At 35.0% G+C, this 72,089-nt stretch overlaps 3 protein-coding genes across 5 annotated transcripts in view; 2 read left to right on the top strand and 1 right to left on the bottom strand.

Moving 5' to 3' along the window:
• LOC131651408 (aspartic proteinase CDR1-like) overlaps positions 1–478 on the top strand; it is a 1,335-nt gene extending 857 nt beyond the window's left edge. The window contains exon 1 of the mRNA XM_058921075.1: positions 1–478. This exon is cut by the window's left edge and continues 857 nt beyond it. Within this exon, the coding sequence (XP_058777058.1) occupies positions 1–478 (478 nt within the window).
• A 34,084-nt stretch (positions 479–34,562) lies between these two features.
• On the bottom strand, positions 34,563–36,647 carry LOC131648301 (galactoside 2-alpha-L-fucosyltransferase-like). The gene is made up of 3 exons (XM_058918077.1): positions 36,360–36,647; positions 36,243–36,291; positions 34,563–36,158 (listed from the first exon to the last, which is right to left on the bottom strand). Exons 1-3 carry the CDS (start codon positions 36,570–36,572, stop codon positions 34,726–34,728), a joined length of 1,695 nt encoding a protein of 564 aa, XP_058774060.1. The 5' UTR covers positions 36,573–36,647; the 3' UTR covers positions 34,563–34,725.
• Positions 36,648–38,134: 1,487 nt separating this feature from the next.
• LOC131654016 (ABC transporter C family member 13-like) lies at positions 38,135–56,058 on the top strand. Of its 3 annotated transcripts, none has more exons than XM_058924398.1 (33): positions 38,137–38,300; positions 38,971–39,011; positions 39,104–39,212; positions 39,375–39,530; positions 39,626–39,757; positions 39,877–39,977; positions 40,258–40,321; positions 41,299–41,550; positions 42,046–42,115; positions 42,421–42,481; positions 48,297–48,384; positions 48,558–48,676; positions 48,823–48,920; positions 48,990–49,056; positions 49,748–49,865; positions 50,017–50,133; positions 50,250–50,330; positions 50,431–50,679; positions 50,886–50,987; positions 51,062–51,129; positions 51,278–51,409; positions 51,484–51,631; positions 52,068–52,348; positions 52,466–52,625; positions 52,977–53,152; positions 53,236–53,347; positions 53,447–53,500; positions 53,577–53,699; positions 54,659–54,757; positions 55,022–55,114; positions 55,208–55,318; positions 55,478–55,645; positions 55,812–56,058. In XM_058924398.1, exons 1-33 carry the CDS (start codon positions 38,259–38,261, stop codon positions 55,890–55,892), a joined length of 3,873 nt encoding a protein of 1,290 aa, XP_058780381.1. In that variant the 5' UTR covers positions 38,137–38,258; the 3' UTR covers positions 55,893–56,058. The 3 variants fall into 3 exon arrangements, 2 of the variants coding, with proteins under 2 accessions (XP_058780381.1, XP_058780380.1); XM_058924397.1 differs by having other exon boundaries at positions 42,046–42,127; XR_009299172.1 differs by lacking the exons at positions 55,022–55,114; positions 55,208–55,318; positions 55,478–55,645; positions 55,812–56,058 and having other exon boundaries at positions 38,135–38,300; positions 42,046–42,127; positions 53,588–53,699.
• Positions 56,059–72,089: the final 16,031 nt, after the last annotated feature.

The raw sequence follows: 72,089 nt of genomic DNA, 5'->3' as shown, positions 1-72,089 counted from the left end.
TACAAAAGACAATTACTTCGTAACCATGAAAGCATTTAGTGTGGGAAATAAAAGAATAAAGTATAAAGGGTTCAAGCGTGTATGGACAAATGCTTCTACCGATAACATCATAATTGACTCTGGTACACCTATATGTATTCTTCCACATCGTGTTTACTATAGGATGGAATCAGTTATAAAAAAAATGGTCAAATTACCGCGCTTTAAAGATCCCACAGGTATATTTCCCCTTTGTTACAATACCACATCAAAACAAAATTTTCCACCAATTACAGCACATTTTAAAGGCGGAGATGTTAAGTTAGATTCTCGCGGAAGCTTTTATTCCCTAGACAAAGGGGTGGAATGCTTTGCATTTCGCCCGTATAAAAATGGATTAGGAATCTTTGGAAATTTGGCACAAGTGAATCATTTGGTTGGTTATGACCTCAACAAAAATATTGTTTCTTTCAAACCCATGGATTGTACTAAATATTGATTGCATATGAAGATTCATTACAAAACTTATTTTGTAATTCTATAATAAAATATAATAAAGTAAGATGAGTTCTTTGTCAAGTTTACCAAGTGTCAAATTTTTAGATACCATGTTATTTTATGTTTTCTATTAGTAGAAAGTTTGTATAATTAATTATAATTATTTTATAATCTGTAATTAATTGTTTCATTAATTTCTAATTACTCATAATCATAAAATATTATATCTAAGACATATCAATAGTCATGGAGAGATGTAAAATTATTGGTATCAATTGAGAATCCAACCTTCACCCTTCATCCCTCCGCAGCCAAAGTCACACGAAATAAACAGAGCACGCAAACCTTTTATTTTTGTTTGTATTTTTTTGTTTAAGCTTTTGGATTTACGCATTTCTGCATAATCTTGCATTTATAACCTTAATCATTTGAGATCTGAAACTTAGGATTGTTTACCTGTGAGAAGTTTTGGTTTTGGTCCCTCCTCTTTTTTTTTTTCTTCTTTCGTTTGCTAATAAATTTCTTCGATAAAATAAAATTGCAATTTACTTATATATAATATAATTTTGAAGTAATATCTCAAAAATATAAATATTCTTATATACTAAAAGATTGTATACTAACTATTATATTGGTTTTATTTGGGCCGAATAGGAATCTAGTCCAAACAAGGACATTATTATTTTTAATAAATTTAAGTAAAATGTTATATTTCTAATTTTTATTATTATAAAATTCATTTTTCATATAAATAGAAAGAATATGCCATTAGACTTTTTAAGAGATCCAAATTTATATTTAATTTTTTTATAAATATAGTTTTTTATTTTGGCACAAAAAATATAGTTTTTTTAAATATAGTTTTTAAAAAATTAATTATTTGCAAATTATCAATTCAATACCCAAATGCAAATTATCTATTTTATAAAATCTCGTGTATTCATACTAAAAATTAGTCCATATTCCAACGTTACCATTAAAGCAATACTAGTATCATTTCAAATATCATTAGTGAGATTTTTATCAAATGAAAAATATTAAAATATACTATTGTTATTATCAACAAATAAAGATTTCTCAAAATAGTTTCTTTTCTTAAATTTACATAATCAAAACTTTGTTTTCCATATTCTATAAATAGTAAATAACTATCTGAATATTTATATTCCTCATATTCCAAAAAAAAAAATTTTAAGTGTGGATTATATGAAGGTGAATTCTTATTACCCAACTCAAAAAGTTGGGTAAAATTACTTCATTTGTAAAATGCTTTGAAAACAACAAATAATTGTATATTTTAATAAATAATTAAATGTGTTAAAATTAGATGGCATCATTTGATTTGTTGGAGGTACACTACCCAACTTTTTGTGACGGGTAGAAAAGTTGTCCCTTATACGAATAAAAAAAATCAAAGTAAAAAGATATAATTAAAACATTTTAATTCTTAGATAAAAAAATCCAAAATAAAGAATTGCGTCTGATTTGCATAAGTTCATATCCAAAAATTCATTTTTGATACAATAATAAAATCATATCCAAATAATTAAAAGGCAATATATATATATTTTTACATTTAAATATTATTAATACAAATAAATATGATTTGAAAAGTATCTTTACCTTAAAATTATGATTCAAAAAACACCATCAGCATAACAAGAGATATTAACATTTATGCATTGAGGTCAATATTTTTTATTACAAAACAGATGCATTATGATAATAAACAAATAAAATATTCTTCGTTTTTTATTATAAATGGTTTTAAAAAAAAATTGTATTTAAATATAAGTCGTTTTACAATTGCAATGAACAATTAATATTATTTTTTCTATTATATTCTTAAATATTTATTATTCTTTCATTTCAATTATATAAATTTATCTTTTAAATATTATTAATGAGTAAGAATATGAAAAAATATATTTTTAAAAAAATCTTACATTTCAAATAGATTTCATAACCATGTAATAAACAAACGAAATAATTCATGAAGTTGTCCAATCTTGTCTAATAGAGTTTTCAAAAACTCATAATGTATCAAATGCAGTATCACATTCAAATGATTTCTTTATATATGCACATTATAGTTACGTTCCCAAATTAAAAACCTATTTATGAAATTAATTATTAGTTGGATCATACGAATACAAAGGTTTCCTCTTTAACTAAATATTACAGTAAATTTTTAAAATTTTGCATTGAGTGAAATAAACTAATCTTATTTGATAAACAAAGAGATAATCAAATTTTTAAAATAGGTATAATAACACATCGTTATTATCAATAAATAAAGAATTCTTAAAATAGTTTTATTATTAAATTTACAAATCAAAACTTTGTTTTCTATATTATACTATTTAATTATAATAATAACTTGAGATGAAATTCGCCATACAATCATATTGTTATCATCTCTGGCAACAAATAGGGATTTATTTTCCTGCGAAAAGCTACTATGCAGAGCTATCAATAAGCATCTACACACATCCATATATCATGCATCTACTTCCATGTATCATAAGCTTTATCATAGCAAACACAAACATAGCATGTGAAGATTCTCATTCATTTTGAGAGTTTCATACTACAATGCAATACATACATCATGTCATCGCATAAAACTAACTTTACCTTTCAGGTTGACCAACTGGCCAAGGAAAAAGCATCAACAAAACCAATTTCTATCAAATATACAGTCCGGAAGCTTGAACCCCAGATTCACAACAGATATGTTCCGGAAGCTTGAACCCCGGATAATCTGAAATCTACGACAGAAATATTCCGGAAGCATGAACCCCGGATGTTCTGAAAAAACTACGACAGACATGTTTCGGAAGCTTGAACCCCGAATGATCTGAATTTTACAACAGATATGTTCCGGAAGCTTGAACCTCGGACAATCTGAAATCTACGACAGAAATATTTCGGAAGCATGAACCCCGGATGTTCTGAAAAAACTACGACAGACATGTTTCGGAAGCTTGAACCCCGAATGATCTGAATTTTACAACAGATATGTTCCGGAAGCTTGAACCCCGGATAATCTGAAATCTACGACAGAAACGTTCCGGAAGCATGACCCCCGGATGTTCTGAAATCTACGGCAGATATGTTTCGGAAGCTTGAACCCCGAATGATCTGAATTCTATAGTATATGTTTCGGAAGCTCGAACTCGGAACACCTATGAATCTCTATCCCAGATATACGTTTGGAAGCTTGAACCCCCAAACATTCTGAATATCTATCATATACACACCCCGGGAAGCATGACCCCCCATTCAGCTAGATGGTATCTCTAAGCCCATCTCCGCTAAAAATCCCTACATCCGCAAGGGCAAATTTCTCGGTTTTCTAATGTTCAATCCCCTTCCATCTTCAGATTTCGACTGGTATGCAAACCACTCTACATCCTGATTTAAGAAGATTGAACAGGGGAAGCTGTCATACCCCAAAATTTGCCCATTATATTTCATGATAATTGAGCTCAGTTAATCTCCACAGGCTCACTCTCCTCCTAAGCAATGAAGGTCAGAACTAGGGTTTGATATTTTCTCAAGGACAATCAAACTCTGAGGCCCCAAATAGGCACCATGGCCTCTCATGTACCTCAAAGGACCCTCATGAAAAATTTCAAGCCTTGATCCACAGGATTGTTCATTTAAACGCTCAAACGATCAACAGTCGACTATCTTTGAACTAGAAGTCAATTATGGTCAAAATACAGTCAAAACTCCCGATTTTTTGGCAACATCAACATTTTTATGTTATATTCATCATTTGATCAAAATTTGATCATGATTCATCAAGAAAAAGGTCCAAAATCATCAAAGGAGGAAGTTACTAAATTAGGGTTTTAAGGGGAAAAGTCAACTAAACTTTGACCAATCATAACTCTCATATGGTTCATCAAAAATTTCCCAACCAAAGCCTATTCTCAAGGAAATTCAATCCTCTACAACTTTCTTGTTGGGCCCAAGGTTAAGAAATGCACCAGTTGGATGATACAAGCTAATACATTACAGGTCCCTTTGAAAGTCAACAAAAAGACGTTTTTTCTCAAAGGATGGTAAATAAACATGGTAAGTTCAATGAAGGTGAAACCAAAAGTATCTTTTAGAAGACTCTTTGAGGTTTCTAAAATGTACAAAAACGCCTTCATGTGATAAAAAATGAGGGAGATATGATTGGTACAAGTTGGTCGATTTTCAAGGAAGGCGTAAAAACCTAAATGAAGAATTTGGCATTTTTAAGTAATGGGCCATGGATAATATATTGCCCACGTGATTTTAAGGTTAAACAAGGCCCAAAGACTATTTGGATTATATTTTATGATTTTATTTTATTTTATTTTAGGATTTATTCATATAAATTCATTATTAAATCGAATAAAATCAAATAAATCCAAATAAATTCAAATAAAATCATGGAAAAGACTCATTTATTAAAATAGGGCCCAAGATTCAAATTTTATTTATTTTATGATATTATTTCATTTATCTTTGATTTTACTCATATTAAATCAAAATAAATCAAATAAAATCATAATAAAATCAAATCAAATCACACAAATTTTCCATTTATGAAATCATGACCAAATACATCCAACCAAGCCAAAGTTCACGTGAAAAAGTGTGGGAAATAGATTGGAAATTGGTTTGGAAATTTTTCATATTCTTCTTAAAACCAAATATTTTTTCCATTCAAAGCTTGATTTTATTCCATTTTTTCCAACCCTAATTCACATCATATATATATCTAATAGTTGCAGCCTGAACAGACACGGAACCCTAGCCTCCAATACTCTCATTCAAAATTCCAAAAATCTCAAAAGAAGCTTGAATTTTCGTTTTCCTGTTGGCAGCCTCGTTCAAAGCTAAATAACCATTCCAATCATCTCTCAAGGTAATGTAAAGGGAGAATGAATCGTAATTGAGGTCCCATAATATGTATCATGATTGCACCATATTCATAAAATTGTTCATACTTTATATTTTCGTATCTCTTGTTTTAATCGCTTTCAATGAAAACTAATGCTTTGTATGAGTTCATGGTATTGTTTAAGACAAGTTTGAGCCCTTAGAACGAAGTTCTTACGCGTGGAATAGAATCCACCATTGTTAGGGCATAATAGAATTTCCTCTTCGAATGCATGTCTACGTTCACTTTCAGGACAAACCGATGCCATTTTTGAATTCAGGGGATGATTTTATGTAGATCTGGGCTACGCTTCTTTCGGTTCATGGTGTTTTTTGCAGGTATTGAATTTTGGAGGAATTTTCGCAAGAGAATCCGCAGCGAAATCCCATGCTAAATCCGCAGGAAACGCGTGGGAAGAAGATGAACAGGGACCACGGACAAAGGGCTCCACGCGTGGCTCATTTACTGGCCAGTCAAAACGCTACTGTACTCTCTCAGCGCGCGATTAGCCGGTCAAACAAATTTGAATCCTTTCCCTAATCACGAAGCGACACGCGTTCTGCAGTTTGACTTCTCCATGTAACTTTTGATTTACATTTTTATCTTTGTGTTTGGGTTCTATAAACAGCTAACCATGACAGCTCACTTGGCAAGTGCAGAATCCAGCAACCCATGGAACCAGGGGTCGAACCCCACCGGCCACATTTTGGTTTTGACTTTTTTTTTTCGGATTTTTCTTTTCACTTAGTTTCTCATTATTTTCTAAAATAAAAAAAAAAAGAAATCTAATTTAATTAATTAAGTAAGTTAAGTTAATTTAGTAATTAATTAGGATAGAGAACTAGTTCATTACTCACTAATAAGCAATTATTTTTTTTAATTAAGTAATTTAATTAATTTTAATTAGATTAATGATTAGTTAATTAATTTTTGAACCCAAATTCTATTTATCTCCGCCTGATTTCTTTCCTCATCTCTAAAAAACCTTTGTATGGCGTATGTTTGATTTATTTTATGGTTTTTTTTAGACATTAGAATGTATATAGGTCAAAGAATGTAAAAATCATAGTGAACTTATTTACTTTCCCGCACCTTTAATTTCCGCAAATTTTTATTATTATTATTGTGTTAGATGTATGCTAATTAGGGTGGCAAGACTAAAAACAAATCGTAGTTAACTTTAACTCAAGACTTAAACGAATATAACACACTTTGCACGCACTCACCCTTAGGGTACGCCCCTCTCGGTTGCCTTACGATTATATGGTCGTGTCCCTCGAATATAGAGGTACCTTAGCAAACGATGACCCTTGAAAATATCATCATAGAAAAGATCTTAGTCCCTCGATGACCCTCGATCGTTGCCTATGGTAAAAGATCTTGTCCCTCGGAGTCCCTTCGGAAAATGATGATAGTCCCGCTAAAATGCTAAGGTACCTCTACTAGTTTCCTTCAACGACCATACGATGACCCTTCGATGACCCGCACGTCCAATATAAAAGGGACTACCTACTCCTATATAGTATGGATAGTCCTGGGAACTGCAAAAATTACGGAAAAAGACCAGTTTATTAGGGTAACTCTCGTAACCTGCCTAGCTCAATAAAAAACACCCTTTTCAAAAACTTTTTCAAAGACGAAGGCTACGCATTCACGCTAAAGTCCTTACGTCCCTTTTCAATTCAAAACAAACAAACATGAGCTAAGCAAGTTAAGAGCCCGTATATAACTACGGATGAAAAGGGTGCTTACACCTTCCCTTTTCATAACTTACCCCCCGAGCCCGTTTCTTTTAAAAAGGGTATTTTTCTGTACTTTTTACCCTTCCTAACATTGGACAAAATAAAAGTCGGTGGCGACTCATGCTCACCGCAACATTGTTGCATCTTAAAAAATAAAATTCAGTTCACCGGGTTACACTTGTATATTGAGTAACGTACCTATGACGCTGTCAAATACATTTTTTTCAATATGCATAACATCCAGGAAATGTCTTACGTACAACGACTTCCAATATGGAAGTTCAAAAAAAATTGACTTCTTCTTCCACCCACCCTTGACAAGTGAATGTGCAAAAGGCTTGCCAAACTGAGTGCTCACATCTTTCACCTTTTCAAAAATTTGATCACCTGACAAAAAAGGCGGGGCTGTACGATGTTCGGCTTTTCCGTTGAATGCTTTTCTTCACCTACGGTAATGATGATTAGAATTTAAGAATCTATGATGGCCGAGAAAGACATTCTTCTGACAAAGCTCCAATCGTGTCGTATCAGTTTCATCTTCACAAACGGGACACGCCTTTTGACTTTTATTGCTGTACCCGAATAGATTTCCGTATGCTGGAAAATCATTAATTGTTCCAAACAACATCGCCCTCAAGTTGAAACTTTCCTTCCTATACCCATCGTAAACCTCCACACCGTTCTCCCACAAAAACTTTAAATCTTCGATTAAGGGTGCCAAGTATACGTCTATGTCATTCCCTGGTTGTTTAGGCCCATAAATTAGCATAGTTAACATCATGTACTTATGCTTCATACATAGCCACAGAGGTAGGTTATAGATCATAAGAATCATAGGCCATGTGCTATGCGAGATACTTTGAATACCATGCGGGTTCATTCCATCAGTAGACAATGACAACCGAAGGTTTCTTGCTTCTTTTCCAAATTCAGGATAATCAGTATCAACTTTCATCCATTATGGTGAGTCTTCCGGATGTCGCAACTTTCCATCAATAATTCTTTCATCTGCATGCCAAGTCAAGTGTCTTGAATCGGTCTCACTACGATACATGCGTCTAAATCTCGGAATTATAGGAAAATACCATAAGACTTTAGCAGGAGACAACTTTTTCTTATATCGAGGGGCACCACATTTAGGACACTTATTCAACGCTGCATACTCGTTTCGAAACAAAACGCAGTCGTTTGGACATGCATGTATCTTATCATAGCTCATGTCAATAGAGGACAACATCTTTTTGGCTTCATACGTTCGATTGGGAAGAACATTATCCTTTAATAGCATATCTTTCATAAGGGCTAATAACTCTGTGAAACTTTTATCCGACCATCCATTGTCCGCCTTTAAGTTGTACAACTTTAACACCGCAGACAATCTTGGGAATTTTGAACAACCATCATACAACGGTTTCTCTGCATCGCTTACCAACCTCTCAAACATTTTGGGACAATCCTCAAGATCTTCTTCAAGCGCTTCTGCAATCTCTTCGACTCAATCGCAATCGTATGTGTCTGTGCAATCGTCGTTTGAAGCATACTTCCTATTACACCTCGACTCAGCATTCCCGTTACTTTTCTCACCATGCATTGTCCAACATGTATAACTTCTATCAATTCCAAACCGTAGTAAATGCGATGCCAACTGTTTCCCGTCAACCTTACCCCCATAACAACAACCCAAGCAAGGACACGACATTCGAAGCGGGTCTTTGGAGTGCGCAACCGCAAACTCAACGAATTCCCATACCCCTTTCTCGTACTCTTTAGACAATCGGTTTGAATTCATCCATGTCTTATCCATGTCTTAATTAAGCTAAACAAAAACGGTCAAACTTTCACTCTTCACAAGTAACCCCTATGGCGAATTCAATTCACAAAGTTAGTAAGTACATCACTTAACGATTAACGAAATTGACATCATGAATATTCCACATGTAGGAATAATGAGTATTACTTAATATAATCTAAAAGTTACAAAGTTAGTAAGTTCATCACTTCAAAATCAGAGAATATTCCACATGTCGGAATAATGAGTATTACACTCATGTCGTAATTAATTAAGCTAAACAAAAACAACTAATTATTAAGGAACAGAACGGTATAATGCGTTTCTGTCAATAAAACGCAATGAATCAGAAGCAATAAAATGCAACATATTACGGAATGAATCAGAAGCAATAAAACGCAACATATTACTTTTGCGAGAGAGAATAATATATTACCTGTATAGTAGTAAGCAACTTGTAGATCCACACAATGTAAGATTCTTGAATGAGATCAAACGTTCACTCTTCACAAGTAACCCCTATCTAGCAAAGATATTCCTAAAAAATATAAAATAAAAAACTTAATTGAAGAGTATAAAAATGAGGTCATAATCCATAGCTTAAAAAAATCAGCATTGTATCATTATGTCAAATGCATTCAAAATCAAATAACATCAATACAAAATATGACTTAATTCCACTTCAAAACATGAGATTAATTCCAACCACCTTTGAATCAATTAACTTAGAAACCGGGAAGCCACTACACCAACCTATTAACGCATAGAGAAGCACAATATCAAAGAGAAGCACAATATCAACCGGGCAGCCATGAACATGAACCGAAACCAAAACTCAAAGAGAAGCACAATATCATTCAAACCCAATCTAATACAATATATGGATTATCAAACACTTAGCAAAGAGAACCACCAATAGTTATACTCAAACCCGACATATAATACTTGCAATGGAACCACAATAATACTTGCAATGGAAAATAAGTTGCACAAAATCTAATCTGATTGTTTTTATTAAACTAGGACAGCTAGTCACCAATGATGAAATTCAAATACTAACCTTCTTGAAAATTAAGTCACGATTACAAAATAACCTTAGGAAATTAAAGTAATTCAAGCCAATATCATATCTAAATAATTATGTCCTACATTGCTTTGAAAATAGATTAGTTTATGATGAAAGGTAATATGATTGTGTTTCTAAATAATCTCTATCAACAATTGTTTGACTCTCTCAGAAGTCATTAATAGTATTCTCCATCAATATTTTGTAAATCAATGTGATGTAATTTAACTATCCTAATATCTACGATCATCCATATATTTGCTTCTCTTATATATATATATATATATATATATATATATATATATATATATATATATATATATATATATATATATATATATATATATATATATATGAAAATTTCAAGCCATATATCACATTATAAGTACATGATAAATTGTCAAGTTGTTCTTACTTATATTGGCTAATAAACCAAACATGAAACTATAGTAATCAGAATGAAGAGTCTGTTCAGGTACAATAACACATGGCTCATTAATGTAAACCAGAAGTTTCAACTAATTTCATATAGGAACTTATCATTAACAATAACCAGAAGTTTGTACAATGAACATGAACAATAACCAAACCAGAAGTTTCATTTGCAATTCTTATCATTAATGTAAAAAAACACATGGTTTACAAGTTCTACTAAATAGTGGGAAGATTTTACTTGAACAGAAGCAGCAAGAAGATGTTGATTTTGACCAAGAAAACCCTAAAATCCCACAGAACGGCGGCGGCAGCGGCGGCGGTGGCGTGAGAGTGAGACGACGATGGAGGGACGGGGAGTGGTTGAGAATGGCGGAGGGAGTGAGAGGAGGACTGGTTGAGAACTTGCGAGGAAGAAGAAGAACGTTTCTGGAAAAATAGTGTGTTTCTGGAAAATAAAATAGCGTGTTTCTGTTTTAAAAATATTTAATCAGGGCTACAAGAGCGCTTTTCAGAAGCGCTTTCATAGGCCACTCTAAACCAGCGCTTTATTGCTAAAAGCGCTTTCGTAACCCCCCCTTTAAGAGCGCTTTTAAAAGCGCTTTCATACCCACCCCCTATAAGACCCCTATAAGAGCGCTTTTGGAAAGCGCTGTCATACCCCCCCCCCCCCCCCTTTAAGAGCGCTTTTAGAAAGCGCTTTCATACCCACCCCCTATAAGAGCTCTTTTAAAAAGCGCTTTCATTACCCCCCCCTTTATGAGCGCTTTTAAAAGCGCTTTCATATCCACCCCCTATAAGACCCCTATAAGAGCGCTTTTGGAAAGCGCTGTCATACCCCTCCCCTTTAAGAGCGCTTTTAGAAAGCGCTTTCATACCCACCCCCTATAAGAGCGCTTTTAAAAAGCGCTTTCATTACCCCCCCCCCCCCTTTAAGAGCGCTTTTCTAGCGTGTTTTTTATTTTGTTTTTAGACAAACCTACCAAAGCGCTTTTGGGCATAAGCGCTGTCGTAGGTGTGCTGTTAAAAGCCAATTTTGGCGTAGTAAACCACACAAAATTAAACAAAATATCTAAAAACATATTAAATTTAAACAAATTATTCAAAAACATAGAAATTGTAAATAAAATATTCATAAAAACAGTAAGGCTATTATAAGATGATCAATCAGACGAGCCAAAGACCATTTGCATTATCACTGCTTTGCGTGCTTCAGGTGGACACTGGAGAATCATCCTAAGTTTGTCAGCATCTTTCATGATAGTGCAATATATCTGAGGCAATGACTTTGCATCACATCCACACTCCTTTATTAAATTCCATGTTTCTTCTCCTGAAATTGGAGGCAACTCATATTTTTGACGCTCTCTCATTATTTCATTTCCTTCTCGTATTGCCGCATTTCCTTCTGTTAGTGCATTTGCAACCAAGACAATTGATTCTTGGAGTTCACTAACATCATTGTTTGTATCTTTGTTTTTAACCACTTTCATTTTCTTTCTTTTACTACCACTTAAAGGATCTGGTGATTGTGTTTCAGGTACAGAAAAATCAGAAGTAACATCAAAGTTTTCCAAATTCACCTCATTTCGACCAACATGGTCATCAATATCTTGAATAGTTTCAGCAAAGTCTTCATTGGTGATCGATGACTTTTGTTTTCTTGTCTCTTTTAAAGTACCAGATTCCTCTCCATCAGCTCAGTTAGGTCCATAAAGTATCAGCATCTTCTTATAATTTGGAAGTGGTTCATTTCTCCAATTTGATGCTTTTGGTTTTGACTGAAAAAGTATGATAAATAAAATATATAAGATTAATAAAAGTTACACAATCATTTATAAATAAAATATTTTACAATATAAAAAGTTCATCAAAATTTACCTCAATTAGAGCATCTCATACTTCTGACTCGGCATCCCATAATTGTGTAGTTGAATTCCAAGAAAAGCCGCTCATACCACCTTTAAAAATATCATAGTATTCAGTGAAATTTTTTTTCAAGGTTTTCCAACGGTTTTTAATCTTCACCTTATCAACTTTGTTTCCAAACAATGCACGAAGTTCAGCTGCAATATTTTCATATGCCGATGTAGTGAATGTGCCATTGACTTTGTTCCCCTTTTCATATTCATGCATAAAAGCATCAACAAGAGCATCATCCATTTTTCTATTCCAAGTCAAAGTTCCAGAATTACCATTATTAATTGGTAATTGCTTATTCGATGCCATAAACTTTAAAAATGAGCAATTATAACACAAAAAAATTAATAAATATAATTAACAAAAAGGTCGTAATATCATAATAATTGTCTAAATAAATTTGATACTACTTCATCAAGGAACAACAAACATAAATGTAATAATATAAAATACAAGTCAGACTCTCTAAGCTAAATTATTATTTTGATAATTTAACCACATTTGATGTGTTACACTATCTCTTATAACCCCGCCCATAGCAAGTTCATCTCTGTCACTTCTAGGACCTTGATGATTGTCATGAGATACATTTTAATTTGCAAGTTCAGCATCTACTTCCGCTATAAGATCTTCATCCGGGTCTACACTCATTAGATAATTGTGAAGAATGCAACATGCAAAAATGATTAATTTTTGAGCTTTGACTCCATAATTTGGCTCTGTTGAATTAGATAAAATCTCAAATATTTTTTTCAATACACCAAAGGCTCTTTCAATTGCGTTGCGTAAAGACGAATGTCGAAGATTAAACAACTCTTTAGAATTTTGGGGTGGATTTCTAGCTGAATATTCTTTCAGGTGATACCGAACTCCTCTATAAGGTGTAATTAATCCACTTGTCAACATGAACCCAACATCAAAAAGATAATATTTTCCTATAGTAAAGAAAAATAATAAATGTGATGGTTTAAAATATATAATATAAATAACTATAAGTCTAGGTTATTCTTGTATTACCTTGAGGAATTTTAAGTTTATCTTCGCGTGTTAGTGCATTCTTTATTATTCTCGAGTCAGAGGCAGACCCTTCCCATCCCGCAAGCACATAAGTAAACTTTAAATCAAAAGTACATGCTGCTAAAACATTTTGTGTCGGGTAGTCTTTCCTACCGCGATATCTGGGAGCATCTTTTGCGGATACTTTGACACGTATATGTGTTCCATCTATTGCACCAACATAATCCTAACACAATATAATATTTTTTATCAATAAAATCTATGAATACTATAAATTTTAGTATTTTTTGTGTAGGGAATATAATTTAGTAATAAAAAAATTTACCTTAAAATATGGGTAGAATTTATAACTACTAGAAATTTCATGAGGGACCGTTGAGCCATCAGGTTGGATAAGAAATTTTTCTTCTTATTCAAGAATAGCTCTCAAAACTTGATGAAGATGACGACTAATAGTCTCGCCGAAACGACGAAACCAAAAGTTGACTTCACAATTTTTAGCATTATGTGTTAATATGTAAATTGATTTTGCAACTTGCTCTTCCACACTTGACCACCGAGTAGCTTGTAACCCCCTTCTCTTTCTAACATACCACATAAGGTCATAAAAGTTTGAGGACCCATTCTTAATATATTTCTACTTGTTTCACTATTACTAATTCGGTACATTATTTCTTCACGAACCCTTTCTCTCCCAGAGCTCATACTATAACACAATTTTCTCTTACGAGACATTCGAACATAACAGTAAACAACCGCACATATTAGTTGAACTATAGCTCTTCGACGTAAATCAAACCATTTGTTAATAACAATTCTTTGATCTTGATCATTCATCTAACTCAATAAAACAATTTATATAATTAAAAATAGATAAAATAATTCTATATAAATATTATGATGAAAATAAGCTGCTTTCAGTCAATATAAGAAACACTACTTATATATTAAAGACAAATAAAAAAAGCTGCGACAGTGATTCTTTAAACACTATAAATGGTTTAAAACAGTACTACTTTCTTGGATTCCATGTAAATATAATCCAAGTAAGAAACACTATTTAATGAAATTTTAAACCATGATTGAAATCTCAAAAGTAAGAAACACTACTTTGATTCCATGTAAATATAATTCAATATAAATAAGTTGCAACAGTGGATTTGTAACACTATAAATGGTTTAAAACACTACTTTCTTGGATTTGATTTCAATCTTGGATTTGCGGCAATATTATGATGAAAACAAGTTGTGCGACAGTGGACGACGAGAATATTATTCATGAAATTGATTTAAATTTTTATCATCTCTATTCCATATTAACCTCTTAAAAAATTAAGTGCAGAAGATTGAAGAATAATCTATAAGAATGATTAATTAAAAAGAAAAAAACTCACTGGAGAACAATCCACTGGTAGTAGCTGCAGAATAGAAAAATGGAACGTGAAACAAAATAAAGAAAACAAACCTAGTTTTTAATAATTCAACAAGGATATTTTTGGAATTAAAAAAATAATTGAGGATATATTAGAGAATATAATAAAATTTTAAATAATAAAACTCCCCTCCCCTCCCCTCCAAATCCCCCCAAATTGATGGGGAGCAAAAAGTGAGTGTAGGAGGGATTTTGCTCCTCTCCCCTCCCCTCCCCTTATAAAAATGAACCAAACAATTATAATTCTAAATATCCTCTCCCCTCCCCTCCATCTACCTCCAACCAAACAGACCCTAAAAGTCTTTGCAAGAACAGAGAACAAGGCCGCCTTTGAAGCTACATCGTAACACTTTCAGACGAACAAGGCTGACAGCAACAACACTTTCGACGCGACCATCTTCATCAAATCGAACCAATCAGCACTCAACCTCCATTATCTCACGCCAAACGCACTAAAACCGGATTTGTACCGTTACTGTCAATCTTCAGCCGGACGAATGGACTTCCACTCAACGGCAACCACCTTCAATGCACCTGCATCACAAATGTTCAGCATAATGCCACCGACGCGATTCGAAATTCACAACAGCCTTCGAAAAATCATTTAGCAGATCCACGATTGCAATATCCTCTTCATCGGTATCAAAGCAAACCAGAAGAACAGATTGTAACACGAAGAGAAGATTCACAAATCGGACTGTATCATCGTCAAATCACTACAACAACACTGAAGTAGCAACAATCGAAGCTCCAACTACAAGCTCCGATGAAGCCGTGTCGGAATCTACGGATGTATATACTCGAACCGAGCATCCTCAAATTTGTCGGATTCTGAATAGGGAAGAATTTCGAATTGGTACCCTCTAATACTCGATTTACCTATTTATTCTTAATCTCCAAATGCTTGTAAGTATTTCCATGGTTGTTTTCCTTATTTGCATACTTTTATGTCTTGATTGGAATTTCTGTTATCATTGCTTGTTCTTGCAGATCTTGTTGTTGTTGGTTTCATTCGTGATAAAAGAGTATGAAGAGGGAGAGCAGAGATTGTAGTTCTGGAAAATTTTAGAAGATACATACTGTGAAAGCATGGAGATGATATGGGGCGGACCCCTTTAGATTTGGTTTTTAGGGTTTTGATGTTATTTTGGTTCAGGGGCCCGTTTTGTTTTACTTAATACACACCCTAGGCCATCAGTGATACCTTCCCTTTTGGCTAAATATATTTGTGATTTGGGCCTAACGATTTCTTTTCTACACCCGTCAGCCAGCGTTAGAACCTCCTCAAGGGACTGAGTTCATTTCAGAATTAACTTCGTGGGCCAACTTCCAATGGGCCAGCAAATTCAATATTTGGTTACTTACTTCTTTATATTTACTGTTTCTAGCTTTTTTTTTAATTGTTTAGTGTGATATAACTTCCTTTTAATATTTGTTTTAAAACCCAAAATCCAAAAATATTTTATTAATTGATTAGATTTTTTTTCATCTCTCATAGAATAACTGTAAATCCGAGATAAAAATAACTGAATCTAACACACTGTGCACTCACTCACCTCTAGGGTACGCCCCCTTGGTTTCCTTTCGAATAAAAATGGTCGTGTCCCTCGAATAATAGAGGTACCCATCAGCAAAAGCCCCGACGATTAAAAAAATCATCCAAAGATCATAGTCCCTCGATGACCCTCGATGTTGCCTACGAATATATGATCTAGTCCCTCGAATGGTTGTCTAAAGAAACGATGATTGTCCTTCGAATTTGCTGAAGGTACCTCTATCCGTTGCCTTCAACAACCTCCGATGACCCTTCGATTTTCCCGAACACGTCCAATAGATAAGACTACCTACCCACAAATGGTATGGTTAGTCTTATTCCTTAAATGAAAGTCGAAAGTATAGGAAAGACCAAACATAGGGTAAGTAGCCTTCAGTTTGCTTGCTCAACATAAAAGAATTTTTCTTTACCCACCTCCCTATGTGGGTCACCCCCAGCGAAAACCCAAAACTGGCCCTGCTTCGGAGATGCATCTCCGAAGCTATTTTTTTTATTTATTTTTTACTTCGGAAATGCATCTCCGAAAACACCAAAAAATTGGTGTTTTCGGATATACATTTCCGAAGTCAAAAAAATTTAAAAACCGTGCATATTTTCGAAAGTTTATTTCCGAAAATGTTGCTGCATATACAAATTTCCCTCTTTCACTATTTCATCATTTTTCTCCAAAACTTCCCCAAACCCTCTCAAAAATCCAATCAATCTCAATCCATTTTTCGTCCTAAAATCAAGTTTCAAACCGTTGATCACGTTAAAGGGAGCATAGAAAGCTACAATTTCAGGTAAACATCTCTTATTTCATCCCCTATTTTACTACATTGATTCAACAAATTTATGCTGAAACTGATATGGTTCGGAAGTTCATTTCCGAAATATATTACCTAACAAATTTTGGAAATGAACTTCTGAAATATGCCTTGGCAGTTAAAAAAAAACTGTTTTGGCCAACTTTTGCTAATTCTTTCATTTGTTAGGTATGGTGCATCTGGACAACAATGTGCAAGACGATGACGCAGTAGTTCCGGCAATTGTCAACGTTAATAACGATCTGATTATCGACGTTAATCCTATGATCAATGTGGTTGATGTTCGGCAAGAATTTACAAATGATCGGAGCTTCGGTAGTCGCGAACAATTGATTGAGTGGGTTCGGAACGAAGCTAGTAAACTTGGATTTGGAATTATTATTTTAAGGTCGGACAACGGAAATAGTAGGCGGAAAGCTTTCATTGTTTTGAATTGCGAACGAGGGGGAGTTATGTACAATCAAACCGGGTGCTAAAACACGACGACACAGGATCGAGAAAGTGCGGGTGTCCTTTTATGTTGCGTGCTACTCAGAGGGTTGATGATTTGTGGCGGTTAACCGTAATTTGTGGAATTCATAATCATGCCTTGGATGTCAAGTTACACGGACATCCGATGGCGTGTCGTTTGTCCCGCGAAGAGAGGAATGTGATATCGGACTTAGCGATAGTCAAAGTGGCGCCTTGCAACATACTTGCCGATTTGAAGCGTAAGAAACCGGATAGCGTTTCAAATATCAAACAAGTTTACAATGAACGACACAATCTCAAGGTTTTGAATATGGGCCATCGGTCGGAAATGCAACAACTTTTGAAACTACTAGGCGATAATAGTTATGTTTCAAGCTTCAAAACCTCCGAGGACAAAGTTACCGTGCGTGATATTTTTTGGACTCATCCCGAAAGTATCAATTGTTCAACACATTTCCAACCGTCCTAGTCATGGATTCGACGTACAAGACAAACAAATATAGGCTTCCTCTTCTAGAGATAGTTTGTGTGACCTCGACGGACAAGACTTATTCGGTCGGGTTTGCTTTTTTGGAGTGTGAAAAAGAAGAAAACTTTTTATGGGCCTTGGGAATTTGCAAGTCTTTGTTAGTTGATCAAGAGGTTATGCCAAACGTCATTGTCACCGACCGGGACATTGCTTTGATGAATGCGGTTGATACCGTCTTCCCGACATCGACCGCGTTACTTTGTCGGTATCACATAACTTGCAACGTGAGAAGTAAGTTGAAACTCGCGGTTGGGACAAAAGATAGGCCGGGTGAAAACGGTAAAGTTATCAAAGCCGGTGTTGTGGTTGAAAGGATAATGTCGGCATGGAGGGAAATTTTGGATGCACACTCCGAAGAGGTGTATACGGAGAAATTGGTACACTTTAGGTCTTTGCGTGGTTCCATTAGGATATTTTGTCATTACATCGAATCCACCATTCTTGACAAAGTTAGAGAAAAAGTCGTGTGCGCTTGGACAAATTGAGTTAGACATCTTGGTTGCACCACGACTAACCGTGTTGAATCCGCACATGAGGTCTTCAAAAGGTGGTTGGGTGATAGCAAGGGAGATTTGTGTCGCGGATGGGACACCGTCAACCAAATGCTCCAAAATCAACACAATGAAATTCAAACATCTTTCGGTCGGAGCAAGACGGTTATGGAACACCAGTATAAGAGCCAAATTCTATTCTCCCATTTGATTTACAACATATCCCGGACGAGTTTGAATTTTTTGTTTCATGAAGCGAAGCGGTCGGAGACCACGGGGCCGAATAGTTCTTTATGTGGGTGTACCATTAGAACTACATACGACCTTCCGTGTGCTTGTATAATTTCAAAAAATAAGTTGAATTTACCAATACGCATGGATGAGGTAGCCGACCATTGGAAGAAACTTCGTTTTGATGATTTTTCCCCGCCGAAGGAAAATGACTCCAAAATCACCACCTCTGACGAGTTGGAAGTGATAATGGAGAAGTTTGCTAAAGCGGATGACACCACCAAAATGCACATAAAAGAGCAATTGCGAAAAATCACATTTCCGGAGACCACCAATTTGAAACCGCCATCTCAGCCGGTTAAGACGAAAGGTGCACCGAAAAAGTCCAAAATTACACAAGATGACACGTCAACAAAACGATATCCTTCCTACTTTGAACATGTTGATGCATTGTTCCCGGATTCACCGACACCGAAGTCCAAGTGTAGTGGTAACAAAGGAGCCCGTATTTTGAAGCCACCTCGCACATCGCTGATCAAAAAATCACCGATTTTCTACATTGATGAGATGTCACTTTTTATGCACAAATATATCGATAACATCGTTGATGCAGGAGGCGACGACAATTGTCGATATCAGGTCGTCGCGGGTTTGCTCGGTAAGGGGGAAAATAATCACATTTTAGTCCGACGGGAACTCATTGCGGAGTTGACTTCGTATCGGGACATCTACGGACGACTATATGAAAATCAAGAAAAGTTTACGAAAATTCATGATGCACTTGTTCCATCACTTACCGGTATCGCTCCGGTTTCGAAGTGGATGTCATTCCCCGAGATGGGTCATCTAATAGCAAGTGCATATGATATGGTGTGCGTCGATTTGACGAGGTTTGGACTAAGTGAAACTTTCTTTCCACTTCATAGTCGACCGTCGTTGGACGCGTCGGGCCGCATCATATGCATCGGGTATCTACGATCACGACACTTTGTTCAAGTGTTTTTGAAACCGGGTTGTCCTATACCGGCTACTTCTTGTCAATGGACGGCACATCATTCAAATTTGGATGGATCCATTCGTTTCGAGAATGGCGGAGTTTGAAGAAATGATGAGCAAAGAGCGCGAGCAAAATAGAGAGCAGTCAAAAAACGTACCTATTTTGGACTTAGGATCCACCGATTGGTTCGGTGAATTTTAGTTTGTTTCGGATCGTTTTTGTTTGTAATGATCATTTTTGTATGTATTGTTGTTTATCATGTAAAATCAGACCGATTCAATACATATATAATATAAGTATGTTTTATGTCATCATTGTGTAATTTGTGTCTATTTTGAATTTCATTTGTTCAATTTACACAACACACTAAGCAATCAACAAAATGAAAAATTTTGGTCTGTTTCTGCATAATTCGGAAATGAACTTCCGAAATATGCTTGTCTGCCTCCTATTTTCGGAAGTTCATTTCCGAAATGTCCCCTGAGGCAGGATAAGGTTTGTTGGGCCATCATTGCTCTAATAAGTCTATAAATACAACACACTCTTCTTCATCTTCTTCACACTACAAAACACAAATAACACAAACCTACCCCCACCTAGCATTCGTCTACTTCACCATCGGCTACCCGATGCCGTTCCAATTTCGCTTCTCGCGCGACACGCCGTTTGCGGTGTTGATAACGTCGCTCAACACGCTTTTGCGCTATCCCGAGAATCGAAAGATTGTCAAGCTCGAGTACCGCTCTCCATCGCTTAACGACGAGGGAGCCATTGAGTTCACACCGTTTGAGATCAAGAACGACGAAGATTTAGCGGTTATGTGGACAACGTTCAACCGATTTTCTTTGAAGGGCCCGATCGAGTTGGACGCGAAACTTCAAAGATCGGCGGACGACGTTATCAAAATGTTAACTCATCCCCACCTACCCGTGTTTAACAATATGTAACTTTAATCTTATGTAATGTGATCGATGTAATCTTCACCCGATTAAATAAAACGAATCGTTCTTGTTTTTCATTTTTCTTCTGTCCAGACAATATTTCGGAAGTACATTTCTGAATTCCTCAAGGGGGTGAATTCGAAGATGAACTTCCGAAAACACCACATTTTCTGAAAAATAACTTTGTTTCGGAGATGCATCTCCGAAATCATATTTTATATTAAAAGAACACTTTTTCGGAGATACATTTTCGAAAACACCTTTTTTTTCAAAAAAAAGTACGTTTTCGGAAATGAACTTCCGAAAGTAGGGATATTGTGGTAAATTTACCAGAGGTGGCCAAGAAGGTTAGGAGGTGGGTGAAGGAATTTTCACATGAAAATACTTTTCACACCCTGTTTTTCAACATTGTCTTTCCAGACATCTTCAAATCAAACTGTTTCTCAAAACACACCCACACACTTGCTTTTTCAAGCTTTTCAAACAAAACAAAACGAGCTAAGCAAACTAAGAGCCCATAAATAACTACGGATGAAAAGGGTGCTAACACCTTCCCTTTTCATAACTTACCCCTCGAACTCTTTTTCTCAAAAGGTCTTTCCTGTACTTTTATACCTTTCCTAAATTGGACAAAATAAAAGTCGGTGGCGACTCTTGCTCACCGCAACATTGTTGCTTATAAAAATAAAAGTCAGTTCACCGTATTACACAAGTGAATTAAGCTACCCTCATCAAATGAATGATATGAATGGATCATATTGAATTGTTGGAGGATATTGAGCTATGTTTTGAGTTTTGGATCTATGTCCTGATTAAAAAAATCAACTATCTTGGTGAATTAGGTCAAAAACCCTGATTGTCGACCAGATGAAATTGATGACTGTAGATCTTGAATTGAAGTGTAATGTCTTGTCGATATTGCCATATGAGCTATTTGAAGATGATTGATGCCTTTGAATGATGCCCTGGAGCTTTCTAGGATTTCCCAAATGTGATCCCTGATTTCAGTCTTTGATGGGGTTCAAAACCCTAGACTGGTGAAGTAAGCAAACTTGGGTTCAGGTGATGGGTGTCTAATCAATCATAAGTGAATAGAATGAAGTTTTTTTGAATCCTATGTTTGTGTTGGAAACCATCCCTTTTATTGACTGATCCTTTGCCTGAGCTCTTTGTTCTTGAACACCCTTGATTAAACATCAAATGAACAAGTGATTGTTCTTGAGCAACTACTTTGATTCTGAGGAAAAGCCTGAAAGTATAACATCTCAGGGGGGGTCAAAAATTAGGGTATGACAGATGCCCCTATTTAAGTTTCTTTCATCTGGAGGGAAAGAGATTGATATCTCGATCTCTCCTGCGTGAAAGAGACTTAAATACCAAAGAATGCCCGAATTTTTGGGCGTCCTTGAGATGTTGTGATGATAATAAAATTCTTGCATGACTCGATCCCGATGTCGAATTCTGTGGGAAATAAGGAGACAAACTCCTGTAGAAATGTGCTCATGCAAACTCTTGTGAATGGACGACAATGTAACATGCGCAATCCATCTTCTTCGACTAAGGGTTGATACTTAGAAAAAGGTAAACAAATTCCCTTTGTCTCGGATGCCCTATCGCGAAACTGGTCTTAGTTGATTTTGGATGATATCTCAGATAAAGAGAAAAATCTCCAGAGGTTATTTTCCTCATCAAACTTCTCACCAGCGCTCATTGGAGAGATGCCATTCGACGGATGACAAGAAACTTTATCATACTTTTCTTTAATGTGACTTGATTGAAAGTAGACGAACTGTTTTTGGGACAAAAACTGCCATTCATCGACTTATGTTGGGGGAATTAACAAACTGTTTTCCTAGGAGGAAAACTGCCATTTGCCGACTCCGCTAGGAAATTAACAAATTGTTTTCCTAGGAGGAAAACTGCCATTTGTCGACTTCCTGGGGATGAAACATCTCAGAAACAGACAAACTGTTTCTTGCAAAGAAATTGCCATTTGTCGATTTCTTGAGTATTAAACAGACAAACTGTCTTTCCTTGAGGAAAAACTGCCATTTGCCAATTGCTAGGGGAACAAACTGTCTTATGTTGAAAGATACTGCCATTTGTTGACCTTGTTGTGGAAAAGAAAGTGAGCAAACTGTTTTTTGTTGAAAGGGACTGCCATTTGCTGACTTTGCTGAGGAATCTTTAAGTGAAACGAACTGTCTTCATGAAGAAGGCTGCCATTCGTTATCTCTGCCTGAAAAAGTGAGTGAACTGTCTTCTGCTGAAAGAGACTAACATTCGCTCAACTTTAATAAAGAATCCTGAAACGAACTATCTTCATGAATAAGACTGCCATTCGTTGTCTCAATGGGAACAAAATGTCTTCTGTTGAAAGAGACTGCCATTTGCCAACCCTTCCGTGAAATCCTTAAGCGGAACGAACTGTCTTATGCTGAAAGAGATTGCCATTCGTTGACCCGTCTTAGGAGAAAGTGAGCAAACTGTCTTCTACTGAAAAAGACTGCCATTTACTGACTTTGAATAAAGAACTCTTAAACGAACTGTCTTCTTGAAGAAGACTGACATTCGTTATCTCTAAGGTAACAAACTATCTTCTGTTGAAAGAGACTGCCATTTGCTGACCCTTTCGAGAAATCCTTAAGCGGAACGAACTGTCTTCTGCTGAAAGAGACTGCCATTCGTTGACCCATCTTAGGAAAGAGTGAGCAAACTGTCTTCTATTGAAAGAGACTGCCATTTGCTGACTTTGAATAAAGAATTCTTAAACGAACTGTCTTCATGAAGAAGACTTCCATTCGTTATCTCTGATGGGGAAATTCAAAAGTGGAAAAACTATCCTCCGAAGAAGATTTCCATCTATCGACCTGCTGAGGAAGTCCAAAAGTGGACAAACTATCTTCCGGAGAAGATTGTCGTCTACTGACCCGTTGGGGATAACAACAGTAGTGAACAAACTATCTCTTTGAGGGAGATTTCTGCTTGCTGACTTGCTGGGGAATCTCGAGTATATGCCTCAGTGACCCGGTCATGAACATGATTAAAGCCTATCTAGGCTATGCTAATTATGAAGTTATGAGGTGCAACGCATGCATGAATTTGATGATTATAAAATGTAAAGTAAATGTAAATAGAATTGTCACGGATGTGATATCCTGTGATATGACTTGAATTTTTGTTGATCAGAAGATGTCTTCTTCTTGTGATTTGTACTTTGCACTCTGTCGAGGATACCTCATTATCAGTTTCCCGCTGTTTTGAGTGATATGAATTGAAGTGAAGATCCGTCATCGGGAGATGTTCGCAAAGCGGTCTCATGGAGAAAATTGTTCCTGGAGTCTCAACCTTTTTCGGAGCAACTGTTTGCGTTCTTCATATTGTATATAAACCTTAGAAAGAAATTTCACCTTTTATTTTTGCGAGTAAATTCATTTTATTTTATGAAAACATTTGTTTCAAGAAAATGGACTGTTTAAACTTAAAATTCATTTTAAGAAACTGAATAAGACTCGATTGCAAAGAAAAGGGCACAAAGCTCAAATTATTATTTATGGAAAGGTGACCAGCCAAAAAAGGCTTGATCCCACGAAATATCTACAAAGTTGGAAATTGGTAATTTTTCGGGAAAAGGGCTACGATGAAACGTGGCGACCGTTATCTTTCCCTTTCACTCTGAATTGCGTTGTACTCATGCTTCGTAGAAGATGACCTACTGATGATGAATACTCTGCTATGAACTTCGAATGATCAAGTATGTTCTAAACACAGTTACTTGCCATATATCACTAACTTTTGCGTAAACTACCCCTTTCGGGTTTTAAGTCTACCGGGATTGATTACATATTTTTTTATGTCTCTAATTTTTTCTTGAATCGCCCTTTCGTGTTTTTGATTCATCGAGACGCTCTTGTTTGCCTAAGCCGCTCTTTGCGAGTTTTCAACTTAGCGAGCTGTTCTTCCTTTTTTATTATTTAGGCGAAGTATTTCTTGATTGCGCCGACGTTCACAGGACGGGTGAATTCTTCTCCATCCATAGTCGTGAGTATTAAGGCTCCTCCAGAGAAAGCTCTCTTGACCACGTATGGGCCGTCATAATTGGGAGTCCATTTGCCTCTCGAATCTGTGAGAAAAGATTGAATCTTTTTTAGTACAAGGTCGCCTTCTTTGATTGTGCGAGGTCAAACCTTTTTGTCGAAAGCTTTCTTCATTCTTTGTTGATATAGTTGTCCGTGGCATAAAGCTGTCATGCGCTTTTCTTCTATTAAGTTCAACTCATCGAATATGCTTTGACACCACTCGGCTTCTGTTAATTTTGCTTCCATCAATACTCTCGTTGATGGGATCTCAACCTCTATAGGTAGGACTGCCTCCATGCCATATACAAGGGAGAAAGGAGTTGCTCCAGTCGAAGTACGTACAGATGTACGGTAACCATGAAGAGCAAACGGGAGAATTTCATGCCAATCTTTGTAAGTGATGATCATTTTCTGAATGATTTTCTTGATGTTTTTGTTAGCTACTTCTACAGCCCCATTCATCTTTGGTATGTAAGGAGATGAATTGTGATGTTAAATCTTGAATTCTTCACAAAGTTCCTTCATCGTTTTGTTATTCAAATTTGACCCATTGTCAGTGATTATCCTGCTAGGAATGCCGTAGCGACATATGATGTGATTCTTGATAAACCTGATGACAACTTGTCTTGTGACGTTTGCATACGAAGCTGCTTCGACCCACTTGGTGAAATAGTCTATGGCTACCAAGATGAAGCGATGTCCGTTGGACGCTTTCGGCTCGATCATTCCAATCATGTTGATTCCCCACATGGAGAAAGGCCAAGAGGAAGAGAGTATATTGAGAAGAGATGGTGGCACATGAATTCTATCAGCGTAGATCTGGAATTTGTTACACCTATTTGCATACTGGTAGCAATCTGACTCCATTGTCAGCCAATAATATCCCGCTCTCAGTATTTTCCTTGTCATGGTGTGTCCATTGGTGTGAGTACCAAATGAACCTTCATGTATTTCTCTCATGAGTGTTTCTGCTTCTTTCTTGTCAACGCATCTGAGCAGAACCATTTCGAAATTTCTCTTGTACAGAACATCTTCATTCAGGAAGAATCTGCCAGCTAACTTTCTCAAAGTCTTTCTATCTTTCTTTGATGCCCCAAGAGGGTACTCTTGTCTTTGAAGAAAGTTTTTGATGTCGTGATACCACAGTTTTTCGTTGATGATTGCTTCTACTGTGAACATATGAGCGGGCACCGATCTGAGGAATGTCATTCCAATGATTTATCCTAATCATGAAAGAGAGTGTGGCTAATGCATCAGCCAAGTTATTTTCTTCACGAGGAATGTGATGAAAATCTACCCTGTCGAAGAATGGTAACAATCTTCTCGCGTAGTTTTTGTAAGGGATTAGCCCTGGTTGGCGTGTTTCCCATTCTCCTTTGATTTGATTGATGACCAAAGCAGAATCTCCGTATACATCCAAGTGTTTAATTCTTAGATCCACGACTTCTTCGAGACCCATGATGCAAACTTCATACTCGACCTCATTGTTCGTGCACTTGAAAGTTAATCTGGAGGTAAATGGAATATGGGTACCTCGAGGGGTAACAATGATTACGCCAATTCCTCGTCCATAAGCATTGACATCTCCGTCAAAGATCAAGCCCCACTGGGATCCTATCTCAGGTCATTCGTCTGGTAGTGGCTCGTCGTAATCTTTCATCTTGAGGTACATGACGTCCTTGTCTGGAAAGTCAAAACTGGTTGACTCATGATCATTGAGTGGATGGTGAGCCAGGTTCTCAGCTAGAATGCTTCCTTTTACGACTTTCTGTGTGTGATACTCAATGTCATATTCTGATAACAGCATCTGCCAACGGGAAATTCTCCCAGTTAAAAAAGGCTTTTCAAAGATGTACTTGATTGGACCCATATGAGAAATCAAACAAGTAGTATGTCGAATCATGTACTGGCGGAGACGCTTGGCAGCCCAGGCCAAAGCACAACAGGTTTTCTCGAGCATGGAGTAGCGGGATTCACAGTCGGTGAATTTCTTGCTCAGGTAGTAGATGGCATTTTTTTTCTTTGTCTCGTCTTGCTGTCCAAGGACACAACCCATGGAATCTTCTAAGACGGTTAAGTACATTTTCAAAGGTCTTCCTTCCACTGGAGGAGACAAAATGGATGGTTCGAGCAGATATTCCTTAATGTTGTCGAACGCTTTCTGACAATCGTCTGTCCAGACGCAACTTTGATTTTTCCATAGAAGTTTGAAAATTAGAGCACAAGTTACTGTCATGAGATATATGAATCTCGAGATGTAATTCAGACGTCCAAGAAATCCTCTTACTTGTTTTTCGGTTCTGGGTGAAGGCATTTCTTGAATTGCCTTGACTTTGTCTGGATCCACTTCAATTCCTCGTTTGCTAACGATGAAACCAAGGAGTTTTCCTGAGTAGACACCAAATGTACACTTGTTGGGATTCAGGCGAAGCTGAAACTTCCGTAAGCGTTGAAATAACTTTGTCAAATTTTGTATGTGATTTTCCTCATTCTCTGACTTGGCAATCATGTCGTCCACATACACTTCCACTTCCTTATGAATCATGTCGTGCAAAAGTGTAGTCATGGCTCTTTGATAAGTTGCCCATGCGTTCTTTAGTCCAAAAGGCATAACGCGGTAGCAGAACGTGCCCCAGGGGGTGATGAAAGTTGTTTTCTCCATGTCTTCAGGTGCCATTTTGATTTGGTTGTATCCTGAAAATCCGTCCATGAATGAGAAAACTTTGGATTTTGCTGTACTGTCAACCAACATGTCAATATGTGGTAACGGAAAATCATCCTTAGGGTTAGCTTTGTTCAAATCTCTGTAGTCGACGCACATGCAGACTTTTCCGTCTTTCTTAGGAACGGGAACAATGTTAGATAACCACTGGGGGTATTCTAAAGTGACGAGGAAACCAACGTTGTTTTGCTTTTGAACTTCCTCTTTGATTTTCATAGCCATCTCTGAATGAGTTCTTCTCAATTTTTGCTTGACCGGAGGGTACTCTGCTTTTAATGGTAAGTGATGCTCCACTATACTGGTATCCAACCCTGGCATATCCTGATAAGACCAAGCAAACACATCTGAGAATTCTCTGAGCAGCTCTATCAAACTCTCTTTGATCTCTGAATTGAGCGAAGCTCCAATCTTAACCTCTTTTCTGTTTCCATCGGAACCAAGGTTAATGATCTCTAGAGGCTCATTGTATGGATGAATGGCCTCTTCCTTTTGTTGAAGTAACCGTGAAATTTCCTTTGATATTTCTTCGTCTTCTTCTTCCTCTGCCTCGAATATAGGAAACCCAAAGCTTGGAGAAGTCATACGATCGCACGTTTCAACAGGGTATTTTATGATTAATCTGCATATGTGTGATAAGTTTTATTTAGACAACGAGGGAAGACTCGGTGTATGCAGTTAATGGGATTTTTTTTGATGTTTTTTAAGGGTGTTTTTTAGGATTACCCATTTCCGAAAAAAGAAAAGGGAAAAACTAACGAAGGAACAAAATGATATTTTTATTTATTGTCAGTCATTTCTTGAAACAAAGACCCTATAAAACAAAACTCTATTGCTTTAGGCGAAGCAAAGAGGGACATTTTCCTAAGAAATAGTAAAATGCAAAGCCCTATGAAACAACTCTTCACCCTGGGCTATGGTGAGAGGACAAAATAACGGTGAAAGTTCCTACTTAGGAGTGCGAACAACAGTTGAAACTTCAACAGCTGTCCAATAGTGGCGAACCCCATTGTGCACTAAGTAATCTGGAACCTTAGGCTTAAGCTGGCCTGTGGTAGGTATTGATTTACCAACCACTGTCTTTGCAACACTCAGACGATCTTCTTCTACTTCAGCAGACTGAGCGGTGTGAGCATACCCATTCCTGAGTGGAGTATGTCAGTTTTTCTTTTGAGGAAACTTCCAATCTTCTGAATGGAGAGACTCGTTGTCGGAGACACTTTCGAGATCATCCTCTTTTGTATTTTGGTATTGCTCTTCTCCCAAGATGGCATTGACTAGGTATGTGAACTCTAAATCCGTAGCCTCGGAAGGTGATTTGGGGATATAATCCTCAATGATGACTTCACCAAACGCTGACGATGAATAACAAGGGTTATATATCTCTTTTGGCTGAGAGAGGTACTCATAGTCAATGTTCCATCCACTTGGAACAATGTCTTCAAGAGAGATTTTTGAAATTTCAGGAGCGGAGTATTTCACCATGTAGTCGAATTTTCTGCTTGGTTCTCCTAATGTGTCCCAAGTTTCTTCGGGGATAGGAGGAACTTCTTCTGATGAACCATGGCTTCTGGTGGTAAAGCTGTTAGTAACTTCATCACTGCTTGGTTGAGTATTACTTTCAGATCCCTTAATTGGATAACAACAAGGTGAATCAGATTCTGATAGGGATATGTATCCTACCTTGTTAAGATAGGATAGCCATTCCTCTTCATCGGTGTTTTCCATACCGATGGTATTGACTGTTTGTTGAACAGTTTAAAAAAAACCTCCACTGCGGAAAGTTTCTTGAATTGGAAGAATTACCTCAATTCCTGAAATAGCTTTTGATGATGTTGGAAAGAATCCAACTCTTGTTCTGTTCTTGTTGCTGGTAGGAATATCAATGTGCCCCCAACCACTAGTAGTGTCATCCTTTACAACTTGGATTGCATCTTTGTATGAAGAGATAGACACTGCTTTCTCCTTTCCTTTTTCCTTGTCCAAGGAAAGTGCTTGGAATTTAGTTCCAGTGACTTCTTTTGGTTCTATGTCGGAGAATAATGACAGGTTACTGACGATCAAAACTCGTTCTCCACATATAGTTACCAATTTGTCATTTCTTATGAACTTCAGTTTCTGATGAAGTGTTGAAGTAATTGCCCCAGCCTCATGAATCCATGGGCGACCAAGCAAACAACTGTATTATGCTGGGATATCCATAACTTGGAAAGTGATCTTGAACGTCTGAGGTCCAATAGTTATGGGAAGATCCACTTCTCCAAAAACTGACTTTCTTGATCCATCAAATGCTTTGACGATGACGTGACTGTCCCTTAGCGGGTAATCTTTGAAGGATAATCTTGACAATGTTGATTTAGGCATGACGTTGAGAGAGGATTCATTGTCTATTAGGATGTGGTGTGTCTCCCACAAAGGTGTGTTGCTCAAAGGAATGTTCCAAAAATTAACAATGCTCCCGAACTCGATCCTCCCCCGATGTTGCGCTAACAATGGTATCAAAGCCTTTGGTTTGAAAAAAAAAAGGACCGACTAAAACTTGTAGTTGAAAGTCAACGAATACATGTAGTTGAAGTCAACAGATACAAGTGTATGTGGAAGAGAAGCTTCCACATGAGGGGGAGCATTGTGTAAAACTCACACTTGAGGGGGAGTGTTGAGAATCAAGTGTGAGTGTGGATAATAGTCCCACATTGAAAATGTGTGTGGTGACTTGAGCATATATAAGTGGGAGAACCCACTCACCTATCACCTTAAGGTTTTAGGTGGAGATGTGGTGTCTCTCCCACAAAGGTGTGTTGCTCAAAGGAATGTCTCGGAAATTAACAATGCTCTCGAACTCGACCCTCCCCCGATGTTATGCTAACAAAATCATGACAAATAAAAAAAATAGAAAAAAAAATGAAGTAAACAAATATACACTTGCCATAAGTAATCATCTATTAGCCCTTAATAAATAGAATTTGGAATTGGTGAACAAAAGAGATGAAGAAGAATGTTTTTTTTACTTACCTTCCATAAAACATCTATAGTAAATTAACATTGTATGAAAGTTTTTGGAAAATTTTTTTTGCTACCTCCCTCTTTTCTTGGCCACCTCTGGTAAAAAACTCAAAATATCCCCAATTTGGACATGCATTTTCGAAACACTTTTTTTTCTTTCAAAATTTGTCTTATTTCGGAAATGCACTTCCGAAAACACAAAAAAAGTGTTTTCGAAGATGCATTTCCGAAAACACCCCCTTTTTGGGTTTTCGGAGATGCATTTCCAAAAACACCTTTTTTTGGGAGGGGGTGTCTTCAGATATGCATATCCGAAATATTCCAAGATCAAATTTGTCTTGGAATGTTTCGGATATACACTTCCGAAAGAATTCAATAATTATTAAAAAATTAAAATCAAGGTGAAAATCAATACAATTAATAGGTATAAAATCAAAGTGAAACAATCAAATGAAGGTGAATCAATAAAATCAAGGTGAATCAAAATTTCCTAAACAATTTTAAAGTGAAAAATTATTTTACTAACTTATATAAATAAAAAAAAAAATTAATTTCATAAGTAAATTTTGAATTATATAGAATTAAATATAAAATTTATTCATTAAATATAATTAAAACAAAATATTTTTTTAATTTTTTTTAAACTAAATAAAAAATTACAACTCATTTTTAATTATGAATCAGAATAGAAATATAAAAATATATAATAATAATTATTAATTTTGTAAGTGAAATATATAAATATATAATATATAAATATATAATAATTATTATAAATTAAAATACTCATTTTTATAATTTTTATAATTATTATATAAATATATAGATATATTTAATATCAATATATAATAATTATTATATATATATATATATAAATATATAATAATTTTTATAAATATATAATAATTATTATAATTATTATATAAATATATAAATTAAAACACTCATTTTTTTTAATTTTTTTGTAACTACAAAATAATTATTATAAATATATAAATAAAAAATTATAACTCATTTTATAAATGAAATTATTTTAACTATTTTAATTAAAGTTATTTTAAATTTTAAAATTTGAATTATATCAAAATATATAATTATTATTATTTATTATTCATAAATTATATCAAATTTATGATATATGAATTAATTAATATCCTAAAATTAATTTTGAGATTTTTAGATTTTTTTTTTGTATTTTCGGAGATGCATCTCCGAATTAATCAAAATCCCAATTTTTTGGATTTTTTCGGAAATGAACTTCCGAAGTCTGGAAAAATTTAGAAAAAAAAAAATTTCAAAAATGCATTTCCAAAACAGGGTAAAATGAGGTTTTCTTTGGGGGTGACCCCATAGGAAGTTGGGTAAAGAAAAAATGAAGTTTTTTTCCTTCCAGATTGCCACAAAATGAAAGTGATTTAACATTTTCCACTAATTTGTGATTGTGTTTTGCAGTTATTAATCCGTATAATTTCAAAACTTAAAGAATAACTAGTAATTTCATCCCGTGCATCGCACGGGACAAATTCTAAAAACCTATTGCATGCTATAATTGTTATAAAAAAATTTTGTTGATTAAATAGTTGAAGTACATAGAAATTAGTGGTGGAGTAATTAGTATTAAATATTAATTAATATTAATATAATAAAATTTGTTGAAAAGAGAGAAGAAAATAATATGCTTAAAAATTATTTAGGCGGGATTTTACTTAAAATTTAACGCTTAAATGTGTATTCTGTTTTAATATATTAAGGATCAAAGACAAAGTCACAACAAATTCTTAAATATGAGACAATAAAGAAAAACAAGAAAAAGAATAAAGTATCATTGCATTGGATGATGGAAGCCATCTATGATAAAATTTTCGTGTCCAATCTGTTATCATTCACACCTATTAATAAACTGCCCAATATAATAACCGCTCAACTTCTTTTCCACAATTTATTGATAGTTACTGTTCTCATAAAAATTTAATTTTTCAATAATCGAAATTGAGGGCAATTATGAAACAAAATAAGACAAATTAAGGGTAACTATGGAACAAAATAAGGCTAGTCCAAAAATTTGTATCCTATATATATATATATATATATATATATATATATATATATATATATATATATATATATATAGTTATTATAGAACTGTTTTCATAAAAAAATAATTTTTTATTAATTGAAATTGAGAGCAATTATGGAACAAAATAAGACAAATTAAGGGTAAATATGGAACAAAATAAGGCTAGTCCAAAAGTTTGTAATGTATCCTTATAGATTATTCAACTACATAATATAATAGCATAAATACTAATAATTCATAATTTTATCAAATAATTCACACTCAACCAATTAAATAATTAAATAAAATGAATGGGTGTTACAATATTTTTACTGGATTATCTCACCAACACACATAGCCCGTGGGGGCCTATAATTTGTGACTCAGACTACTTAGTACAGTGTTTTTTATTACATACTCCCCATGTCCCATATTACTTATCGCAATTGAACATTTCACACAGATTAAGAGATATAAATAAATGAAAGAGAGTATAATGATTTTACTAAATTATCGTGATTAACTATTGGTGTATTCAAATTAGCATTAATGTTAATTGAGAAAATGATCAATTAAGAATATTTATTAGATGGTACAATTGGAAGATTAAATATAAATTTGTATTGGTAATCTAAAGTGACAAGTATTTTTTGGACAATTTTTTTTAAATATGACTTATTTTGGGATGGAGGGAGTAATATTTTGTCTATTACATGTTTCAATGATGAACATAACTTAAAACTTTGCAACAAATAACTCGATCGATCTCTTAGTTAGCCTACAGCAAAATGATCTCCACATGCCCGTCAAATCTTCACCGGTCTTCAACTCAATAATGTTGTATTTCACCATTCCATTTGTATCAATCCAATCTTCACAAAACTCAATCTTTTCCACTTTTCTGTTAACAGTGTCGGAAAACAATTCATTCAACTTGTCTGTCAAGTTGGCGAGAGATGTGGTTCCATTCGGAAACTTAAACTCAATAGGAGGTTTGTCTCCGTTGAATTACATTTTTTCCTTAATCGAAAAATTAAGGAAAATGCCTTTTGAGATATTTTTCTCAACAACTTATGACCCTATTTATACAACTTTAGATTTATTTTGGACCACACAAAACTATAGGTATAATCCTAGTCATTAAAATTTTTGACTAATTGAACTAGCAGAAATTTCAAATTTGAACTAAATTTCAAGTATGAAATGAAACGACACATTTTAAAACTTCCAAAAATAATTGGCACTTTCCAACATTTTTAATGAATAATAAGGTAAAATTAGAAGATCTAACCAACCTCATACGCTCCTAAGGCTACTGTTGAATTTTTTTAGAGGCCTAAAAATTTCTGAATCTTGGTAAGTTAGGTATATTTTTAATATGATCCAGGTAACTTCTGGTTTAACGGATGTTTAAAAAAAATAGAAAAATTCAAACCATGTTTCTATAAAGTCACTGCTATTTTGAGGGTGAATTTTTTTATCCAAAGTCAAAATAAGAGAGGGAAAATAATGAGAGTGGCATTTTGGCCAATATAAAAAATTGGGGGTGCTAGGTTTAATTGGTGGTGCCTGGTTAAAATTTCTAACATTGTAAATTTACTTTAGTTTAATTGTTAGTTTATTGCACTAGACCAAAATTTGTCTTTCACATGACCAAAATGCATGTTCTGCCCTCAAACAAATAGTCACTATAATATTCACAAATCCTTATCCATGCAGTAAACAGGTTTACCAAGTGGATTGGGTTTTTAAAATATGGGCTGGTTTGGTTATTGATTTTGTTATGGATAACCAATTTTTTTGCACACTCTGACTTAAAACCATTTAAACACTAAGCAAACGGACAAGTTAAGAATATAATGTTTTTATCCCAACTTGCACCAGAACTAACTACTCCATATCATTTTAAGAGCATAGAATTATAATCACAGTGCTATCTATTGGCAAAAACTAGTAGCACAAAATGCAGTAACTAAGATAAGAACTGATGTTACACAAATGGTTGACATAGAATTTTGAAGTTATGTAGTGAGATGATAGTTTGTTACCTAATGATCAGCATTCACCAACCTCAATCCTTTAGATACATCTTCACAATGCTTCATGTGATGAAAAAGGGAAGTAAAATCAACTGTGCTGTTGGCCCTACAATTATACTTTGGAGGATAATGGAAACAAGGCTCCATGGACTTGGCTCGTCGACAAGGTGGATTTGGGATGGTTTCCCCCTTTGCCCTCTGACGAATCCATGGCTTTAAACCTCCAAGACTATGAGCAACATACCCAAAAGTAGACTTGGGGCTAGTGACCAGTGCATCACACAAACTCAGCAGATATATTTCCGTCCACGCTTGAATATTGTGCGTGTCATTATTTGATTTTTGACGCCCTTCATGACTTGGCTGATAAACATTTATTACCTCCCCGGTCACAGTTGTATTTGCCTTATACATAGTCCTCAGCTTCTCGCCATATTCGGAATATAGAGATGCCACTAGAACAGCTTTTGATGTTTGCTTTTTTAAAAGAGGTGCCGCTACTGTCTTCTGCACGCCGAATTCTGGAAGCAGCTTATGCTGAAGGGTGCAAGCTAGAATTTCTTTGATAATGGTTTCATGTGGTGCTCGGTGAGTTTTGAATACTCTAATCTGCAAACCAATTTTCTCATTTTCCTTGGATAAGTGTTCCCCATAGAACCTGCTAATTAGATCCCACGCCTCATTGGACGGGTGGAAAAGGTAACGCCCCAAATGGTGAAAAACGGTGTCTTTCCTAGGGAACATTTTGTTTAGTTCTTGCGTAAATGATGGAATCATAAAAAGCGAAGGGACAAAATATTGATCCGACGATAAAATTAGAACGGAAACATTTTGGAGAAGACCTTGACTTTGATCGCAATGAAAGAAATTGTTATGACCATCACGGGTGTGCTGTAGATTAAGAAAGAGAAATTGCGGCAAAAGCCCATTTGATCTGTTTTTCTTGCTATTCATTAGCATGTTTTCATAAGTTTCAATATCTTTCTGATCATTCCAATAAGGAAAACTCCTTGGTAATAACCACGAGGAATTAGGAAATGGCTCACAAAAGAGACCAAACATGTCATCCCCAAATTCGACAAGTAAAACCCGGTCCGTGAGTATTGCATAGAGAAACGCCGCAGCCAAGGTTATCATCCTGTTCCCCAATCCATTGGAAGCTGTCCAAATAAGATATTTGCAATTTGTGCCAAGTTTTGGGCCCTTTGTCATGACTTTATTGTATGATTCTGTACGAGGTCCACAAGTTGTATGAAGATTTTCATAGCTTCGTAGCTTGGATATGAGATATGCGGAAGGTTTATAAGGGGAAGGTTTGCGGTATAAATGAGATTGATACCTACTTAAGCACGATGCTTCTTCGAATGCAGAAACTAGAAGTCCATCAAGTAATTGGTCATTAGCAATGCTAATAGAAGATAGAGATGTATCCTTCTTTTGGTCTTCAAGAGAATGAATTTTGAAATTAATAAAAACACCAACTAAGATAATTGAATAAATTTGAAGTGAGTTTGTTTAAGCTTTACCAATATCTAAGATCGTTTGTGTCTTGTGATAATCTTTATCTCCCAACACCTTATCAAAGAATACAAAATTAGTGATGAATTCAAGACATTTGATAAACAATAATTGATTTCACGTACCGTAATATTTGAAGCTCCTTGTTTCAAGACGGTTGAAGAAGAAGTAACATTGCGGTTGGGAAATCCGGCAACAAAATCGAAGATTGAGATTTGGTGTTTAACACTGAAAATGAGTAATAGAGAGAACGTTATGAAACTGAAAACCAATAATGTTCCCAATTTATCCATCTTGATCTGAAAAAGCTTCCGAATATCTTCAATATTCATACGCATGCAAAGAAAGGGATTGACGTGCAGGTGCAGATCTTCAAATTTCAGTCTTGTTTTGAAGCTCAAATTGGAACGAAAGGTTTTACAAAATTTCCCAGCTCTTTTTGGTTAACTTTTTTTAAATTTTAAAAATTACTTTAACATAGGAGCGAACTCCTTTGGCTTAACTTTTTTTTAATTTTATAAGTTATTGTAAAGTTAAAGTTAAAAAATTATATATATATATATATATATATATATATATATATATATATATATATATATATATATATATATATATATATATATATATATATATATATATATATATATATATTTATTAAGAGAAAAGAAGTCATGTACTGACAGTGTAAAATAGTTTTACACTGTCAACCAATCACAACCATGCATTCAATTACACTCCACTTTTAATTTTAAAAACTTTTAATGACATGGCGTTTTGTTGATTTTTTATTGGTTGAATGTATAAAATAAGTTTACACTTACGGTGTATGAATATTATTCTCATTTATTAATTAATTATTTATAATACATATTAATTATTTATTTCTCTTATTTATTGATAACATATATTTCTGACATGACATTAATAACAAATAATTTTTCTAATATTTAATTGTGCAAACACTATTTTAATTATATAAATTTCATTAATGATATATATATTAATATAATAATAATTTGAATCATATAAATTAAAGTTAATGATAAGTGACACAAATTTTTATATTTTATTCAATAGCACACCTTTTCAAATATATTTTTAAATTAATTTTAAATGAAATATTTTTTAAACTAAAATTATTATTATTTACTTAAAAAATATTGTATTTAAAAATAAAAATTATTTTAAATTATATTTCTTCGTTATTAATACTCAATTATTAAAGTTAATTTTTACAAGTTAAATACTATTTTAAATGTAAATTAACAATCATTTAAAATGATTATAATAATTTTTTTATTAAAAAATTATTTGTTAGAATTTTTTATTAATAATTTATTAGAAATAACAATAATAATAAAGTTATAAAAAATGAAAATGAGTTAGAAAGTGAAAAGCAAAAATTGACTAAGTGAAAAGTAAAAAGTGAGTTGGAAAAAATTAAATAAAAAAAGACTTTTTTTGCCCCAAAATATTAATTTAGATTAAACTAACAAAAGAGTATTTTTGTGAATTCAATGACAACAATTTTTCTTATATTATAGGTGGTTTGGCCCTCCATCTCTTTATAAGGAGAAGAAAAATAGATAAGAACACAATTTTACAAAACCAAACCGACCTGCATTCAAATCACTTGAATCAAACCGAACTAGTTCAGTGTTTCAATTCAGTGTAGTTTCAATGCTTAACCAAACCGATTTTTTGTTGATTCCAAACCAAACTGGTTCAATGGCTAACGATAAATTTGAATAGATAAAACAACCCTGTTAAATGTACATTTAGTTGAGAGATTGAGAAAGAATAGAGATCCCCGTAAAAATGGCTAACGATAAATCATTTTGAATAATTTTCACGAATTTTTGAGGCCTAAAAAATTTGGTTTATCAGAATTTCTTAATAGTATACAAAGAAAGCGAACCCCACAATTAAATTAAAGTGAGTTCAAAGTGCCATTCCTTCTTTGTGCGCTTTGGTTTCACTCTCTCTGTGCTCGTGCTGGTGCTCTGTTTTTCTCTTCCATTTCCATGGATCACTTCTTCTCTCTCATTTGCCCTAATTCTACATCTGTACGCATCTCTTCTCCTTGCTCTTCTCTTTTCCTTTTCCAACTTTTTTTTCTGTTTATTTCTTCTTAATTTTCACAACAAAAAAAATGAACCGAACCAGCGGTTTTCATACTAACCGCAACCAACCTCATAATCTTGAGTTTCATTTTTTTTTTTTTTTGAATTGTAACGTAATTCATTTTCATGTTACTCATTAGCAATCTCATGAATGATATCAAACTATATTTTCTGTGAGAATTTGAATTAGACTAATCATATTCTGTTTGCCACTAAAACCTAGTCCTCATGCTTTCTTGATGGATGGAACTGCAAGAATGTTGTTTGAGTTTTGTGATTATATAATTTAAGAGTCACATTGTTCTAATTATGTTTCTGCATTACAGTTGACTTGAAAATTTACTTTACTTTATCAATGTAATACAATACTCCTGATCGTGTCTAGTGTCTGATATGTGTCGGTGTTAGTTAGATACGGACACATGTAATTACATTCAATTTCTTCCATTTCTAAAATTATCATCTGGATGTTGTGTCTGGAGACGGTGTCAGTGTCAACTGTCAATGCAACAAAAAATGTCAAAAGTTGCATTGAGTATCACAGTATTTATGATTATGAAGGTTCTTTGCATTCTCACTGTGAATTTCACTTTTTTCTTGTCTTGGTTTGCAGATATGGGATGGAAAAGGATTCTCCGAGTGTTTTGATGACATATATCCTTATTGCTGTTTCAGATTCTAGTTTTAAGTTTCTGCATGACAATTTTCTCCCCTTCTATGAATTGATTTTCCTTAATTAAACCTACTGTGTTAGGTTTTGCAGTGAATGTAGTGACTATTGTTATTATTGTTGTGTTTGGATTTAGTCAAAAGATTGGTGGCTGTGGTCGTGGAGCTCAGAGATCAGACTCTCAGGTAGTGGCTAATGCTGTCCATTTAACCGTCAAGCATTGTTGAAATTGTCTAGATCATGCAGGAAAAAGTTATAAGTAGTATCCCCACAAAACAATCTATGTATTCTGGTATATACTTGAGATGATTATAATCATATTTGATGCTTTTGATATCTATCAACAGACGCCTCTTCCAGAGAAATTTGTCCTGGATTATGTACCACCCGTCGGAGCTTGCTTCTCAGTTTTGGAAATAATTTTCCTGCTTAAGAAAGAACATGATGGTAGCTATGTTGAATATTATAAGTGGTTATGTCATTGTTCTGAATTGTTGGTGTGGGTACGTTTCCTAATTTTTATTTGTCAGCTACAATGTTGAAGAGTTTAATACTTTTTTTTCTGGCGATCTACATTTCGACTTATGCCAATATGTAGGCAAATATCATTCTCTTCACAAAGTATGCAAGGAGTCATTTCATAGTCTTCGACCGTGTCTTATGTTTCTGGTGGATTCTGAAACCAATATTGGGGATTTTCCATTTTATAACAAAGTTTCCATCATTGGAGGTGCTAATTTTTTTTAGCATGTCGTGTTTTACCTTTATTACTAGTAATATTTATTTATTTTCAAATAAATCTTATACCATATGTTAGAAGTGAAAGATTTGTCATAACTTTCATTTCAGGTGTCAGTATGCATAATGGAAAGCTTAGTAATTCTCTTGAATATATCATTTTGCATAGCTATCAATGTGATCAGGATAAAGAGATTATCTTCCAAAAGCAGGTATATACTGGTTTGTCATTCTTACATAGTCACTTTCTTTTTAAGACTAGTGATAAGCATTAATAAAAAATTTAAAGGTGGTCCATGAGACAGTGGATAGCTCAATTGTCCTACTTGGTCACTTCCCTTATAGGTCCTAACATATTCAAAATGATTTCTAATAGAGGCACCAAGAAAAGCGCCTTCATTCGATTGTCTATGACATTTAGTATTTGTAAATTATGTTCTGCTTTTGAAGCACATTGAAAGCTCTTGAATGAATCTTCTGTCATAATTTTAGTTTATTGGAAGATCCACTTCTTTCCAACGGAGGGGACCTTGAGGAAGGTGAAAATCATGACCTTGTAAGTACATACTGTCGATTATAACTCTCTTCTCAAACTGTGCAACTCACTTAACATAATTAGTCTATAATATATAATCCCTTTTGATGTCTTGAAAAAAATTATCTTATATATATGGAAGGCTATAATTGTAAGATCCGAATACAAATTAATTCTCGCATACTGTTTTATTTAAACAATGAGGAGTGGAAATGTGCAAAACTCTTGTTGAATTTGACGATATCAACATTGGCAGTTAAATTCTATCCTTTGACAATTGTGTCAGTAGTTTACTTATGCTTGCAAAAATTTGTAACAACCATTTTTATTTCAAAGTATAAAAATGTTAACTTGGAACCAATGTATGGGTTGACAGTAAAAAATGTAATGCAGGAGTGGTAGAACATAATCTCACTAACTAAATATACATGATACAAAAAAAAAGAATCTGAAAACATTTTCAAACTTCATAGCTATTTACCTAATTGAAAGATGACAAGTTTATTTTCCAAAAACCTGAGTATAAAAGGGCTGCAGCCATATCCACTTTGTGGCTGAAGTTGTCTTAGTTGTGTCAGATCATATTCTTCTTTAATGATTATGCTCTTTTCTTTTATTTGTTGTATCCCTTCTTTTTAATTAAGTCTTTCACTTGGTATGATATGTAAATACAAATAAAAACTTGACTATCATTCATCTTGAATATGGAGTTCATTGATGTGGTTTCTTGTGTTTGGCGCAACCTCCCAAAATACTTCAAAAACGATAATGTGGCTTGTATTTCCTGCTGTTGACAATCTGCATAAGACTATCTGTGTAAAATTTTGATGATTTTAAATATTTGATTTTAATAGAAAATTATGTTTGGCCTATTTTGAAAGCAAAAAATAACCCCTTTTAATCCTGTCTAATCATTACCTCTGTTTTATTTTATTTTCTCAATTTTTATAGATTGATATGCTTTCATTAATGGACTCTTCTAAACTTTCTTTCTGAAGGGAAATAATGGTAACTTTTGGGATTTGATGACTTTCAAATTCATAAGTCCAGTGATGAATCAAGGTGTGCTAAAGCAACTAGACTCTGGCGATCTTTTTCCACTACTATCTGATATGAGTCCTTCTTTCTGTCATGATATAATTAAATCCAGCTGGCGAGAACAATCGAGTAATTATGGTTCAAACCCTTCCTTGCTTAGAGCACTTTGTAATGCATATGGATGGCAATATCTCCGTCTTGGTTTATTGAAGGTATTTTTCGACACCAAATCAAAATTTCCACCCTTGGGCTAGATAAACCTAAGTTGATAAAATATTGAAGCTTGCCCCTTTCTATTTATACACATATTTACTCTACATGTTTAAGCTGCCTGCTATAAACTGGTCTAACAATGTTGCCTTCAAGCATATTTAACATACATCTAAACAATTAATTAGAAGTCAGCAATTCTTATCTATATTAACATATTTACAAGTAGGATTATCACTTCAATTTATTAATGGTGTTGACACCTTGGCGGTTGAATTATTTCTTTTTAATTCACTTGTTGTGAAAGCAGGATTTTTCCAAATGATATCTAGTCCTTATCCTGTCCTTTTTTATATTGACTTGCCTTGTGTAAGTCAATTACTGGCAATATCAAAAAATCACTTCCTTGCCTAAGAAGAAACCAAAATTATAATTTCACTATATTTTATTTTATTTCATTATCCTCTTGAACTACAAAGTATTTGAAATTCTTCCAGGTGATAAATGACGGTATTGGTTTTGCGGGACCATTACTTCTCAATAAGCTGATCAAGTTTCTTCAACAAGGTTCCGCAACAAGTAACAGTTTATGTTTCACCACTGTGACCATTAAACTTTTTGCTTGTATTGTATCTCTAGCTTTATTTGTTCTCTTGCTTGAAATGCTTCTCTATTATATCACACTATTTGTGCACATTTCTTTTATTTCTTAATCCTTGATACAAAACTTCGTCTCCCAATCAAAATATGGTAATATTGATAATAGTTCCTCCCCCATTTATTTTTGGAGATAAAAAATCCTTCTAGTTTCTTATCAACCAATTTGCACAAAAACATGAAATATTGGTTCCATTTTTTGTTGCATTTTTCAGGTTCAGCAAGTTGGGATGGGTATTTATTTGCACTATCCTTGGGTCTCACATCAATAATTAAGTAAGCTTGGTTATTTATATTTATATAACTATGTATGCTTTTCTTTTCTTTTCCTCTTCTTGTGCTATATGTTCTAGGTTTCACTTCTTGTCTACTTATTGTGACTACTGTATATTGTTTATCCTGTACTATATCTAAGTACAGATTTATGGACAAACATCTTTATGGGTGATTCATTTGTTCAAAAGTCATTCTGATGCTGATTTTGTCGATACTTTCATAAAAATCCATGTAATGATATTCTACGGATTAACTATCTGCTTATCATTCATTCACTCATTATTCATTTGGTAGAATATCTACATAATTGTGGAAATAGCATAAAAATAAGAAAGGCTGAGAGTTTAAAACCCATGGAAGATTCATTATCTTGATTTAATAGAGAATGAAATTATGTTAGTTTGTTCTGTTAGAATAATAGTTCAAGTGTGAGTAAGTGAGGAAATAGTCTCACATTGGATAGGAATGCGGTGACTTGAACATTTATAAGTAGGAGAACACACTCACCTATCACCTTAAGGTTTTGGATGAATAAGTGGTGTGTCTCTCACAAAGGTGCCTAGTCCTACACTAGGTATCAATGCTCCTTAGTAAAAACTCTCCCCGAATGCACAAGTTGAAAGAAACATAGGGCCAATGCTACTACTAAAACTTTCACAAACCTGTTCAATCTCTCTAAATTAGATAACTAAACCCCCTTAAAAAGAAAGCATGTGTAGAACAACAAGAAGGGATTCTCTTAATGATTTCATATTGTTCAATGTTTTCATATTGCATTCCCTCTGACTTTGAGCAACCTATGTTGGATTATTGAAGGTATAAGCTGTGTTAGTATTAGTTAGCTAAGCAACTGACAGCTGTCAGTCTCAATAGGTTACTACCTGCTATCACAGGTTTACCACTTGTGCTATATAATGCACAAGTGCCCTTGTAACTATTCAATGAAAATGAAAATAGCAATTCTGTTATAACAGAAAATGAAAACTCTCTCTCTATCTTTCTACTTTCTCTAATATGGTATCAGATTTCTGAATCGATCCATGGCTTCCGTTACTCCGCCGCTGTCGCCGACACACTCCAATCTCGGTTCGCCGGACAATCCGCCGGTGCCGCCACCGGTTTCCGACGATTCTCGTCGTCTTCACTTCTCACTCAAGATCGCGCAGAAGCTCGATGAAAAGAATTTTCATCTATGGCGCCAACAGGTGGAGCCGTACATCAACGCTCATGATCTCACCGATCTGGTGGTTTGCGCTCGCGTTCCTCCTAAATTTCTTTCCGAAGCGGCTCGTCGTGCCGGATCGTTCAATCCGGCGTACTCTGCGTGGATCCACAAGGATCAGATGCTTCTTTCGTGGCTTCAGTCCACGTTATCAAGCGAGATTCTCTCACGCGTGCTTGGATGCTCACACTCGCACGAACTGTGGGATCGTTTGTTCAGCTACTTCCAGAAACAAACTCGTGCTAGAGCGCGTCACCTTCGTGTTGAGTTACGTGCACTCACACTTGATACGCTTTCCGTTCAAGAATATCTTCTGAAGATTCGCACCATTGTTGATGCCTTAGCTTCCATTGGAGATCCTATTCCTCTATCTCATCACATTGATGTCATTTTAGAAGGTTTGCCTGTTGATTATGCTCCTGTTGTTTCTGTTGTTGAGAGTAAATTTGGTGTTATGGATCTGGATGAAGTGGAAATACTGCTGTTAGCTCATGAACTTCGCCTCAACAAATTCAAGAAAACTTCTCCTCCAGATCTGGTCTCACTCAACCTCACTCATTCTGTTGCTCCTTCTACGCCTACTGAAGAGCCTCCTTCTTCCACAGTTGCTTCCTCTACTCCTGTTCCTTCAACTCAGCCTGTACAGGAGTCTCAGGAGTCTCATTCCTTTAGAGGTGGCAGGAGTACTCGTGGTGGCAGATTCTATCGAGGCAGAGGTGGTAGAGTTTCTCAGTCTCAAATTCAGTGTCAGGTTTGCTCCAAACCTGGTCATACTGCGTTGCAATGCTGGCACAGGTTTAATCATCAGTTTCAGGCTTCTGCTCCACAAGCATCTACTCCCTATGTGCAACCTCAGTGGCCTGGTGTCTATTACACTCAGGCTCCTCCAGCTGCACCTCAACCTTCTCCTTATGTGTGGGCTCGTCTTCCTGTGGCTGGTGTTCCAGCTTCAGTTCCTGCAGCTTCTGCACCTGTTCCTACAGCTATTGCTCAACCTCCAAGTGCCTTTGTGGCCAGTTCAGTGCCCTCCACTTCAGGTTCCTGGTTTCCTGACTCAGGAGCATCATATCATGTTACTAATGATGCCTCCAACTTGCAGCAATTGACTCCCTTTGAGGGACATGATCAGATCTATGTAGGGAATGGACAAGGTCTGTCTATTAGCACTGCTGGCTCCAGCTCTTTTCCCTCTCCTTTACACCCTCCCACACATCTCACACTTAAGAATCTTCTTCATGTTCCTGCTATAACCAAAAATCTGCTTAGTGTTAGTCAATTTACAAAAGATAACAATGTCTATTTCATCTTTTCTGCTAATCATTGTCTTGTTAAATGTCAGGTGTCTAATGCTACTTTACTAGAAGGTCATGTTGGTGCTGATGGTCTTTATGAGTTTCCTTCTATCAATGTTTCCAAGTCTGCTACGTCTCCTTTGGCTTCCATTTCCAAGTCTTCCAATAATGTTGCACATAGTGCTTATTCTATTTCTGTAAATTCTAGTTTGCCCTACATGTGGCACCTTAGGCTTGGGCATCCTAATACACATGCTCTTAGACTAGTTTTACAACAATGTAATATTCCCTTTACTAATAAAGCCAATGATCTTTTCTGTTCAGCTTGTTGTGTTGGTAAATCACATAGACTTCACTCACCTACTTCACACACTGTGTATACTCAACCTCTTGAGTTGATTTACACTGACCTTTGGGGTCCTTCTCCATTTAAATCTACTTCTGGCTATTTCTACTATATTTCCTTTGTAGATGCTTATTCCAAGTTCACTTGGCTGTACCTTATCAAGCATAAGTCTGAGGCTCTGCCTGTTTTTCAAAAATTCAAGGCTATGGTTGAACTGCAGCATAACCTCCCCATTAAATCTGTTCAGTCTGACTGGGGTGGGGAGTTTAGACCCTTTACTAACTACTTATCAGCCTCAGGCATAATCCATAGACTGATTTGTCCTCATACTCACCATCAAAATGGTGTAGTAGAGAGGAAACATAGGCATATTGTTGATTTAGGGCTTACTTTACTTAGCCAAGCATCTCTTCCTCTCTCTTATTGGGACTATGCCTTTTCCACTGCTGTTTATCTTATTAACAGGCTGCCATCTGCCTCAGTGCAGTTTGCTATTCCCTTTACACTGTTGTTTCATCAGCAGCCTGATTATGGCTTTCTTAAAGTGTTTGGCTGCTCTTGCTTTCCCCTTTTAAGACCATATAACACTCACAAGTTGGCTTTTAGATCTCAAGAGTGTTTGTTCTTGGGCTATTCTACCTCTCATAAAGGTTATCGATGCTTAGCCCCAAATGGTAGGCTGTACATCTCTAAGGATGTGGTTTTTAATGAGTCTAAATTTCCTTTCCCTACTCTTTTCTCCAATTCTGTGCCTACTGAGTCTACTTCTACCTCTTTGGCTCCCAGCTGCTCTAGTCCTATTCTCAGTCCTCTCACTCCACACCTTAATAGAGTTCCACCTAGTCCCTCTTCCTCTCCTTCCTCTGGTTCTCTTTCTGTCAAGTCTGTTCCTTCTCCTAATTCTGGTGGTACTCTCTCTTGTTCTGAATCTGTCTCTCCTACTGCTTCTGCCAGCAGCCCTGCTCTCTCTCAGTCTGCTCCCTCTATTCCTCCTCATTCTATTCCTGTGTCTCACATACCTGTTAACAATCATCCTATGCAGACTAGAGCTAAATCTGGTTTTGCTCAGCCTCGGTTGGAACCTAAATTACTTCTTGCTCACACTGAGCCTAGGACTGTAAAACAGGCTCTTGCTGATCCTAATTGGAAGTCAGCTATGCAAGAGGAATTTGATGCTCTCCAAAAGAACAAAACCTGGTCTCTTGTGCCCTTACCCTCTCACAAAAATGTTATTGGCTGCAAGTGGGTATTTAGACTTAAAGAGAATCCTGATGGCTCTATTAGTAGGTACAAGGCACGCCTAGTTGCTAAGGGGTTTCATCAGAGGCATGGTCTCGATTTTACTGAAACTTTCTCCCCTGTGGTTAAGCCCGTTACTATCAGGGTCATCCTTACCATTGCAATTACTCACAGGTGGCCACTTCATCAGCTTGATGTCAACAATGCCTTCTTGAATGGCTTGCTGACTGAAGAAGTATACATGGTACAGCCTCCAGGTTTTCTTCATTCTGACCCATCTCTTGTGTGCAAGCTCAACAAAGCTCTCTATGGCCTTAAACAGGCCCCTAGACAATGGTTTGAAAGACTGCAATCAGCCCTTATTCAGCTACAATTCAGACCCAGCAAATGTGATCCATCTCTCTTCACCTATTTTTCCAAAGGTCATTCTCTTTATCTTCTTGTCTATGTTGATGACATTATTCTCACTGGCAGCTCTCCTGATCTCCTCCAAGAGGTTATCTCCAAACTGAATACTGCATTCTCTCTTAAACACCTTGGTGAGCTTGATTATTTCCTTGGCATAGAAGTTAAACACACTGCTCAGGGTTCTCTGCTGCTCACTCAAACTAAATACCTCAGGGATCTATTGCAGAAAACTCATATGCTTGAGTCCAGTCCTGTTTCTACTCCCATGCAGTCTACTTGCAAACTGACCAAAACTGGTTCTGCAGCTTTCTCTGATCCCTTCATGTACAGATCTGTGGTGGGTGCCTTGCAGTATGCCACTATTACTAGGCCTGACCTCACCTACTCTGTTAACAAAGTCTGTCAGTTTATGTCACATCCTCTTGACACTCACTGGGTTGCAGTCAAAAGAATTCTCAGGTACATCAAGGGCACTCTGCATCATGGCTTGGCCCTTAGTCCTTTGTCTCCCAAAGCTGCCCCCACTCTTCATGTTTTCTGTGATGCAGATTGGGCCTCTGACCCTGATGACAGGCGCAGCACTTCTGGTGCTGCCATCTTTTTTGGGCCCAACCTTATCTCCTGGTGGTCTAAGAAGCAGCCTGTTGTGGCTAGATCAAGCACTGAGTCAGAATACAGAAGCTTAGCTCAAGCTACTGCTGATCTGCTCTGGATTCAGACCTTATTGCTTGAACTTTGCATCACTACCAAACCTCCAGTTGTCTTATGTGATAACCAGTCTGCAGTGCTTTTAGCTCATAATCCTGTCCTTCACTCCAGAACCAAACATATGGAAATTGATCTATTTTTTGTAAGGGAAAAAGTTCTGGCCAAGCAAATTCAAGTGGTGCACATTCCTGGTACTGATCAGCTTGCTGATGTTCTTACCAAGCCCCTAGCTTCTACAAAATTTCTTGAGTTAATTCACAAACTTAGGGTTGCAAGCCCCCCTTAGTTTGTGGGGGGGGTATTGAAGGTATAAGCTGTGTTAGTATTAGTTAGCTAAGCAACTGACAGCTGTCAGTCTCAATAGGTTACTACCTGCTATCACAGGTTTACCACTTGTGCTATATAATGCACAAGTGCCCTTGTAACTATTCAATGAAAATGAAAATAGCAATTCTGTTATAACAGAAAATGAAAACTCTCTCTCTATCTTTCTACTTTCTCTAATATGGATCTGTATGGTTTTACAAAAGCTCTCAATACTTTATTTTTTTTGCTTTAGTTACCACTAGCAATTAGTAAATCAATTTCCTTTTGGTCTAGATCTTTTTTAGATACACAATATACTTTTCGTCTTGCCAAACTGAAGTTAAAGCTGCGATCCAGTATCATGACTCTAATCTATGAGAAGGTATGTTAAAAAGTTATTGCTTGTAAATGCTGAAATTTTAGATTTTCATAGTAATGAAATACTCATGTAGTCCCCCTTCCTCCAAAATTATAATGTTACTGATGCATATATATGGACTCTACTATTTAGCAAACTCATTCTAAAATGTGTATATTATTTGATGTTGTTTCAAGTGTCTATTTGTGAACCTAGCAGAGCGTTCAAAATTCACAAATGGAGAAATTCAGACATTTATGTCGGTGGATGCTGACAGAACTGTTAACTTGTGTAATAGTTTTCATGATATATGGAGGTATTTCCTTAATTTGATTGTATTTCACCGAATTATCATTTCCTAATCTACATAGTAGTTTACCATTGATGCCAAATCACAAATGCTAATGCTTCATTAATGTTTAATTTACATATATCTCAAATAATGTGTCCTTATTGTTTCAGCCTGCCTCTACAAATTGGAGTGGCACTTTACCTTCTGTATACTCAAGTCAAATTTGCATTTGTGTCTGGGTTAGCAATAACCATTTTGTTGATACCAGGTACAATTATCACTATTTATGTAGACAAAAATATATTTAAAATTAATTAATGAATTTTAATTGATGCAGTGAATAAATGGATATCAACATTGATTGCACGTGCCACTGAGCAAATGATGAAAGAGAAGGATGAAAGGTATCCATAAATTATTGACTTTCCTATAAGTATTTAAATGTTTAATTTGTAGGAAACTTCCGTCCATCAACTAATTGCATAGTATTAGCATCCTATTTAGTAGTAATTTAACAAATATAGGTCATGCTATGGCTTTTGTATTTCCATCAACTCTTAATTGGCCAACTTCATCAAATGTAGCCAGTTCTATATGGTTTAATTTTAAATTTCTTTTCAATTTATATTATACATTTTTTAATAATTTTTCAAAAATAAATTGTATACTTGTGAAGAAGAGATGAAGCAGCACATTGCATGCCACAAAATTTGGTTAATATTAAAAAGAAATTTAAGTTACAAAGTTCTGACGCCGATAAGCACTTGCAATTTTTTTTATTTGCATGCTTCTTACTTCAAAATATATAGTTATTGCTGAACTAACAATTTCTGGCCAATTATTCCTTTGGTCGGAAGGATTTTTCTTGCTATCTAGGATGCTTGTGGTTTCTAAATGTGTTGGCAGAGAATTGATTCATATTGCTAAAAGAATACAATGCAATTGATTCTCTTGTTATCTGTCCTTAGGATTATAAGCTTATTGTTCTTTTTTTTTTTTCTTTCTAATTTTAGCATTTTTTTTTTCTGTTTGGCCATAATAGATGAATATGAGCCAAAGCTACTAGTGCATATAATGCTAACGTTATGCTTCCAGGATTCGTAGGACCGGGGAACTTTTGACTTATATTCGCACATTGAAGATGTATGGATGGGAACTTCTTTTTTCTAGTTGGTTAATGGAGACAAGATCTTTGGAAGTGAAACACTTAGCTGTAAGACTTTTATGTAAAAAAATTGTTGGAAGCTGCTAAGCTAGTGCAAAAAGTTAAAGCTTCTAAGATAGTGCAAAAAGTTAAAGCTTCTATCCTAATGCAAAAGGTTCTTATTTAATTTTAATCATCATGCTTCATCTGTGTTTTATAGACTCGGAAGTACTTGGATGCATGGTGTGTATTCTTTTGGGCTACTACACCATCGCTCTTTTCTCTTTGCACATTTGGACTCTTTGCATTGATGGGACACCAGCTTGATGCCGCAACGGTAATTTCAAACTCGTTTTACCTAATCTTATTGGCGTTCAAGATTTTTTCTTTTCATTTATTCATTTTTCTGTCTGTTGTTTCGGAATATGATGCGGTCAAGGAAATCTATTGCAGGTTTTCACTTGTCTTGCTTTGTTTAACACGCTGATTTCACCACTTAATTCATTCCCTTGGGTTATTAATGGATTGATTGACGTGAGTCTCCTATATTTCATTAATTTTTATCAACGAAAGTAATTTTGTAATACACATTAACTAGTGATTAGAATGAAAAGAATCTCTTACTCCTCTGTAGGCCATCATATCCTCCCGACGGCTGAGTAGGTTTCTCTCTTGCCCTGAACATAGACGCAAAGTGGGAGAGAACATTTCATGTTCATCATCATTCTCGAGTGTACAACCTGATTCCTTACAAGATTTCGCTGTCTCTATCCAAGATGCATGCTGTTCTTGGTCCAGCAGTGACGAAAAAGCATTGAATATGGTGTTGAGTCATGTGACTCTTAGCCTGTCAAAGGGTTCCTTTGTTGCAGTTATTGGAGAGGTCAGATCCCTGTTTGAATCTTGTCAATGTCTTTATCCAATAAAATGAAGGAATGCAATGGATACCCACCTATCACATTATGATAATGGATATTTGAAATTCATAGTGCTAAATATGAGTAATAGATCAGGATTTCTATCACTTAGTTATCTGTGACTGTCAGAATCATAGTTACATTACTTACTTCACCAACTGCATATGTTCAGGTTGGTTCCGGAAAATCGTCCATGTTATATTCAATTCTTGGAGAAATGCGGCTTGATCAAGGCTCTATTTATTCCAATGGATCTATAGCTTATGTGCCACAGGTATGTATGTGATAATGCCATAAACATAGCCTCAGAATGAAATATCTTATTTCTTTATTTCCTCAAAACTGCAGGTCCCTTGGATTTTATCTGGAACAGTACGTGACAATATATTATTTGGGAAAAGCTATCATCCTGAAAGGTATAATGCCTTCGACAGTCACATAGTTTTTATCTTATTGAAGTTTTGACCCATTTTCTCTGCTTGCTGTGAACATGATCTTTACAAACATGTTTTGAACAAAAGAACTGGTTCTCTTACCTAGTTATTAGCTTCCTTCTGTAATCAGGTATACGGATACAATAAAAGCGTGTGCGTTAGATGTTGATATCTCATTGATGGCTGGTGGTGACATGGCATATATTGGAGAGAAAGGAGTCAACTTATCAGGTGGACAGAGAGCTCGTCTTGCTTTGGCAAGGTGATGGTTTATTTATGGTTTTTTATGCCTAGATTATAATGACGAAAAATATCTAAATATTGTCCAATTGGCAGAGTACTGTATCATGACTCGGATGTTATCATGCTCGATGATGTCCTGAGTGCAGTTGATGTACAAGTTGCTCAGTGGATCTTGCACAATGCCATCCTTGGTCCTCTCATGAAGGGAAAAACTAGATTGCTCTGTACCCACAACATTCAGGTTGTTGCGTACTCTCTTTACAATTATTCTATGTATATATCATACATACTCTATGTATGTGAGAAGAGATGAAATTGCACCGAAATAATACTTAGGACTGCTACAGTACTCCATAACATTTTACCAAATTTTTGTTTCTCAGAATTCATCACAGCATTGAAAATTAATATCATAGATCAATCATATCTGATGATATACTAATTATTGTTTAAAATCTTATGATATTTTACACAAGTAATCAATGTAATACAGTTATTTTTAAATGTATGGATCAACAAGAATCACGTTGTATCTAAAACTATGAAAGGCATAAGAATCAAAGTGTTACATCAATATAATTTGATTCCACCTATGTATTTATATGTGTGCATGTGGGTTTTATGGGTGTCTTTTTCTATGAGGATTAGCATAATAATGTGTTTAAATTTATCTGTAGGCAATATCTTCTGCAGATATGATCGTAGTATTGGACAAAGGGCATGTAAAGTGGATGGGAGGTTCAGCTGACTTTCCAACTTCTTCATATACAACATTCTCCCCATTGAATGAAATGGATTCAACTTCACATAATCAGCAGCAATCATGCAGCACAAATTCTTCTATAACCAAGGAGCAGTCTCTTCCTGATAGAATTCTTACGCAAGCTCTAGAGGAAGCAGAGGATGTAATTGAAGTTGAATTAAGGAAAGAGGGAAAAGTTGAACTTGGAGTGTATAAGTGAGTACAAACACATTGATTGCTGATATCATTCATGTACGGGGAACTTATGCTGTCAATTTTGTAAGTCATCGTATGCATTTTTCAATTTTCGTTAACAACCTGTGCCTTATGCAGGAGTTATGCTGCTTTTACTGGCTGGTTCATTGCCGTGATTATATGTCTATCTGCTATTCTGATGCAAGCTTCGCGTAATGGAAATGATTTATGGCTTTCATATTGGGTTGATACCACAGCGGAAGATGGACAAACAAGTAACTCTATGTCTTTCTATCTGGTAATGGGCTGATCTGTAGTGATGGTTTTTATAATACTTTTCTTGCTGGACATATTGTTGATAGACTAAATATTATTTGGTAGTGTGTCTAATTCAAGAAACACAACAAAATACTTTTAATCCAATTTTTTTAAAGTAAAACACTGAGAATTTCTGTTAGAAAACTCACTTTATATGCATACAACTTCTCTTAGTAATTTGGAATTCCCTACTATCTTGTAAATATATCATGGTGGAAATATTAAGCTTAACTGAATGTTATTTTTTTCCGGTTCATAACATCTAGTTATCGTGAGATTTATTAATAATAAATATAACTTTCTAATTTTGAGATGATATTTATTGCCCCAGACTATTCTATGTCTCTTTTGCATTATGAATTCCTTTTTCACACTGGTGAGGGCATTCTCTTTTGCATTTGGTGGTTTACAAGCGGCAACTAAGGTACACAATAAACTGCTCAGCAAGCTTATCAATGCCCCTGTGCAATTCTTTGATCAGACCCCGGGTGGAAGAATACTGAATAGGTTAGAATACGAAGTCTTCAGGCCATGGCTGATTATACTAATATGAAATTTGAGGATTTCATGATTTATGATGTTCTGTGCAGGTTATCATCAGATCTTTATACAATTGATGATTCTCTCCCATTTATTATGAACATTCTCCTGGCTAATTTCGTAGGCCTGCTGGGTATTGCAATTATTTTGTCTTACGTGCAGGTAGGTATTCATAATTATTCTTGGCTTTTCTTACGCACAATGAGATTTTGGAGTTTGTATTAACTGTCTCCATCATCAATATATTTTGGTTTTCTGTAGGTCTTCTTCTTAGTTTTGTTATTGCCATTTTGGTATATCTACAGTAGACTTCAGGTACTCATTTTTCTTGTTATCGTTTTCTTGGATTTAACCTCTCAGCTGGTTCAACTTATCAATGCAATGGCTTCAGTTCTTCTACAGGTCAACATCAAGAGAATTAAGAAGACTGGATAGTGTTTCTCGCTCTCCAATATATACATCTTTCACTGAAACACTTGATGGATCATCAACTATCCGAGCCTTTAAATCTGAGGTAAGTATATGTCCTTTTACAAAAATAATAATAACTAATAAGTAGAAATTTGTTTTCGTGTAAATTATTTGTGATAAGTGTCCTTGAATAAATTCCAAATCTTACCTCTAAGAATTATAATTGCGGAGGAAACAGTCTTTGAACTTTGGATCATGTGGTCGGAGATACTTTTGCACCATGTTGAAGAACTTTACTGGAAAGTTTAACTGATAAACAATGTACAAAAACGGGTATTTTTAACATAAGATGTGATGATAAGAAGCTTTATGAATTAGAAGTAGTTGTTTATTTAAAATCATTTACTTATTATATCAATGAACCAGATGAAAAATTGGTGCATGAAATGGGCACACTGGCAGGGACGGATCTATGTTGTGGGATTTGGGGGCTCTTGCCCCCACAAGAATAATAACCATGAATACTAAATTATGTGTATTAATTTAATGTTTAATTATTGTGTTTGTCAATTTCAAAATAAAAACTTGCTGTTATTACTAATTAAATGAAGACACCATATCCTCCCCAAAGAAATCAAATGAGAAACAACAGACTGGCAGTTCCCCCGCCTCCTTTCAATGTCTGATATTGTCAAAGGAAAAGAATGGTGTAGGGTGATCGACACAAACAACTAGTATAAGTTATTGTGAATGTAACTTAGACTGATAGTTGTCATAAAAATAGCCAAACTGGAGGTTTTCAATTTGACCTTACTATGAAATGCTTGTTTTGATTCATGGTTAATTTGCTTACTTTTGTAGAATAATTACTTAGAATCGTCCATTTACTTTATGTTAAGAATTCAATCGTGGAATGTGTCAATAAGTTTTAATACAATTCTTTGCCCTTATTTTGATTAGGGTGAATTTTGTTTCTTGAAGTTTTGTTTCTTTGGTCTTCTCAAAGCATCTTCTTAATTTTGTGCAACTATTTAACTCTTGTACAATGGTCATTGTTGACAGGACTTTTTCTTTACCAAATTTAGTGACCACATGATATTATATCAGAAGACTTCTTATACTGAAACAGTGGCAAGTCTGTGGCTTTCCTTGCGTCTTCAGGTCTGAGCTTTTTTTTCTAGTTTACTGGCATTTCAATCAAATAAAATATGGAAATCTTTGGCTTTCTTTTGAGTTTACTGGAATTTAAATCAAAGAAAATATGGCAATCTGTGCTTTGTTTTGAGTTTATTGACATTTCAATCAAAGAAAATATGGCAATTTACCTAAAAGTTTATTCTTCGCAAAATTTATTAATCAGTAGTATTATATTTGAACTTACGAAATCTGGAATATCAGTTGTTGCTAATAATGGATTTCTCTCAGTTATTAGCTGCATTTATAATCTCATTCATAGCCCTGATGGCTGTTGTTGGATCTCAAGGAAGTCTGCCTATCAGTTTTGGTACCCCGGGATTGGTTTGTTTCTTTTCCTTTATATCAAATATCGAACTTGATTAACTGACTAATACAAAAATTTGACCGTGACACATTTTAATTGTTTTTCAACAGGTTGGATTGGCCCTCTCATACGCAGCTCCAATTGTGTCTCTACTGGGGAGTTTTCTAACAAGTTTTACTGAAACAGAGAAGGAGATGGTTTCAATTGAAAGAGCCCTTCAAGTATGAATAGACATTTTTTCTCGCTTAAGCAACGACTTCATTATAGCTCATTCCGTCATACAAAGAAACACATTTCTAGATATTATGAATGAAAGTATCTCAACATAATATGTTATGCCTCATCCAAATCTGAGCAGTATATTATTGTGATGCACTTAGGTTCTTTGTTTGGATGAATGCACTGCCAGTGTGGACATTCAAACTGCTTCGCTGCTGCAAAAAACCATATCCAGTGAATGCAAAGGAATGACGGTGGTCACAATTGCTCACCGGATTTCAACTGTCATAAATATGGACAACATTTTAATTCTTGATCATGGAAACCTGGTATGTTTTATTTTCTTGTCTTAATTGTATTTGTTTAGTGTTCTGTGTATTTGTTTCATGCAATGTTTATGTATTGGCCTGTCATTCAAAGTTTTCTTGAGGCTCAAGTTATTACTCAATGTGAAGTAACGTTAGTTTTTTTTCTTCTTTCTTCCATCTTTTCAAGGCTGAACAAGGAAATCCACAAATTCTTCTGAAGGATGGCACCTCTATATTTTCTAGTTTTGTTAAAGCTTCATCTCTGTAACCATGGAAGGCATCTATGGTTGAGTTTGGGATGCCGTTGATCTTTAGCTATACGGATGTCAAATTGCATTACTAGTAAAGAGGTGTAAGACATGATATTTATAAGTAGTTTTGGATATTTTGTTTGTTGATCAACTTAAACTAGGAAATATCAACTAGCTTGTATATATCTGCGATATTAGGACCATAGATAATGCTAATGCTCTGCAAATCATGTCCCGATCATCTTTAACTTTTCATAGAAGTTATAAATCTATAATCCATTCCATAAAAATGTGAGGAACACAATTTTTTCCATACCCTTCAATTGATTGTGTATTTCAGAAAAGCTCGTCACATTAATCTTAAATTCACATATTATTAAGACTCCTTTCCTAAACAGTGCAATTCATTTAAATTTAAATTAATAGGAGGGAGTGATATAATATTCAGATTAGGTTAATTTTTCTCTAGTGAAACATGAAAAGAAAAAGGTTTAAATAGTCAACTGACATGTTTTTTTTTAATAAAGTCATACCATTTGATTACTCAAAATTCAAATGTGACCACTGTAACAAGAATGATCATGTCAAATAAAAATGCTTTGAAATTGTTGGATACCTTATAAATTGGGAGTCTAGAACTCAAAGAAGAGTTTACAACAAGGAGGAAGAATTTTGTACATGTTGAAAAGAGAGACAATGTAGAAGGGCCCACAATAGAGAATGCTCTCTATGGAACTCGCACTAGAAAATAAAAAAATAATTTCGATACCATGAGTGGGTCATACATGGATACTTGATATCGCATGCATCATTTACCATATGTTTTTCAAAACAACAAGAAAATGGAAAAACCTTTTAAAATATATTAGAGGTGACATGGAAAAACCATCTCTTTGACATGATAAATGGAAAAACCATCTCTTTGACATGATAAATGGAAAAACCATGTTAAATGGAAAAACATTTTACCATATGAAAAATAAATTATATTTAACTTTTGATTGACTGCATATAAGAACAAGGAGAAATTAAGAAAATTTAAATAAATATTAAAGAATATTTTTTTTATTAATAATACAATTGTAAAATAAGCAAGTTATAATTAAAATAAATTATTTTTACAAAATAACTTACTATAATTTAAGATGGATTATCACTAAAAATATTATATATCTCTCTTGTCATTTATAAATTTTTAAGATTTATTATTTATAAATCTCTTTGTGTTTTGTAGTATAACTATTGTTGTTTATTTATACAAATTAAAAAGTTATATAGTTTATAAAAGTTAATGTAAAAAATTCATGTGAATTCAAGGTAGTACTAATTTGGCAGATAAAATAGAATTGGTGTATGACCAACCCATATGACATCATGACCTTGAGTTAATGTGGCAGATAAAATTTGAATGCTACATAATGCTTGTGACCTTCGTCCCCCACTCACCTTGCAACCAATCAGAAGTATACACGTGAAATTGATAAGATATCTCTCTTTCTGCTTTTGATATTCTTTTCCCTTTTTGTTCAGGAGATCATGTCATTCCATATTTTGAACTTTTTGTTCTCTCTCGTTTTTGTGTATCTTTCTCTCTTCACAAATGAATTATTTGATCAGTCCCTTCCCATTCTGTACACCTTATTTTCTCTTTCTTTTTTCCAAGTACATGTCTATTTTGGTTGAAGAATCTAACGCATTGCAATATAAATTTACATCATGCCAGCCTTAACATTCACATCCATCTCTAACTTGAAGAAAGAGAGAAAGAAATATGAAAAGTGCAACAATCATTTTGCTTTTTATTGCTTTAGTTGTTTCTACTATCACTACAACTCTGCCTGCAGCACACCCAGAGTGCACTCGTCCTGCATGCTGCCTCAACCCTCCCTGCGCTTCCTCCACCACCTCTCCGCCGGCTGAAGTAGCGCACCCTGAGTGCACTGGTCCCGGTTGCTGCATCAGCCCTCCCTGCGCTTCCTCCATCACTGCCACCCTTCCACCCCCTAAGTGATAACTATTATCACCTTATTATTATGTAATGAAAAATATAGCTGTACCTATATGAGTACAGTTTTTTAAATAAAACTCTTTAATTATTTCTTGTCTTCTTACATATTTACTTTTATTCTCTTTTAATTTGATATTATAATATGACTTGGATGAAGAAGTAATGAATTTGATTATAAATCATTAATGCAGTGCACTTAATAAATCAGGTACTCCCGTTGTTGAAGGAGAATTAATAAACCCAAGATATTAATGTTAACAGCTATGCTATTTGTACATTGTTTTTTCATACACCCATGTACACCGTATGGAAATGATGGAACAACAGAGTAAAATATTGGATGCACAAAATTCAAGAAAATATAAATTAATAAAAAAATAAAAATAGTATATTAAACGTATAAGTATGTGTACACTTACAAATAGCTTTTCTCTTATACAATTTAATACATTTCGATTAATAAATTTTAAGAAAAATAACATAAGCTTTTTTAACATTCACGCTTTTATTTCTTTAAAACTCTATTGTTTGTGTACTTTTTTTTTTCCCAACTTTCCATTTTTATGAATGATACTTTACCTGGCCAACTAAATTGGCAGAGCCTTATTTTGTGAAAGAAATTAACTATGAAGAGAACGTATCAATATTTATTTGTTGTTTTGTTTGGTATCCACTACTACCTACCTAAAATATATCTTAAGGACTTATAGAGAGTGAAAAGAAAAGATTGAGAGTGACAAGCAGAAGCAGTGATGGTCCAATCAGACAGAGACATAAATTTAAATGGATATTTATGGATTTCTAACTTTATTTTAAAATACAAGGACAATATAAGTTCTATAGGAACCTATAGAAACCTGATGCTATCTGTCTCACACTCACTATAAGAACCTATATATAATCCTTGTAGGGTCTCTATTCTTACGTCATCAACTCGCTCTTCTTTTACAGGTTTTGACGGTAATAGATATAAATTATGAAAACCTTGATTTTAACCCAAGTTATTGTTCCTCTACAACATATATTTTTTTTAACTCAAGTTACAACTGTACCACTAAGAATTCCATCATCAATAGTGTTCATACTTGGAGAGTGGAAAGGTGAAAACAAAGAGGACACATATGCGGATTCAGTAGTTTTTTATGTACCACTTTACCTAACATGCATTAATACATACACCAACTCAAAAATAGTCTATGGTTCTAAAACCTAATCACGTGAAACAAATTACTAATACAGATAGAGAGAAGCTTAATTAACCACAAACTTTAAGTAATATCTGTTATTTTTTATTTTTAAGAAAAGTGATAATCATTTTTTATTTAATACATTTCGATTTATAAACTTCAAGGACAATGACATTACATTTATGTACCACTCCATTATTATATGTCAAATACAACCATTTGTTGTTTATGAATCAACTCCACATGACTTCAATTCATTAAATAAAATTAGCCTAGGTTAATAAGGATAGCTAAAACTTGTCACGCATAATTTTTTAGCCCAAAATTCGCAGAAAAATATTTAAAGACAAAAATATACCATATAATTTGTAATATTTATAAGAATTTAAAATGTATTTAACTCTAATTTATTCCACATTTTTTTATAATGTATCTAGTTAGAGACCTGGTTATCTCAATTAATATGCCAAACTTAGATTATTAAATTTTATTTCTTTTTTACTGATTTTTAAATTTGAAATTGAATTATTTTTAAAATTTAAAAAATTAGGCTATTTCTTTTTATTTATAAGGCTGGAAAAAAAACTAAAATCTCAAAATTAATATTCTTGTCGTGTCACGCGATAATGCTACTTAAATCAGAAAGAGGGGATGTATGAATCAAGAGATCGAAGTCATCAAAGGTTTTGAACTTTGTTGTGAAATCAACACTTTGATTATCTTCTCTGAGAGTGTTGATGACTCTAAACATGTTATTATCCAGAAGGATATCTTTGATGCTTTGTATCAACACATCATGCTTATGATATTTGTTCAAGGGGGTTATCAATGAGGTTGATAATGAGAGATGAATCAGAGTGGCAATCACAGTCAGTAATGCTAATAAGTTTTAGCTATAGTAAGACATTGATAGACGACCCTTAGTTCTGCTTGGAGAATATCTGAAGAGTTGGGTATGAATCTAGAGAAACCACATAACCAAATGCCAGATGATGTATGAAAGGTGCCGCCGAAGCCAATACAAGTTGGATTGCCATTACAACTTCCATATACAGTAATGATGGTGCAAGAGTACTTTTGATAATTCTAATGTCTTTGTGCCCTGCCTAAGATTTGTAGAAGCAAGTAGTGAAAAATTCTACTATAGAGTGAGCAACCCAGGAGAGTCTATACCTGAGAACATTTTCATGAGAAATACATGGAAAGTTATATTTTCTCCAGACCCACTAAATTCCTGCAGCAAAGAGGTTGTGGCGGGTACATAGCATCTCATTTTTTTATCCAACTATGACTATTTTGAGTCAAGAATAAATTTGGGTGGTTAAACCCAAGGTGAAGCCAAAGATCTATGATGACATTCTATCATTACATGTTTTCAACAAGCATTTTGAGCAATTTAAGTCAAATATGGAGCCAATACGAAGCAAAAATGCAAAAGAAATGCCTAGAATGACCAAGTGCGGAGAAAGTATGGACTTAGCAAAAATTGATGAAAAACGCACAAAAGGGTGAAAAGTCACTAGATTTCTCGCGCCCCGTCATGGATATGATGGGAGTGCATCGCGGGCGCGGTACATTTCATCGTGGGCGTGATGATCCTTTGTTCTAGGCTTTTCTAACGCGTTTTGGCAGCTATAAAAGGAGAATTTTTTCATCTTTTTAAGGGTTCTGCGTTTTTTACTCAAAAGTGACAACAATTAGTCCCAAGAAGGCAGGTTTGAGAGCAATGGAAGTCATTTAAGGCCAAACTCTTCAAGGATTTCACATAAAATCATCTTCTAAACTCTTGATATTTTATTGTATTACTATGGGTAGCTAAATTTCTCTATATTAAGTTTGTCCGGATAAACTTATTTTGAACATGTTGGATTATATGTTAAGTTTGATAGCATAGCTCTTATATAAATACCACTCAATCTCTCATTTCCATCCATCCATTCAAAATTTCAAAGAACTAACCATGAAAGGATTTTTCGTTATGCTCATCCTCTTTGCTTCCGCTACAACTTTTATCACCTCCACCGCTGAAGAGCCCCCGGTGCACCCAGAATGCACCGGCGGTGCTTGCTGTGTGTCGCCTCCCTGTGCCCAGCCCCAGCTCCGAAATGCAACCACCACTGCCGTTGAAGAGCCCCCGGTTCAGCCAGACTGCACCGGTGGTGCTTGCTGTGTGTCGCCTCCCTGTGTCTGAATCATGATTAGGATCGTATTTTATGTACTAATGCTGTACCTATATGAGTACAGCAATTAAATAAAAAGTTTGTGTGTTTTTTAGTTTAGTAGTCTATCTCCATGTTTAATATTTGTTTGTAATGAAAGTTTGTGTGTGCTTTTAGTTCAAGTTTGATCAAGTAATGAAATTTTAGTATTCTAATATTGTTTTTTGCATGCTCATATTCATTCATTTCGTAATTGTGAGAGGAAAAACACGTGGTTATTTCTTTAGATCATGTTTAGCTTAAAGGGAACTGATTTGGACCAGACCATATATATTTGCAGTTTTAAATCAAACAATTTTGTGAGAGTGACATATTACAGCTTAACAGAAGAAAAACATGATTATTAGTCTTGAATGAAACAAAATATGAATCCGGAGGATGCAACACAGCCTTGCCTTTAATTAATGTTGGGTTATTTAAATTCAATTTCATTTCATTTTTCACTTTGTTTAAGATATGAACCATGGCATGTTATTGTGATTAGAATGAATAAGTTTCAAAAGCGGCTTATGTTGGCTTGAGTATGGTTGCTTTTTGCCAATCTTTTATTTAGGAGTTTGATCTGAGAGATAGCAATGCGGTACGAGTGTATAGAGTTAACCCACCCTTTGGTGTACCTATCTTTTCAACCTTGACCCCTCATTCAGTCTTTGAGCGGAACTCATTCAAGCAAACCTTCTCAACAAAATCTTTTACAAGTCCTTCGGTCGTTGTTCAAATGGTACCTCTAACTAAGGCTTCTAATAGCATTCGTGTCTTAAATTCTTAATTATGATCCCTCTATAACATTTTGCATTTGTTCCATGTTGCTCATGTTATGAACCGCTCCCATGAATCGTACACGGACTCGGTCTCTTGTTGCTTGAAGTAGTGATTTCGGCTCTTCTTTTGATAAATTCAGAAATGGTGAAGAACCTCTCCAGAATTTCTTCTTCTAACTCCCTCCATGTACCAATCGTGCTGTTAGGAAGACATAACAACAAATATTTAGCTCTCTCAATCAACAAAAATTTGAACAACCTCAACTTTACTTGATTATCAGTCACACCAGTTGGTCTACATTCAGGTTGTTTCATAAAAGCGAGCTAGATGCTCCCACGACTTATTACAAGATGAAAATAGTGATGTAAATAATAACTCTAATTAATCTTTGTAACTGAATTAGTCTTGGCTAACTTCGGAGCTAAGTTAGGAGGTAGTTAGTTCCCTAGTTTACTATATATATTAATTACACTTGTATATCGTAATCAGGTTTTATAATGAATATATTTTCTTTAATGAATTTCTCTTCTCCGATATTCCAAAGTTAACATGGTATCAGTTTGAAATTTATTTTTTCCGCGATTCATCTTTTTCTTTTTTTCGTTATTTAATTTCCCTTCTTGCTGAATCACCTCAACAATGGTGATTTCTTACTCTGATTTTGCTACCAATCCCTCTAATCCATATTATATGCATCCGAATGAGAATCCATCTCTTATTCTCGTTCAACCTGTGCTTGATAACAAGAATTATCAAATCTGGTGCAGATCGATGAAGGTGGCTCTTATCTCCAAGAACAAAGTAAAATTTGTTGATGGCACTCTTGCTCCTCCTCCTATCTCTGATCCTCTCTATGAACCTTGGCTTCGATGTAACAACCTCTTCCTCTCATGGCATCAACGTTCCATCTCTGACAATATTGCGAAATCTCTCCTCTGGTGTGATTGTGCTTCTCTTGTATGAAAAAGTTTAGATAATCAGTTCTCTCATGGTGATATTTTTCGCCTTGCTGATATTCAAGAGGAAGTAGCTCGTCTTTAACAAGGAACTCTTGATATCTCTTCATATTTCAGCAAAATAATGACACTTTGGGAAGAAATCGAAACTTTTCGCCCAATTCGTGATTGTACTTGTGCTATACCTTGTTCTTGTGGTGCTGCTGCAGATCTACGCAAATTCAAGGAGCAAGACAAGGTAATCAAGTTCTTGAAAAGTATTGGTGATCAATACTCCCACGTTCGTTCGCAGATTATGCTGATGTCTCCATTTCCAACCCTAGACAATGCGTTCAATCTGATTCTTCAACAAGAATGTCTATTCAATCTTCATTCAACTACTGATTCTTCATTTGAGAATCAATCGTCAGCGAATTACTCCTCTCAACTGCCTTCTTGTTCTTCTCATAACTCCGGTCGTGGTCGTGGATATTCCTCCGGTGGTCGTGGCACCCGGCTCTGCACTCATTGTGGTCGCACCAACCACACTATTGAGACTTGTTTCATCAAGCACGAGTATCCACTTGGTTTTCAACACCGTAAGCAACATTCCTCATCACCTGCTGGAAACTTTGTGGTGAATTATGTCCAAGATGTTGGTTCTACTCCAATTTCCTCATCATCATCTGCTTCCACATCAACAAATGGATCAAGTGTTTCTCTGTCCATGATTCAAGAGCAATATACTCAAATTTTACAGCTTCTCAAACAATCCAACTTGCAGTCTCATCACCCTCTTCAATTAATTCTCTTTTTGCTACAAATTATGTCTCTCATACCTCTCCCTCTCCTTCATCTAGTAACAATCTCTCCAAATCCCAAGGTGATAATAATAGTCAATGGTGGATTATTGGCACTGGTGCCACTGATCACATCACTCATATCTTTGACAGTTATTTATCCACATATCACATTGCACCCAAATCTATGACCATGCCCGAAGGTGACACTGTTACTACCACAATAGCTGGTTCAGTTTTGTTATATGACTCCCTTGTTCTTCACAATGTTTATTATTTTCCTTCATTTCATGTCAACATTATCTCTGTTACTAATCTATTTGATTCCACCTTATAAGATGTCAAACTCTTCCCTAATTGTTGTAAAATTGTGCAGCTACACCATTCCAAGATGACTGGATTTACAGCTAGGAAGATTGGAAAATTGTATGTGGTTGACACTACTTCATCTCTGGATCTCTCTCCCACACCTGTTTCTGTCAACAACTCCATCTCTACTCATTCACATTCTTCCAAACCTGATCCTTCCCCAATTTGGCATTTTAGACTAGGACATTTAAGTTCTCGTATACAGAAATGTATTTCATCTCATTTTCCTTTTGTCACTTTCAATGACAATCATAAACCTTGTCATACTTGTCATTTGGATAAACAAAGAAATTTACCCTTTGCTCATAGTAATACTAAATATGTTTCTATTTTTGATTTAATTCATGCTGATATATGGGGACCTCTTTCCACCCCTTCCATATGTGGTCATAAGTATTTTCTAACACTTGTAGATGATTACAGCAGGTTTAATTGGACAATTTTCATGCAAAATAAAAGTGAAACCCGAACTCACTTAATTAATTTCATTTCTTTCTTAGAAACTCAATTCCATAAGAAACTCAAATGTATTCGTAGTGACAATGGGACTGAGTTTCTCATAACTAGTTTTTACCTTTCTAGAGGTATCATCCATCATAGGTCATGTGTTGAAACACCTCAACAAAATGGCATCGTGGAAAGAAATCACCAACACATTTTGAATGATGCACGTGCTCTTTCTTTTCACTCTCACCTCCCTCATAACCTCTGGCACCTCTCCATACAACAAGCTATTCACATTATCAACAGACTTCCCACCCCTATTTTGAACAACCTCACCCCTTATCAAATGCTTCATTCTACTTCTCCCAGCCTTAATCATTTAAAAGTTTTTGGATGTCTTGCATACTCCTCGACCTTACACAACAATAGAATAAAATTTTCACCACGGGCAAGAAAATCCATCTTTCTTGGATATAGGGAAGGCACCAAAGGCTACCTCCTTTATGATCCACTCACCCATGAATTTTATGTTTCAAGGAATGTAACCTTCCATGAAACTATCTTTCCTTTTGCTTCACCTCCACATGAAAATAATTATGTCAGCATCAACCCTAATACAAATACCATTGACACATTTGACATTCTCACAGATATTCCACCATCCTTAACTTCACCAAATGAACCTACCTTTCCTCCATCTCTTCATAATTTACCTCCTCCAACACATGACATCACCTCTTTTGCCTCTCCTCAACAATTACCTCCTTCACCACATGATATAACCTCTCCTGTACCAACCAGAAAATCTAACAGACTCACAAAACCACCAGCTCATCTCACTGAATATCACTGCAATTTGCTATCCTCAATGCTTCCAGCATCTAATCCAGGTAACTCTCCTTACCCTCTTTCTTCTGTATTGTCCTATGAAAAATGTAGTCCATGTCACAAACAGTTTTTCCTATCCATTAGTTCCCTTGCAGAACCCAAAACATATAAATAAGCCTGTAAGTTTGATTGTTGGAATCTTGCTATGAAATCTGAGTTAGATGCTCTTGCATCCACAAACACTTGTTCTGTTGTTGATTTGCCTGCAAGTAAGCAACCAATTGGTTGCAAACGGGTCTACAAGATCAAGCATCATGCTGATGGATCCTTTGAACGATACAAGGCCCGTCTGGTGGCAAAAGGACACACTCAACTAGAGGGTGTGGATTATTTTGATACCTTCTCACCAGTTGCTAAGCTCACAACAATTCACACCCTTCTATCTCTGGCTGCTATTAAGGACTGGCATTTAGAACAACTCGATGTTACCAACGCATTCCTTCATGGTGATTTGCATGAGGAAGTGCATATGGATCTTCCTCCTGGGTTCTTGCCCCCAAATTCTTCTTCTAATACAGTCTGCGAATTACATAAATCCTTATATGGACTGAAACAGGCTAGCTGATAGTGTTTTTCAAAATTATCCACTGCTCTTATCTCCCTTGGATATTCATATTCATTTGCTGACCATTCTTTATTCATGAAACTACATAATTCTCACTTCACTGCTCTTCTAGTCTATGTTGACGATATTGTCTTGACATTTAATGATTTATAAGAAATACATTTTGTCAAACGATTCCTTGATTCCACATTCAAAATCAAGGATCTTGGCAAGCTTAAATACTTCCTTGGATTGGAATTTGCACGATCCACTCAAGGTATCTTTCTCAATCAAAGGAAGTATGCATTGGAATTGCTTGAGGACAGTGGTTTATTGGCTACGAAGCCCAGTCCTACTCCCTTTGATTACTCCTTGAAACTATATGACAGTGACTCACCCCCCTATGAAGATGAAACAACCTATAGAAGACTTGTTGGCTAACTGTTATATTTGACTACAACCAGGCCTGATATTGTTTTCATTGTTCAGCAACTTAGTCAATATATATCTAAGCCATTACAAGTTCATCACTCTGCAACAATTAGAGTGCTCAAATACCTCAAAAGTGCTTCTGCCAAGGGATTGTTTTATTCTTCCTCCCCCACACTCAAACTTTCTGGTTTTGCAGACTCGGATTGGGCAAGTTGCCCTGCTACTCGCAGATCAGTGACTGGTTACTGTGTCTTCCTTGGCACATCTCTGATGTCTTGAAAATCCAAAAAGTAATCCACAATATCCAGGTCTAGTTCAGAAGCGGAATATAGAGCTTTGGTTAGCTTAACTTATGAACTACAATGGTTACAGTATTTGTTTAAGGATATTCACATTCCTCTTGATCAACTTAACTCAGTCTACTGTGATAATAAGAGTGAAATATGTCTTGCTCACAACCCCATTTTTCATGAGAGGACAAAACATATTGAAATTGACTGTCATGTCATTCGTGAAAAAATACAAATTGGCCTCACTCACCTCCTGCCAGTTCCTTCTGCTGCACAATTGGCGGATGTACTTATCAAGCCATTGTCTGCTTCCTCCTTCAATTCATTGATTTCCAAGCTTGGTCTATTAGACATTCATAGTCCAGCTTGTGGAGGGCTATTATATGATGAAAATAGTGATGTAAATAATAACTCTAATTAATCTTTGTAACTGAATTAGTCTTGGCTAACTTCGTAGCTAAGTTAGGAGGTAGTTAGTTCCCTAGTTTACTATATATATTAATTACACTTGTATATTATAATCAGGGTTTTATAATGAATATATTTTCTTTAATGAATTTCTCACCTCTGATATTCCAAAGTTAACACGACTTGTTCCTTAAACCTAAAACCACATAATATTTAATGTCAAAAGTAGCAAGGTCATCAAAGTCACATGTCTCATTTTCTTCGAACGACTTGTTCCTTAAACCTAAAAACACATAATTTTTAATGTCAAAAGTAGCAAGGTCAGCAGGTACAAAGCCCATAGAAATTTTCCCTACATTGGTTTGTTTGCATTAGTCCCCCGTGGTTTGAGTTGGTGGAGCTGCCATGGTTGTTTCTTCTTCTTCACTTTCATTATCAAACAGGTGAATCTTTCTATACTAAAGCTTGTCTCACAAATAACTGAATTCTAAATTAAAACAAAAATTAAAATGTCGCACAAGTGTTGCCTTGTTGAAATTATCAACAATCCCTGACAATGGCGCCAAAAACTCGGTGACTTCTCGGCAAGTATATTGTTAGTGTCGAAGTAATATAAATAAAGATTGTACATACGGGGATTACTATTTAACAAAACTATAATTGTGCGAATTAAAAAATAAAGGTTGGGGTTTTTTGAGTTTTTTATGAAAAAATAAATTTGTTCTGAATTCAATACGAGAAAAGCGACTAAGTTTTACCGTAAATCCATTGTTTATCCCTTGTTGATGTTTAGTGCGTTAGATGAATGGTAAAGTTGTTATATTTTTATGGTGAATTAGCAAAGCCGCTATACACAATACTTTGGTGTATAGCTCACTAATTTTTACTGGTGACTTCTTATCCCGATTGGTCGGTGGAAGTGATATTAGGCGTTATTATGGTACGTTAATTCAAAATCCGCTACTAGTGGTCTCATATTTCTATTCAATAAACAAAACTTCGGTTCAAAGAAACACAAAAAAGAGGGAGATTGAATTGGGTTTCTATAAATAAAAAATTTCGAACACCCAAACATCAAACAACACTTATACACAAAGCACACAACAATAATAAAGACACAAGTATTTTTTATCTTGGTTCACGGTTAAGAAGGACTTAATTCAATAATAAATTCAATGATTACAACCTTAATGACTAACTTCCATTGGCATCTCAACAATTATGGCTTATTTTGGTCCCTCAAGAAAAATAACCTCAATAACAATTTTTATTAACTTCTCAAGGACTCTGACCAAACTTAGTCCCTCGAGAAAAACAACCTCAATAATAACTGTTATTGACTTCTCAAAAATTATGACCTAACCTGGTCCCTCAAAGAAAATAACCTCAGCAGAAACTGTTATGGACTTCTCAAGGATTCTGACCTAACCTAGTGTTAGAACAAGATTTGTTCTGATCAATATTCTTAGTTTTGATGATAAGAATGTATATGAATTTTGCTGAGATAATGTCGTACTCTAATTCTTTGCAATTTCTATTTCAGGAAATATATAAAGAGTATGCACAAAATCAGCGCAAGAAGCACTGACTTAGAAGGTTCAAGTATGCAACATCAGAACATGCTCTCGCAAGACATCAGAAGATGGTCAAGTAGAATCAGAACATGGTCTATTGAAGCATCAGAAGAACTTGAGATCATAAGCAGAAGCACTGAAGTTCTCAGGGTATCACGCTAGAAGCTCTTCAAGGTCAGAAGACAAGAAGATACTCTGCACCAAGCTGTTTGACTCTGATGATATTCAAACGTTGTTTACACAAACATCAGATCAGAAGCAAGTACAATATGGAAGGCTACACTGACTGGCAAAAGGAACGTTAGAAGCTATTAAAGGCAACGTCAGTAGACACAGCAAAAGCAAGGCTTGAGGTAGTTGACAAAAGAGTGAAACATTAAATGAAATGTTGTACGGATCATGCAACGCATTAAATGCTCCCAACGGTCATCTTCTCAAACGCCTATAAATAAAAGTTCTGATGAGAAGCTGAATACAACACTTTGTGCAAACTTACAGAAACGCTATCAAATTCTAAAAGCTCTCAAACTTCATCTTCAACCTCACTTCATCACTGTTGTAATATCTTAGTGAGATTAAGCTTAAACTTAAGAGAAAAATCACAGTTGTGATAATAGCTTATTAAGAAGCATTGTAACTCTTATAAGAATTTGTTTACATTCATTTGTAAGAACTAGAGGAGATCAATTTGTGATCGGATTCTCTAGAAAGTCTTAGAGGGTATCTAAGCATTGTGTTCCTAGAGTGATCAGGTTGTGATCAGAATACTCTAGAAGACTTAGAGGTTATCTAAGTGGAAAACCATTGTAATCTTGTGTGATTAGTGGATTAAATCCTCAGTTGAGGTAAATCACCTTGTCAAAGGTGGACTGAAGTAGTTTAGTTAACAACGAAACAGGATAAAAATAATTGTGCAAGTTGTTTTTATTTTAAGAGTTTTGAAACTACACTTATTCAAACCCCCCCTTTCTAAGTGTTTTTCTATCCTTCGCCTAGTCCATCAAGACAATTAACCAACCTTGTTAAGATTACAAGGTTTTGTGTGTATACAAGATTGCTTCTTTATAAAGTTTATTACACAAAAATAAGCTTAAAAGATAACACTTAAGATATATGAAATAAAAGCTTTGAGTGTTTCTCTTTGTTATATTTCAATATCTTCTTGATACTTGATCTTCTTTTCTGCCACCATTAGCAACATGTTGACTTTCTTCTTTAGTTTCACAAGTTTCTTCATTTTTTGGCTTCATTGATATTCTTCATTTATTGTCATCTTTTACATGTAAGTGACTTCTTCATGTTCAGATGCGCTTATGCATTTGTAGTATCATTTCTGTTCTTACTCACTGTTGTTCATATACTTTGTACAAATATATTCTTCTTCATGTGTGCATCTTCTTCTTGTGCAGATTCACTGTCCACTTTCTGTGTCTCTCAATCTCTTGTGTATATTGTCTTCTACACCATGCTTTATTCAATCTTCCATGTTCTCTTTAAATGGATAAATAAAATATATATGTTGGAGGATAAAAGATTGAGTATCTACAAAACAAATATAGTTGTTGGAGACGTTAACTAGTGACCAAGTACAACGGCGCTTGCAATACTAGGGTAGATGATAGGCGTGTGAAAGCAGTAATAGTATAATTTTCACTCATTTATACTGATTTATAGGGTAGTGGATAGGATGTTGTATTGTATTCACGTGATATTGTACTTTTAATATTTCCATATAAACTCCCTTCACAACTATCTTCATGATTCAAAGGCTTCAGATAAAATTAAATGAAGCTAGATTAAAGGTCAGAGTCACTATCATATTATTCACACTTAACTCCTTGAGTCAAAGGTTTTGACCAGAGCTAGTCTTCAAAGATTTGAGATATTAGAGTCATAAAGAATTATAATCTACTCTATCCATTCCTATTTATAAGAAAATTTTAACTTTTTATATTCATTAAATAATTGATGTATATATTTAGTCTAAATACACCATTTATTCAATGAACCTAAAAAGTTAAAATTTGCTTATAAATAGGAATGGAGAGAGTATCTCAGATCTCCTGGAAATATTCTTGTACCAAATGCTTGATTTGATTCGCTTTTTTTCAAGATCTTCTTTAGGACGTTGTCAATTTGAATTAGAGGCTTCATATAAATAGTGATGAAGCTTGTTCAGAGTTAAAAGTCATTCTCTTACATTAGAGTTTGCTTTCTCAAGATAACGATAATCTTCAGACTTTACCGGTCTTCAGATTCTAATGATCTTCAGATTCTAATGATCTTCAGATTCGATATGTGCTTAGCTCAACATTTGGTGCATTCAATCTTGACTTCTTTAGAGTCAAATCTTGACTTCTTAACAAGTTTTTTTTCACACTATTGTTAAGTGTGAAAAAAATTCGATGTGTGCAAAACTAGTATAGAGTACAATTTTTCTCTCTATACTAGTTTAGTTGTTATCACGAAAACTTGAAGGATTAGTTAACGGACAAAACTTGTTTCAACGGAAAGTAGATTAATTATCCTAGTTCAAACTCATAGGCTTAGGGTCAGTAATCCCTATTCATCTAAGTTCATATTATAAGCGAGTCCAAAAATAATACACGCTAAGAACAAGGATAATTAAATAGAAAATATAACTTTAATTATTCATAAAGCATCAAACTAAACATATAATCCAACAGGTTCAAAATAAGTTCATCAGACAAACCTAATCTAGAGAAATTTAGCTACCCATAATAATACAATAAAATATCAAGAGTTTTGAAGATGATTTCACGTGAAATTCTTGAAGAGTTTGACCTTCAATGACTTCCATTGCTCTCAAAACTGCCTTCCTAGGACTAATTGACGTCACTTTTGAGTATAAAATGCAGAACCCTTGAAAAGATGACAAAATTATCCTTTTATAGCTGCCAGAACGCGTTAGAGAAGCTTAGAACAAAGTCTCATCATGCCCATTATGAAAAGTACCATGTTCGCGACGTAGTCCCGTTTTACCCATGATGGGGTGGGAGAAATCTAGTAACTTTTCATCTTTTTGTGCTTTTTTCACCAATTTTTACTAAGTCCATATTTTCTCCACATTTAGTCATTCTAAGTACTTATTTTGCACTTTTGCTTCGTATTGACTCCATATTTGACTGAAATTGCTTTAAATTCTTGTTAAGTTGAAATTTGCTCCATAAGTTGAAATTATCAAAAGTACTCTTGCACTATCATTAATGTAGATGGAAGTTGTATTTGAACCCTAATTCGTATTGGCTTTGGCGTCACCTTTCATATATCCTCTAAGACTTGGCTATGTGGTTTCTCTAGATTCATACCTAACTCCTTAGATATTCTCCAAAC

This window comes from Vicia villosa, linkage group LG2 (genome assembly GCF_029867415.1).
Source record: "Vicia villosa cultivar HV-30 ecotype Madison, WI linkage group LG2, Vvil1.0, whole genome shotgun sequence".
Taxonomy (NCBI): Eukaryota; Viridiplantae; Streptophyta; class Magnoliopsida; order Fabales; family Fabaceae; genus Vicia; species Vicia villosa.
This window is presented reverse-complemented; position numbering and strand designations above follow the sequence as displayed.

Bases quoted from the DNA above. Each gene is read 5' to 3' on its own strand.
- LOC131654016 (XM_058924397.1), top strand. From the start codon at position 38,259: ATGGATCACTTCTTCTCTCTCATTTGCCCTAATTCTACATCT. The intron at 39,012-39,103 runs ATATCCTTATTG...AATTAAACCTAC, and splicing joins TCCGAGTGTTTTGATGACAT to TGTGTTAGGTTTTGCAGTGA. The intron at 55,646-55,811 runs GTATGTTTTATT...CATCTTTTCAAG, and splicing joins TTCTTGATCATGGAAACCTG to GCTGAACAAGGAAATCCACA.
- LOC131648301 (XM_058918077.1), bottom strand. From the start codon at position 36,572: ATGCGTATGAATATTGAAGATATTCGGAAGCTTTTTCAGATCAAGATG. The intron at 36,292-36,359 runs GTACGTGAAATC...TTCTTTGATAAG, and splicing joins AAGGAGCTTCAAATATTACG to GTGTTGGGAGATAAAGATTA. The intron at 36,159-36,242 runs GTAAAGCTTAAA...ATTCTCTTGAAG, and splicing joins ACAAACGATCTTAGATATTG to ACCAAAAGAAGGATACATCT.